The sequence below is a fragment of the Triticum aestivum genome, chromosome 3D (genome assembly GCF_018294505.1).
Source record: "Triticum aestivum cultivar Chinese Spring chromosome 3D, IWGSC CS RefSeq v2.1, whole genome shotgun sequence".
Taxonomy (NCBI): domain Eukaryota; kingdom Viridiplantae; phylum Streptophyta; class Magnoliopsida; order Poales; family Poaceae; genus Triticum; species Triticum aestivum.
Window position 1 is genome coordinate 474,185,649 of NC_057802.1, and position 71,223 is coordinate 474,256,871.

At 45.6% G+C, this 71,223-nt stretch overlaps 4 protein-coding genes across 6 annotated transcripts; 1 reads left to right on the forward strand and 3 right to left on the reverse strand.

Moving 5' to 3' along the window:
• Positions 1-11,097: 11,097 nt before the first annotated feature.
• Positions 11,098-17,230, reverse strand: LOC123079774 (alpha-glucan phosphorylase, H isozyme-like). Its single transcript, XM_044502575.1, has 15 exons — positions 16,936-17,230; positions 16,662-16,841; positions 15,951-16,127; positions 15,779-15,864; positions 15,118-15,307; positions 14,570-14,662; positions 14,013-14,197; positions 13,821-13,938; positions 13,612-13,740; positions 12,976-13,194; positions 12,690-12,893; positions 12,422-12,580; positions 12,013-12,276; positions 11,644-11,834; positions 11,098-11,508 (listed from the first exon to the last, which is right to left on the reverse strand). Exons 1-15 carry the CDS (start codon positions 17,110-17,112, stop codon positions 11,382-11,384), a joined length of 2,499 nt encoding a protein of 832 aa, XP_044358510.1. The 5' UTR covers positions 17,113-17,230; the 3' UTR covers positions 11,098-11,381.
• A 12,263-nt stretch (positions 17,231-29,493) lies between these two features.
• LOC123079776 (calmodulin-binding receptor-like cytoplasmic kinase 2) lies at positions 29,494-32,437 on the reverse strand. 2 transcript variants are annotated; one of them, XM_044502579.1, is made up of 6 exons: positions 32,158-32,437; positions 31,437-31,636; positions 31,162-31,330; positions 30,772-30,861; positions 30,013-30,311; positions 29,494-29,927 (listed from the first exon to the last, which is right to left on the reverse strand). In XM_044502579.1, the coding sequence occupies exons 1-6, from the start codon at positions 32,435-32,437 to the stop codon at positions 29,643-29,645; spliced, it is 1,323 nt and encodes a 440-aa protein (XP_044358514.1). In that variant the 3' UTR covers positions 29,494-29,642. The 2 variants fall into 2 exon arrangements, with proteins under 2 accessions (XP_044358514.1, XP_044358515.1); XM_044502580.1 differs by having other exon boundaries at positions 29,497-29,927; positions 31,437-31,633.
• Positions 32,438-33,239: 802 nt separating this feature from the next.
• On the reverse strand, positions 33,240-37,150 carry LOC123079775 (probable anion transporter 3, chloroplastic). 2 transcript variants are annotated; one of them, XM_044502576.1, is made up of 8 exons: positions 36,651-37,150; positions 35,939-36,165; positions 35,438-35,801; positions 35,301-35,345; positions 35,071-35,217; positions 34,344-34,481; positions 34,166-34,199; positions 33,240-34,073 (listed from the first exon to the last, which is right to left on the reverse strand). In XM_044502576.1, the coding sequence occupies exons 1-8, from the start codon at positions 37,065-37,067 to the stop codon at positions 33,889-33,891; spliced, it is 1,557 nt and encodes a 518-aa protein (XP_044358511.1). In that variant the 5' UTR covers positions 37,068-37,150; the 3' UTR covers positions 33,240-33,888. The 2 variants fall into 2 exon arrangements, with proteins under 2 accessions (XP_044358511.1, XP_044358512.1); XM_044502577.1 differs by lacking the exon at positions 36,651-37,150 and adding an exon at positions 36,445-36,462.
• An 18,893-nt stretch (positions 37,151-56,043) lies between these two features.
• On the forward strand, positions 56,044-58,591 carry LOC123079777 (protein OCTOPUS). Its single transcript, XM_044502581.1, has one exon. The coding sequence runs from the start codon at positions 56,330-56,332 to the stop codon at positions 58,340-58,342; it is 2,013 nt and encodes a 670-aa protein (XP_044358516.1). The 5' UTR covers positions 56,044-56,329; the 3' UTR covers positions 58,343-58,591.
• The last annotated feature ends 12,632 nt before the right edge of the window (positions 58,592-71,223 follow it).

Here is a 71,223-nt window from a genome sequence, read left to right on the forward strand (position 1 = left end):
TTGCAATTTACTTTATCTATCTACCACTATGAGATTTGATCCTTGCAAATAACCACCAAGAGGATTGACAACCCTCTTGTTTGTGTTGGGTGCAAGTATTTGCTTTTGTGTGTGCACGTGCTGCTAACGAGTTTCTGTATGGTTCTCCTACTGGGTGTATAATCTTGGTTCTTAACTGAGGGAAATACTTATCTCTACTATACTGCTTTATCCTCTCCTCTTCGAGGAAATCCCAACGCACCTCACGAGTAGCAAAAACCAGCAACATACTTTTAAGGGCGTAATTAAATTTCCTCTACGGACAGGATTATCAAAGTATCATCAGCATATTGGACAATAGGGTAATCTTGGTCATGGCAAGGGATTGGGAGCTGCAACACACACCTCTAATGCATGTCATTAACCAACGACTGAAGCTGATTAGCTGCAAGTACAAACAACAAAGGAGATAAAGGATATTCCTTCCTAACACCCCTCTTACGACAAACTACCCTAGGAACACCATTCAAAAGAACAGATGATGTTCTAGTGGATAAAAGCTGCTCCACCCAGCAAATCCATTTAGAATCACAACCTTCATGTTTGTGGATCTCCAAGATGGTTGAATGCTCAATAGAATGAAAATCCTTTTCAAAGTCCAATTTCAGAATTAAAATGGGCATTTTCGATTGATGGCACCGATGGAGGTATTCAAGTGTCCAACCAATGCAATCTTGTATTGTCCTGCTCGTAATAAAACCATGTTGATTTTTGTGAATGCATCTCATATTATCCTTCTGAAACCTGTTAGCAGCAATCTTTGACAAGAACTTCAAGCCCAAGCCAGTAAGAGAAATTGGCCTATAACCCCCTACTGTCTCGGGTGAAAGCTTCTTGGGAATTAGGGTAATATAAGATCCATTAATATTATCTAACCTGGCGTTCCCCTCATAGAAGGACTAAGCAAGAGCATAGAATTATTTGCAAATGATGGGCCAACATTTCTTAAAGAAATGCCATTGAAACCATCAGGTCCTAGGGTTTTGTCAATAGGCATATTCTTGACAATCAAATCCATTTCATCATTTTCAAAAGGCTTTATTGATTCATCCAGTCCATCCACATGGTTGAGGAGAGAATTTAAATCATATCCCATATTAATCCCTTTAGCCAACCCCATCCTCCCTTAAAAGTAGACCAAATAACACCTCCACCTTGTTGGGGAACGTAGTAATTTCAAAAAAATTCCTACGCACACGCAAGATCATGGTGATGCATAGCAACGAGGGGGGAGAGTGTTGTCCACGTACCCTCGTAGACCGACAGCGAAAGCGTTATCACAACGCGGTTGATGTAGTCGAACGTCTTCACGATCCGACCGATCAAGTACCGAACGCACGGCACCTCCGAGTTCTACACACGTTCAGCTCGATGACGTCCCTCGAACTCCGATCCAGCCGAGTGTTGAGGGAGAGTTTCGTCAGCACGACGGCGTGGTGACGATGATGATGTTCCACCGACGCAGGGCTTCGCCTAAGCTCTGCAACGGTATTATCGAGGTGTAATTTGGTGGAGGGGGGCACCGCACACAGCTAAGAGATCTCAAGGATCAATTGTTGTGTCCATGGGGTGCCCCCTGCCCCCGTATATAAAGGAGCAAGGGAGGAGGAGGCCGGCCCTAGGAGGGGCGCATCAAGTGTGGAGTCCTACTAGGACTCCCTAGTCCTAGTAGGATTCCACCTCCCATATGGAATAGGAAAAGAGGAAGGGAAAAAGAGAAGGAAGGAACGGGGCGCCCCCCTTCCCTAGTCCAATTCGGACCAGACCAAGGGGAGGGGTGCGGCCACCCTTGAGGCCCTTTTCCTTCTTTCCCGTATGGCCCAATAAGGCCCAATACGTATTCCCGTAACCCTTCGGTACTCCGGAAAATACCCGAACCACTCGGAACCTTTCCGAAGTCTGAATATAGTCGTCCAATATATCGATCTTTACGTCTCGACCATTTCGAGACTCCTCGTCATATCCCCGATCTCATCCGGGACTCCGAACTCCTTCGGTACATCAAAACTCAATAAAACTGTCATCGTAACGTTAAGCGTGCGGACCCTACGGGTTCGAGAACTATGTAGACATGACCGAGACACGTCACCGATCAATAACCAATAGCGGGACCTGGATGCCCATATTGGCTCCCACATATTCTACGAAGATCTTTATCGGTCAGACCGCATAACAACATACGTTGTTCCCTTTGTCATCGGTATGTTACTTGCCCGAGATTCGATCGTCGGTATCTCGATACCTAGTTCAATCTCGTTACCGGCAAGTCTCTTAACTCGTTCCGTAATACCTCATCCCGCAACTAACTCATTAGTCACAATGCTTGCAAGGCTTATAGTGATGTGCATTACCGAGTGGGCCCAGAGATACCTCTCCGACAATTGGAGTGACAAATCCTAATCTCGAAATACGCCAACCCAACAAGTACCTTTGGAGACACCTGTAGAGCACCTTTATAATCACCCGTTTACGTTGTGACGTTTGGTAGCACACAAAGTGTTCCTCCGGTAAACGGGAGTTGCATAATCTCATAGTCATAGGAACATGTATAAGTCATGAAGAAAGCAATAGCAACATACTAAACGATCGAGTGCTAAGCTAACGGAATGGGTCAAGTCAATCACGTCATTCTCCTAATGAGGTGATCTCGTTAATCAAATGACAACTTATGTCTATGGCTAGGAAACATAACCATCTTTGATTAACGAGCTAGTCAAGTAGAGGCATACTAGTGACACTCTATTTGTCTATATATTCACACATGTATTATGTTTCCGGTTAATACAATTCTAGCATGAATAATAAACATTTATCATGATACAAGGAAATAAATAATACTTTATTATTGCCTCTAGGGCATATTTCCTTCAGTCTCCCACTTGCACTAGAGTCAATAATCTAGTTTACACATTAATAATTTTTACACCCATGGAGCCTTGGTGCTGATCATGTTTTGCTCGTGGAAGAGGCTTAGTCAAAGGGTCTGCAACATTCAGATCCGTATGTATCTTGCAAATTTCTATGTCTCCCACCTGGACTAAATCCCGGATGGAATTGAAGCGTCTTTTGATGTGCTTGGTTTTCTTGTGAAATCTGGATTCCTTTGCCAAGGCAATTGCACCAGTATTGTCACAAAAGATTTTCATAGGACCCGATGCACTAGGTATGACACCTAGATCGGATATGAACTCCCTCATCCAGACTCCTTCATTTGCTGCTTCCGAAGCAGCTATGTACTCCGCTTCACATGTAGATCCCGCCACGACTCTTTGTTTAGAACTGCACCAACTGACAGCTCCACCGTTCAATGTAAATACGTATCCGGTTTGCGATTTAGAATCGTCCGGATCAGTGTCAAAGCTTGCATCAACGTAACCATTTACGATGAGCTCTTTGTCACCTCCATATACGAGAAACATATCCTTAGTCCTTTTCAGGTATTTCAGGATGTTCTTGACCGCTATCCAGTGATCCACTCCTGGATTACTTTGGTACCTCCCTGCTAAACTTATAGCAAGGGACACATCAGGTCTAGTACACAGCATTGCATACATGATAGAGCCTATGGCTGAAGCATAGGGAACATCTTTCATTTTCTCTCTATCTTCTGCAGTGGTCGGGCATTGAGTCTTACTCAATCTCACACCTTGTAGTACAGGCAAGAACCCTTTCTTTGCTTGATCCATTTTGAACTTCTTCAAAACTTTGTCAAGGTATGTGCTTTGTGAAAGTCCAATTAAGCGTCTTGATCTATCTCTATAGATCTTAATGCCTAATATATATGCAGCTTCACCGAGGTCTTTCATTGAAAAACTCTTATTCAAGTATCCCTTTATGCTATCCAGAAATTCTATATCATTTGTAATATGTCATCCACATATAATATCAGAAATGCTATCGAGCTCCCACTCACTTTCTTGTAAATACAGGCTTCTCCAAAAGTCTGTATAAAACCAAATGCTTTGATCACACTATCAAAGCCTTTATTCCAACTCCGAGAGGCTTGCACCATTCCATAAATGGATCGCTGGAGCTTGCACACTTTGTTAGCTCCTTTTGGATCGACAAAACCTTCCGGTTGCATCATATACAACTCTTCTTCCAGAAATCCATTCAGGAATGCAGTTTTGACATCCATTTGCCAAATTTCATAATCATAAAATGCGGCAACTGCTAACATGATTCGGACAGACTTAAGCATCGCTACGGGTGAGAAGGTCTCATCGTAGTCAATCCCTTGAACTTGTCGAAAACCTTTTGCAACAAGTCGAGCTTTATAGACAGTAACATTACCATCAGCGTCAGTCTTCTTCTTGAAGATCCATTTGTTTTCAATGGCTTGCCGACCATCGGGCAAGTCAACCAAAGTCCATACTTTGTTCTCATACATGGATCCCATCTCGGATTTCATGGCTTCAAGCCATTTTGCGGAATCTGGGCTCACCATCGCTTCTTCATAGTTCGTAGGTTCGCCATGGTCTAGTAACATGACCTCCAGAACAGGATTACCGTACCACTTTGGTGCGGTTCTTGATCTATTTGACCTACGAAGTTCAGTAATAACTTGATCTGAAGTTTCATGATCATTATCATTAACTTCCTCACTATTTGGTGTAGGTGTCGCAGAAACTGATTTCTGTGATGATCTACTTTCCAATAATGGAGCAGGTACAGTTACCTCATCAAGTTCTACTTTCCTCCCACTCACATCTTTCGAGAGAAACTCCTTCTCTAGAAAGGATCCATTCCTAGCAACGAATATCTTGCCTTCGGATCTGTGATAGAAGGTATACCCAGCAGTCTCTTTTGGGTATCCTATGAAGACACATTTCTCCGATTTGGGTTCGAGCTTATCAGGTTGAAGTTTCTTCACATAAGCATCGCAACCCCAAACTTTAAGATACGACAACTTTGGTTTCTTGCCAAACCATAGTTCATAAGGCGTCGTCTCAACGGATTTTGATGGTGCCCTATTTAACGTGAATGCAGCCGTCTCTAAAGCATAACCCCAAAACGATAGCGGTAAATCAGTAAGAGACATCATAGATCGCACCATATCTAGTAAAGTGCGATTACGACGTTCGGACACACCATTACGCTGTGGTGTTCCGGGTGGCGTGAGTTGCGAAACTATTCCGCATTGTTTCAAATGTAGACCAAACTCGTAACTCAAATATTCTCCTCCACGATCTGATCGTAGAAACTTTATTTTCTTGTTACGATGATTTTCAACTTCACTCTGAAATTCTTTGAACTTTTTAAATGTTTCAGACTTATGTTTCATTAAGTAGATATACCCATATCTGCTTAAATCATCTGTGAAGGTGAGAAAATAACGATATCCGCCACGAGCCTCAATATTCATCGGACCACATACATCTGTATGTATAATTTCCAACAAATCTGTTGCTCTCTCCACAGTACCGGAGAACGGTGTTTTGGTCATCTTGCCCATAAGGCACGGTTCGCAAGTACCAAGTGATTCAAAATCAAGTGATTCCAAAATTCCATCAGTATGGAGTTTCTTCATGCGCTTTACACCGATATGACCCAAACGGCAGTGCCACAAATAAGTTGCACTGTCATTATTAACTCTGCGTCTTTTGGCTTCAACATTATGAATATGTGTATCACTACTATCGAGATTCATTAAAAATAGACCACTCTTCAAGGGTGCATGACCATAAAAGATATTATTCATATAAATAGAACAACCATTATTCTCTGATTTAAATGAATAACCGTCTCGCATTAAACAAGATCCAGATATAATGTTCATGCTCAACGCTGTCACCAAATAACAATTATTTAGGTCTAATATTAATCCCGAAGGTAGATGTAGAGGTAGCGTGCCGACGGCGATCACATCAACTTTGGAACCATTTCCCACGCGCATCGTCACCTCGTCCTTAGCCAATCTCCGCTCAATCCGTAGCCCCTGTTTCGAGTTGCAAATATTAGCAACAGCACCAGTATCAAATACCCAGGTGCTACTACGAGCATTGGTAAGGTACACATCAATAACATGTATATCACATATACCTTTGTTAACCTTGCCATCCTTCTTTTCCGCCAAAAACTTGGGGCAGTTCCGCTTCCAGTGGCCAGTCTGCTTACAGTAGAAACACTCAGTTTCAGGCTTAGGTCCAGACTTGGATTTCTTCTCCTGAACAGCAACTTGCTTGCTGTTCTTCTTGAAGTTTCCTTTCTTCTTCCCTTTGCCCTTTTTCTTGAAACTAGTGGTTTTACTGACCATCAACACTTGATGCTCCTTTTTGATTTCTACCTCCGCAGCCTTTAGCATTGCGAAGAGCTCGGGAATTGTCTTACTCATCCCTTGCATATTATAGTTCATCACGAAGCTCTTGTACCTTGGTGGCAGTGATTGAAGAATTCTGTCAATGACGCTATCATCCAGAAGATTAACTCCCAGTTGAATCAAGTGATTGTTATACCCAGACATTTTGAGTATATGCTCACTGACAGAACTATTCTCTTCCATCTTGCAGCTATTGAACTTATTGGAGACTTCATATCTCTCAATCCGGGCATTTGCTTGAAATATTAACTTCAACTCCTGGAACATCTCATATGCTCCATGACGTTCAAAACGTCGTTGAAGACCCGGTTCTAAGCCGTAAGGCATCGCACACTGAACTATCGAGTAGTCATCAACACGTCACTGCCAGGCATTCACAATGTCTGCAGTTGCTGGTGCAGGTGGTACACCTAGCGGTGCTTCCAGGACGTAATTTTTCTGTGCAGCAATGAGGATAATCCTCAAGTTACGGACCCAGTCCGTGTAATTGCTACCATCATCTTTCAACTTTGCTTTCTCAAGGAACGCATTAAAATTCAACGGAACAACGGCACGGGCCATTTATCTACAATTAACATAGACAAGCAAGATACTATCAGGTACTAAGTTCATGATAAATTTAAGTTCAATTAATCATATTACTTAAGAACTCCCACTTAGATAGACATCTCTCTAATCATCTAAGTGATTACGTGATCCAAAGCAACTAAACCATGTCCGATTAACACGTGAGATGGAGTAGTTTCAATGGTGAACATCACTATGTTGATCATATCTACTATATGATTCACGCTCGACCTTTCGGTCTCTGTGTTCCGAGGCCATATCTGTATATGCTAGGCTCGTCAAGTTTAACCTGAGTATTCCGCGTGTGCAACTGTTTTGCACCCGTTGTATTTGAACGTAGAGCCTATCACACCCGATTAACACGTGGTGTCTCAGCACGAAGAACTTTTGCAACGGTGCATACTCAGGGAGAACACTTTTATCTTAAAATTTTTGTGAGAGATCATCTTATAATGCTACCATCAATCAAAGCAAGATAAGATGCATAAAGGATTAACATCACATGCAATCAATATAAGTGATATGATATGGCCATCATCATCTTGTGCTTGTGATCTCCATCTCCGAAGCACCGTGCTTGTGATCTCCATCTCCGAAGCACCGTCATGATCACCATCGTCACCGGCGCGACACCTTGATCTCCATCGTAGCATCGTTGTCGTCTCGCCAACTTTTTGCTTTTACGACTATCGCTACCGCTTAGTGATAAAGTAAAACTATTACATGACGATTGCATCTCATACAATAAAGCGACAACCATATGGCTCCTGCCAGTTGCCGATAACTCGATTACAAAACATGATCATCTCATACAACAAATTATATCACATCATGTCTTGACCATATCACATCACAACATGCCCTGCAAAAACAAGTTAGACGTCCTCTACTTTGTTGTTGCAAGTTTTACGTGGCTGCTACGGGCTTAGCAAGAACCGTTCTTACCTACGCATCAAAACCACAACGATAGTTTGTCAAGTTGGTGCTGTTTTAACCTTCGCAAGGACCGGGCGTAGCCACACTCGGTTCAACTAAAGTGAGAGAGACAGACACCCGCCAGTCACCTTTAAGCAACGAGTGCTCCGAACGGTGAAACCAGTCTCGCGTAAGCGTACGCGTAATGTCGGTCCGGGCCGCTTCATCTCACAATACCGCTGAACCAAAGTATGACATGCTGGTAAGCAGTATGACTTATATCGCCCACAAATCACTTGTGTTTTACTCGTGCATAGCATCAACGCATAAAACCAGGCTCGGATGCCACTGTTGGGGAACGTAGTAATTTCAAAAAAATTCCTACGCACACGCAAGATCATGGTGATGCATAGCAACGAGGGGGGAGAGTGTTGTCCACGTACCCTCGTAGACCGACAGCGGAAGCGTTATCACAACGCGGTTGATGTAGTCGAACGTCTTCACGATCCGACCGATCAAGTACCGAACGCACGGCACCTCCGAGTTCTACACACGTTCAGCTCGATGACGTCCCTCGAACTCCGATCCAGCCGAGTGTTGAGAGAGAGTTTCGTCAGCACGACGGCGTGGTGACGATGATGATGTTCCACCGACGCAGGGCTTCGCCTAAGCTCCGCAACGGTATTATCGAGGTGTAATTTGGTAGAGAGGGGCACCGCACACGGCTAAGAGATCTCAAGGATCAATTGTTGTGTCCATGGGGTGCCCCCTGCCCCCGTATATAAAGGAGCAAGGGAGGAGGAGGCCGGCCCTAGGAGGGGGCGCACCAAGTGTGGAGTCCTACTAGGACTCCCTAGTCCTAGTAGGATTCCACCTCCCATATGGAATAGGAAAAGAGGAAGGGAAAAAGAGAAGGAAGGAAGGGGGCGCCCCCCTTCCCTAGTCCAATTCGGACCAGACCAAGGGGAGGGGTGCGGCCACCCTTGAGGCCCTTTTCCTTCTTTCCCGTATGGCCCAATAAGGCCCAATACGTATTCCCGTAACTCTCCGGTACTCCGGAAAATACCCGAATCACTCGGAACCTTTCCGAAGTCCGAATATAGTCGTCCAATATATCGATCTTTACGTCTCGACCATTTCGAGACTCCTCGTCATATCCCCGATCTCATCCGGGACTCCGAACTCCTTCGGTACATCAAAACTCAATAAAACTGTCATCGTAACGTTAAGCGTGCGGACCCTACGGGTTCGAGAACTATGTAGACATGACCGAGACACGTCTCCGGTCAATAACCAATAGCAGGACCTGGATGCCCATATTGGCTCCCACATATTCTACGAAGATCTTTATCGGTCAGACCGCATAACAACATACGTTGTTCCCTTTGTCATCGGTATGTTACTTGCCCGAGATTCGATCGTCGGTATCTCGATACCTAGTTCAATCTCGTTACCAGCAAGTCTCTTTACTCGTTCCGTAACACATCATCCCGCAACTAACTCATTAGTCACAATGCTTGCAAGGCTTATAGTGATGTGCATTACCGAGTGGGCCCAGAGATACCTCTCCGACAATTGGAGTGACAAATCCTAATCTCGAAATACGCCAACCCAACAAGTACCTTTGGAGACACCTGTAGAGCACCTTTATAATCACCCGTTTACGTTGTGACGTTTGGTAGCACACAAAGTGTTCCTCCGGTAAACGGGAGTTGCATAATCTCATAGTCATAGGAACATGTATAAGTCATGAAGAAAGCAATAGCAACATACTAAACGATCGAGTGCTAAGCTAACGGAATGGGTCAAGTCAATCACGTCATTCTCCTAATGAGGTGATCTCGTTAATCAAATGACAACTTATGTCTATGGCTAGGAAACATAACCATCTTTGATTAACGAGCTAGTCAAGTAGAGGCATACTAGTGACACTCTGTTTGTCTATATATTCACACATGTATTATGTTTCCGGTTAATACAATTCTAGCATGAATAATAAACATTTGTCATGATACAAGGAAATAAATAATACTTTATTATTGCCTCTAGGGCATATTTCCTTCACACCTGGCTATGATCAGAAATCACAGTCCCATCGGTAAGCTGCAGAAGACTGGCAATAGAATTCCTGTTGAACCTCTCGGTTGCTATAGCATGAAAGAATTTTGCATTCTCCTCCCCCACCTTGATGTACCTAATGGTACATCTCTTTTTTTCAAGAAAACACAGACTTTGCGTTTCTTTTCATTGAAGGGGGGGGCAAGTTACATGCCTCCTAGGAGGGGGGTTTACAGTTTATGTTACAATGATCTTGGTGGACATCCCAGGTGCTTGGGATCACCAATCGAAGGCTTGAAGCCCCAGCCTCAACTCATAGAGCGGCCTCTGCTTTGATTCTCTTTGTTAGCTCGTGGACGGATGGTTGATCCCCATCGAAGACACAAGCATTTCGTTGTTTCTAAATCATCCATCCCATCAGTAGCATCGCGGTTGCCAGTCCCTTGCGAAGCGGTTTGGGGGTCGTCGCCTTGACAGCAAGCCACATCCGGAGATGGAGGCATCCCGGTTAGGTGGTCTGCACGTCATCCTTAACCAGACAAGGGTATCGTGACATACCTGCCTCGAGAAGGGGCATGAAACTAGTAGGTGGTGCATCGTCTCTGGTTCCTGGTCGCAAAGGACGCAGCTGGGGTGGTGCTACAGGCCACAGCGTTGCAGTCTCTCAACAGTCCAACACCTATCCAGGTTGGCGAGCCAATGGAAAAACTTGACTTTTGGTGGCGCCCAGGTCTTCCAGATCAATGTCGAGGCGTTGCAGCTGGTATGGAAAAACTTCATTTTTGGTGGCGCCCAGGTCTTCCAGATCAATGTCGAGGCGTTGCAGCTGGTACATCTCTTTTTTGTGCAACAAATGTTCCACATGCAACTTAATAATCTTCCTAAAATTGAACTCCTGCCTATACAAAGGCCTCAATTCCTCCAAATTATTTAGAATAACAATGACCTTGTTGCACTTATTAGGAGCTTCATTCTAGCAATGCTCAATTGCCATTCCTTCAAATCCTGCCTAAGAGCTTTCAGCTTATGAGATATGAGTCTTTCTGGATGGCCTCTCCCAAGACTACTTGATACAATCAAAAAAACCTTCAATTTCCACCCGATAATTCTCAAACCTGAATAAGTTAGATATATGGATGGAGATTGCAATCCTAACTACATAGGCAACATGATCACAAAACAACATTTTGATACCAAAGTTAATCAAAACTTGAACTATTTTATTGAGAACCTGGATGATTCCGCCATTCCGGTTCAGGATCAAAATAGTATGGTTACAGACCAAAAAAGAAAAAGAACAAAAGAAAAGTCGCATCCTCTATGCACTTCAAAAGTGCAGCAGAATACACAACACAACAGGCTTCGTACGTTGCTTCATTCTTCTCAGCTACAACGGAAGCAGGGGTTATTCACCATGGACCAGTACAAGGTCCTTATTAGTGCCACGCATCATCATCCAACACCTCTTGATCACGTCTCCTCTTCATGGAACAGGGCAAGCCGAAATGCCCCAGATCTCCTTCGCATATTGGTCAATGGTGCGGTCGCTGCTGAACTTGCCACTTCCAGCCGTGTTCAAGATGGACATCTTGATCCATTTCTTCTTGTCCCTGTCATGGAAACATGAGTTAAGGATTCAGCATTACGATATTCAGCAAATCCCTGTCATGGGAACTGCAATGGTATTTAGTTCTAGAATTCAAAGTATCAGCCCAATAGAAGGAATATTGTGTTTGTATCCTTACTTGTAGGCTTCATCAACCCGGGCCTGTGCATCAATGTAGCTTGGGAAGTCATAGCCAACAAGGAAGTAGTCACCACGCCCAAATCCAGTGTTCCCTTCAAGGGAATCCAAGAGAGGAGTGTAGTCGTAGGTGCCGAAAGCACCACTCCTGATAAACTGCTTGGCTTCTTCAAAGCGTGGGTCTGGCTTGAACTGTTCATAGTGAGACAAAGAATAAGTTAATAGCCCATCTGATAGTGACTTGGTGAGAATATATACTGAAATCAGTAGACTATGAGCACCACAAATAGATTAGCTATTTGCAAGTCCGGCTAGCCTAATATAGTAATATTGCATTTAACTAACGGCAATCCACTGGAAGATATATTACCAAGCCATTTTCCCTTTCCTTCCTCAGACCAGCAATCTGATCTGCTTTGGCACCGAAAAGGAAGAAGTTGTCTTGCCCTACTTCTTCTCTGATTTCAACATTGGCTCCATCGAGAGTTCCAATGATAACACAGCCATTCAGAGAGAACTTCATGTTACTTGTTCCACTTGCTTCCATGCCTGCAGTACTGATGTGCTGTGACAGTTCACTGCCAGGAATGAGCACTTCAGCCACTGATACGTTGTAGTTTGGAATGAACACCACCTGGAGAAACAAGAACCTCATATTAAATCATAAAACACAATTTAATTTTAATTTATTTCAGTAATGTTCATCCCACCAAAATTATATGTATATTTCGATTGGATGGCAATTGCCAAAGAAGATGTGGATGCTGTACAATTGATACCTTCAGATATTGGTTGACGTCAGCATCATTGTTCACCACAGCACCAACATCATTTACCAATTTCACTATTCTTTTAGCATTGGTGTATGTTGCAAATGCTTTCCCTCCTACCATGACAGTGCGTGGTGTAACCTTCTTCCTCTCTTCTGCGCTCATTTCCTAAAATGATACATAAGCCTATTTCAGGACCGTAGTACTGAATATTTTCCATCTAATTGAGACATAGTAAAGCTGTAAGAATAGGGTAACTCCAAGAAATAAGCCAAACCTTTAACTTCTTGTATCTGTACACAGCTCCCAAAATGTTCAACAGCTGTCTCTTGTATTCGTGGATGCGTTTAATTTGTATATCGAAAAGGCTATTTGGATCAATTGTAACACCAGTCACATCCAACACATGCTTGGCTAAGCGCTTTTTGCTGGCCAGCTTGGCTGCTGCCCACTCAGCATGTAGTTTTTCATCATCTGCGAACTGTTAAAATTTTCAGTTATACTGTGATAGTGTGGTGGGCAATAACAAAAGCAGATGCAAGACTGGAAGCATGCACACATACTTTCCGAAGCCCGGTGAGAAGATCAAGGTTGCTTGTCCACTGATCTGTTTTTAACCATTTCGTGACTATTTCACTCAGCTCAGGGTTGCAAAAACGGAGCCATCTACGTGGTGTAATTCCATTAGTTTTGTTCTGGAATTTGTTAGGCCAAATAGGGACATAATCTGCAAACAGCTCTTGTTTCAAGATGTTGCTGTGCAACTCGGCCACTCCATTCACCTGTCAGAAGAATTTAGTACACTTCATTATGGTCTACCTCATATGATACAGGAAGGCAAATCGATGCTGGAATAGCACAAAAAGTACAGAACAGAGAGCTCCAGAACTAATTGAAGCCCCCATAAATTACATTTTAATAAAAAATCTTAGCAAGTTAGCATAAAGAAGCAAGTACAATAATGGGATTACAAGCAACATTTTCTCAGAGAATGATTAAGATACAGTAAATTGCAAAATATATAAATAAACTAATCATGGTCAAGTAGGAGGATATTCACTATGCCTTTATTATCTTAAAAAGAAAGACAATGTAAAATGGTCCAGTAGGAGTACAGAGACAAAACTACCGTGTAACGGGCTGTAGAAAATGAAAAATGAAATAACAGGATGCAGAACATGGCAATGAAATAAGAATACCGTATGCCCAGCCACAACACACAAATTCGCCATCCGCACTACTGGCTTCTCAGGATTGTTATCTAAAACCCTCATCGATTCGATCTTTCCCTCCATATCCTTCCGGGTGGAGATTACCATTTCTCTAAACTGCAAGCAAATGGCACAACTTTGTCATTTTGTGCCATAACTGTTGTGTACTGAAAGAGTACATACGGCTTGACAGTTACCCGCTTGTCAATTTCCTCAATGATTTCCATGTGACGTGGAAGCAATTTCCTCATTACAGCCTGTGACCATTTCTCGAGAGCTTCAGGAAGAACTGTGTGATTGGTGTAAGCAACCGTCCTGGACCATGAGACAGATTTGTAAATAAGTATGTAAAGGTAATAATGCAAATTTAATATTAGTGAAAATCTCACTTATTTGTGACAGCCCAGGCTTCGTCCCAACCAAGTCCCTCCACGTCCATAAGCAACCTCATTAGCTCAGGGATGGCAAGAGTTGGGTGAGTGTCATTCATTTGAACAGCAACTTTGGAAGGGAACTCACTCCACTTCCCTGAAACTCTGTCAGCTTTTCTTTCTTTAAATCTGAAAATAATATCCTGGAAAAAATCATAGTCAGTTATGCTTGTCAATATTTATCGTGGAGGACCAAAAGAAAAGATATTGAGAAAAGACGAAATAAAACCACGTTGTAACTGCGTAAAAATAGGAAGGATAATATAAATGTAACGGGACTCAAAAGTCTGGTCATGATAATGATAATAGTGATACAAGTTTTCTAAATGAACCTTGATCATGCATTTTTCTCGTGCAAGATGGTGGAAATTTGATGCAGCGTGCAACAATACAAGAAGACAATGCAAGTATCTCTAACATCATTTCTCAACCAAACAGAAAAGCACAAGCTGGCCATAGGTGCACCTTCCTTTTACAGTAACCATCATTCCAAATGAAACTAACTGCATAATTACCTGAAGTGATGCGCTGCAAAGGAAATACTGCTGCTTTAATCTCAGAAGCTTCCCTTCTTCTGTAGCATCACCAGGATAGAGAACAGCACATATCTACAGGATATACAATATAATTTAAATCAAGTTAGCTAATTCATGAAAGATGAAACTGGAGCGAAAAGATACGACAGTTATTTCTGGTTTAGATATAGGCATTGATAGCAGATGACAGATAGGAAACACACATAATCTTCAACTTATTAACTAGGATGGATTAACACCTCACTTATAGTCACATCTAAAAAGCATGTTAAAACCACAATAGATAACCTTTTAGCATTATTTGTGATCAAGTTGTTTGATGAGATGGTTAGTGCGTGAAATCCATAGGAAAACATGGCTATCACACAGGGCAGGTTATATTGGACGTGCTTGCTTTAAACAAAAAATAAAATTACTGGTTTAGTATATGATGCCATCGATCAGGAGCAGTATTCACAAAGTTAAAGGCGCTCTTGATTTATCATATACGAGCAATTGAGTGACTCAGTTTAGGACTTGCATATCACCTGCTGTGCCCTCGAGTGAAGTTGAGCAGCTGACTCATACTGGCCATCATTGAACTGAAATAAGTTGAAATCCTCAGCAGTAGCTGTTGCATCCCAAAGGCGAAGACTGATTGCATTTTTTGTCTTGTACCCAGGAATTGGCACATCATAGGCTAAAGCGTTCAGAACTTCTCCACCGGCCCATTTCCGCCTATCACATGATAAAGCAAACAAATGTATCAATTAGAGGGACACAAAAAGGCCTTGGCATAAAAACCAATAAAATTAATAAATAGCGAGTCTGTGATAATGGATCCAGTCTAATGTACAAGAGCTCTGATTAAAGCATCACCAAATCTAGTTTTTTTTATCCAGTCTGATGTACAACAAGTCTGCTTAAAGCATCGCCAAATGTAGTTTCATGCAATCATGCATGAATATTCATTCATACACGCTCAAATTTTCTGGACCAAAAATAAAACATATTCAAAACATCTGATCAAACAAGCATGGAGTACAGAAGATCCTAGATCTGTAAATTAAAACATGGAAAAGAAATGCAGCTAAAGAAGCATCATACTATTGTTTTGAATTTAGAAGGCGTCATAAAAAACTCCATCTCAAGCTATTAATCAATATTTTATCACAATAGCACTTGTCCAGGTGTCCATCTATGGCTTACTTTCCATCTGGCGAAATCTCGACATGGCCGAAAAATCTGATTGGGTATACAACATCATGCCTGACAATCTCCCATGGGCTAAACTTCTGAAAAATATTAAACAGCAAAGCTATTATCGAGATCTAGATAAAAAAGGTTTGTGAAGAATGTTATTAGCATATAGAAATGGTACATCAAGCCAGTCTTCAGCGATTTCTTCTTGGCCCTCCTTGGCAATGCGCTGCTTGAACAGGCCATATCGGTAACGAAGGCCATAGCCCCAAGAAGGCAAGTTCAGCGTTGCCATTGAATCCAAAAAGCAAGATGCAAGCCTGCCCAAGCCACCATTTCCCAGAGCCGCATCTCTCTCCTGAATTCAAGACAAATTCACACCATCAATTACTGGTGAAAAGAGGGTCCAGATGTTTCAGTCAAAAGCTTTATTAGCTATCCCGGTGCCATGAACCCATAATTAGCTTTTGGTAACAGATCTAGATTCATATTAAGTGGTGGTGCTTAACAGAGGAGAAAAATGTCAATCTTGCAGACCCTGGATCTGCTCGTGTTGCTATTGTAAACAACTGATTTTCAATTTTTCTTGTATAGTGCACCTTCTACGCCTTGCTCAATTCTTTTTGAGACATGCAGTGATCTACGCATTGTGTAGTGCACTTTCTTTTTGTTTGGTTAAATAATGGATCAAGAAATCTAAGCCAGCCAACCAGATACCTGAACCGCTTGTACAAAAGCCACACAAAACGTAGTACTGCTACTTGAATAAGAAAATGTCACGGTCAAACAAAGCACTAATTAAATAATGTCACTCCCAAGAGTACGAAAATAGATGGCCTTAATTAAGCGAAGCACACTGTAATTTAGGACGATGGGCACTTGGATCGCTCACCTGTCCAGCGATGGCCTCGAGCTCGTAGCCGAACTTCTTCAGGGCGTCAGCGTAGGCGCCGGTGATGGCGAGGTTGCCGACGGCGTTGGTGAGCGCGCGGCCCTGCAGGTACTCCATGGACAGGTAGTAGGTCTGCTTGGGGTCCGTCTTGTGGAAATGCAGGTAGGTGTCGTTCCATCTCTGCAGAAACAAAAGCACAGATCAACATTCAGCGCCGCGGCGGCGACGGAGGACGCGAGCGGGCGGCGCGAGAGAGCGAGAACGCAAACGGCACCTGGAGGAGGTGGTCGCGGACGCTCTCGGCGGTGGCGTAGAAGGCCTGCTCGGGGCCGAAGGCGAGCGGCGAGAAGTGGGGGCTGTACTGCGCGTGGTAGGAGATGTTGCCGGCGATGGCGGAGGGATCCTCCGACGCCGGGCTGGCCGCCGGCTTCACCTTGTCCGCCGCACTCATCGCGGGGTGGGGAATTGCGTCGAGCACGAGCACTCGGTGTGTGTGGGGGAGGTGGTGATAAGGCCTCGGGACGGCACCGAATGGGAACGGTGAACTCTGGAGGCCAGGGGCTCCTTTTGTAATGGACGGGAGGGGTCACGGAGAGGGGAGAGTGACGGGATCCGAGAAATTGGGCGAGACGAACAATTCTTGGGAAGCTCTAGAGATATTTTTTATTTTATTTTCAAGTGGTAGAGGACCAAAAGGCAGGAGAAAATGAAGGGCGCGTCGGTTGTTTTCGGGGCTCCCCTTCGATAGTTCTTTCTTTGGCTCCTTGTTTTCTGAGGTTAATTTTTCTCACCATTTTCCATGAAAGGGTCAATAGATTTGTGTGTGTGAGAAGATACGGAGTAGAGCGTAGAATTATACGCGAATGTAAAGTTTCTTTGTGGTGGTTCATGATCTCATTAATTAAGAAAGAAACATTCCACACAAAAATGGGGGAAATCAAATAAAATTGAGAAACATGATCAACTATTTAGAGTATCAAATAAAAAATGGGGAAAATCAAATAAAATTGATCAACTATTTAAAATGAATGAAAACCGAGATACATGCCCAACAACCATCATGGAGCATGGCATCCTAGAGGGCATCAACGGCCCATCTAGCTATCCACACAAACTCGACACGGCACTAAGGAGAAAACATTCATCGAGGCAACACACACTATCGTTCCCATCCTCCCTTCCTTCGATCTAGCGACTCCAACTTCATTATAAACTTTCTCTAAAGGGAGCGGTCACCGCAATAGTCGCACATGGACGTCTAACAACTCGACTTGAAATCAAAATCCGGATGTGTGAACTCAATAACAAATGTCTTTTTGCTCGAATGGTACATTCTCAATGTTGCAAAGAGGTTCACATGTGTTTTCGAATGGACGAAGAACACATACATTTTTCTCCATGCTTCTCAAGGACGATAAACTAGTTCTATGTTTGCTTGTTTGATCGTATGCAAGAATTACAATTTTCTTTGCTAACTTTACAACATTTTGTCAGAAAATTTGTATCTGATTATATCTATTGAACATAATCATTTACTAGTAATATTTTGAGAATTCGTTCATGCATGGCATTACAATTCTATTTTTTATTATTATCCTGCCAAGCAAAGGGGTCAAGAGGAATGAGGTCCTCGGTGCAGGATGGCGCTGGTACACCGGAGGGAGGGGGAGCCGGAGCGGGAGGAAGCAGGGCCGGGACGGTACACGTGTCACGTGGAAACCACGCTTTTGCCTGCGCCCCTGCTGGTAAATCGGGTAAGATGGATCGGGCCACCATTTCATTTCCAGATTGGGCAGGATTGCAACTTGTCAGCTTTCCTATTTAAGTATAATATCTTGTGCTATCAGCCACCGTGACGCACTCAGACGCTTGTCTCCTGTAGCATGCTGGTACCAGATCTGAACATCCGTGTGCCCGCCTCCGTTCATTGAACTGCATTTGGCCATCTCCAACGATGACCCCAGCCCGGCTTCCGCATCCTTTCACCACCAACTCCAATCGGCCGACTCAAATAAACCGTGATTTTATCCCTTTTTTGACCGTTTGGATTGGTCTGGCAGACACTTATATCTACTTTCACGTTTCGGCCGGCGCTTGCGTCCAACGCTGGCCCGACCCAATTTTTAGATCGCGCGGAAATAATACCGTAAATATTTTGTAAATAAAAAACGTTAATTAAACATTAATGCCCGTAAAGGCCGACGAGGGTCCACAAGTCCACTTTTATATTAAGTAAAAACATTAATAAAACTAAAAACTAGGAGGAGGCGCGATGCCCTAGGCGTCCTTCTCGTCGTCGTCGGGGCCGGTGAGGTCGATGAGTGTTGGCGACGGGCCAGCCCATGGGAACGTCATCGCCCAGGCTGTCGCGACGTCCTCCGCAGCTGGCTGTACTGCCGTCAGCTGGGCTGGCCCACTGCACGCTCGGATTAAAAAAGGCCGGCCACCGTCTTTAATGTGTGGGCCCGTGGTCGGCATTATAGACGCCGGAGGTAGTTGGGCGGCCGCCATGTGGGGATGCAGCGGACAACGAGAGGACGCACGGCGCGTCCGCTTCGCATCCGTGCCGACGCATTTCAGCCGCAAATTTGGGCCGGAAATGGGTCCGCGCGGACGAGAAGCGGACGCGTTTTGGGAATGGGTCGGTGCGTTGCGCCATCACTTTTGTCCGTGACGACCCAAACGGACGGTAGCGGACGAAATGGGTCACCGCGTTGGAGTTGCTCTGATGTACCGGTCATTCAAAGTTATCCTTAAATGTCCATGAGTAAGGCAAATTTAAATTTCAAATCCGTCCAATCGTATAGTTTGTGTTTATGGAACCAAGTGTGAATGTTGGTGCAACATGTTGTGCCCTTTTGCTTCGAACCATGGATCAGATCGAGACCAGAGGCAACCATGCATTGCACAATAGTTCGTCCTCCCACATGTTGAAGTTTTCTTTCCTCAGATCCGGCTAGTAGATTAGTAGGGTTTTAGTCCTCGTAGGGGCGGCGTTTGGATGGATGGCGGCAGTGGCGAAGCCACACTTGAGCTGGTAGTCAATTGACTACACAACTTTTTGCAAAAGCAAAATACATCAAGTAGAAATCATGCCAAAAAATCTTGTGAATGCATACATCTGATTACACAATATTCAGTTGACCACACATAATTGGATTCCTTGCATCGCCACTGGATGGCGCCGCTTCTTCTTCGAGTCAGTCTTTCAAGCTCCGATCCTCCTCAAGTTTGTCCGTTGGGACGGATTAGACGGTGCTCTAGCGTAGATTCCTGCCAGCGCTTGGGGGCAGCGAGGTTAGAGTTTCTCATCGTGCGTACATAACGGCAATATTTGGTGTCGGGTTCTTCAAATCGATTCAAGGATCAACGACGACTACGACTCCATGGTGCTGGACCTTAGGGGCACGTGCACGAAGACTTCCCGGCTGTAATTGACAAGGCCAGGCCGGTTCCGGTATGGGAGTGGCGACAGCGGCGCGTCGGCGGCTGGTTCTGGTGGCGGCAATGGTCGTTTGGTGGTTCATGGACCTCGATGTAATTTTTATTATGTTTGAGGTGTTTTGTAATTCGGTGAATCTTTATAATAGATCTGATAACTTTTGCAGAAAAAGAAGTTTTCTTCTCTACTCATCTTCTTTGGATCGACATCAAATTCATCTCATCATCGCTATCCTCCTCTTGCTTCGGATCTCCGGCGGTCCAATAATGCTATTATGTGTCCGTGCCCGGCTGGAGTGTACGTGTCGGATTGGGTGTAGCCCGGTTGCTTGCCCGGTTGGGAGTGCATGTCTGACTTGGTGGGCTCCGAGTCATCCACATGCGCGTCCTCATAGCAACCTCCGCCTCTCTCGTGGATGATCTCAAACATCTCCTTGTCTGTGGCGTTGTACGCTGGCTCGCTCGCTTTAGGCATACTAACGAACAGCGTGCGGGAACCCTACTGATCCACCCCGGTGTCCGCGTCTGGAAAAGCTGCGGCGATAAACACTCCGAGAGAAGCAGCAGCGTGGAGTTGACGTCGACGATGCAAGGCACTTGCCAGGCGGCGGATGTCGCAGACTACCTACCGGGCTGCTTGGCCGTGTAGTAGTATAGAGCCTTGTAATGCTCCGACCATGCTGGCGCCTGCATGGTCGGCGACGACATCGGGGCCCCGCGGCCCAAGCTTCGACCTTCACCACGTCCGTCACCTGCACGTCCACCGCCACGACCACCACCCCGGCCTCTGCCGGCCTTCTACTTCTTGAGCGTCGCCGCCTTTGTGGCCTTCGCTTTTGGGGAGGCGATTTTTGCCCTATCGCCGAGCTGATCTTCCGGACGAGCGTGATCAACGGATCCTCCACCACCGTCGTCTCTGGCAGGTTCTCCTGCGGGTCCATGCGTCGGCGGCGGGATGGAAGAAGAGAGTGGGTGGAAAAGTGTGGGAATTGGGTGGAGAGCGATGGAAAAAGAGTGGCAGATTTTGCCATAGAAACAGTGTTGCCGGCTACAAAAGCGCGGGCTTCACCTTAGTTTTGGGTGGGCCTGAGGTGTCGGGTCATACGTGGTTGGTGTCTAGACTCCCGCAAAGCCCCCTAATTTGGTTTTGATTTGCTAGAATATTGTCGTCTGAACCACTCCATGGATCGATGGGTCGGCGTTGGATGGCTTGTAGGGTCCGGACAACTGCGTCTGAACGGATACAAACGTGTTCAAGTGTCGGCATTGGAGATGCCCTTAGAGCATCTCTAGCAAACCCCTAAAAGGGCAGAACCCATATAATTCCGGCGAGTATACGGGTTCGGTCCGTTTTTTGGCCAGAATAGATACTGTATCCGCGACCCGGCCCGTAAAAAATTTACCGCGGCCCGCAAAATTCTCTCCCCACCGCTGTATATGTCGTTTCACCGCTCGGACACGGGTCAAATCCTATCCGCCTCCGCTGCCACCGGCCGCGATTCCCCTCCTCCTCCACCCAATTTCTCGCCGCCGGCGAGCCTGAAAAGCCAAGGATGGCTACGGGAGCTCTGGGGATGACGCGGAGCGCCGCTGCCGCGCCAGATCAGACGCCGCACGTAAGCGGGGCGTGCGGAGGTGGATCAACCGCGGTAGCCGGCGTTCGAACTCCGCGAGCTGGTCGAGTTCGAGCGCGAGCTCGCCCGCCGCCGCCACGCCTCCTCCGGCTCCTCTGCCGCGGGGAGCTCGTCCGCGGGCGCCTCGAGCTCGCGACTCACTCTGGTGAATAGAGAGCCGGAGGAGCTCGGGCCGCTCGCCATCAAGCTCGAGGCCGACACGCCGCCGCGTCGAGGAGTGATCGGCCCCGAGGACTACCTCCCCCGGGGCAGGAGGAGCACCTAGAGCGCGTCGTCATGGAGCGGTCGACGAGGGAGCAGGAGGAGACCGAAGCGCGCCGCCGCCGCGAGCTCGAGTACGAGCAGATGTTCCTCCAGACGAGCGTCGCAGGCACACATGTCCAAGGAGGCGGACTTGCACGTCATGAAGGCGGAGCAGGCCAAGTTCTTTATCAACCTCGACTCCTCCGACGAGGACTGAGCTCCTCCGGCTCCTCCGCCGCGTCGTCGCTGCCGCGAGCTCGTCGAATTTTGGTAGCTAGGCTCGGGCCCACAGATTCCCCCACTAATATGATCAATGTAGATGAACTATGTATGGTCAATGTAGTATGTAGATGAACTATGTATGATCAATGTAGTATGTAGATGAACTAATGTACGATCAATGTCGTTGCAAATTTCTCCCGCAAATACTTTTTTTTAGTTTTACAGTTTCATATACGGGGTCTAATCTGCAGCGCATGAATTCGACCCGCAAATCTCATCTACAACGAACTGTAAACGCAATTTACGGGTCGACATTATACGGGGTTTGCTAGAGATGCTCTTAGTTTCTTTTCTTTCGCAGGCAGAAATAGATTTGCAGTAGTTTGCTTCAGACGTTGAGTTCTGAGTTATGTATTATCGTTCTAGTTCGCGAGATCACGTACTAAATCGCGCCTATATATAGGCCAAGGTATCGCCAACTGAGGCGTACTTTATATGGTATGTTTCTCGTGGTAGAATCAGTCGAGGTTTAGGGCCTGTTTGGCAATCTATCAGCTCCTCAAAATACACGGAGCTGGAAGCACCGTTTCGTCCGCCTGAAATTTCTAACCGCAGCTCCGTCCGCTCCAGGAGCGGAGACGCGGAGCAGAAGGACACCGAACGAGCCCTTAAGTTTTACATTTGGCACTAATACTCGTACTTTTATATATATGACGATGTTTGTTTGATGGAAGAAGATATTTTTGTCGAGTACGAGGTGTTTAGAGCGACTTCATCAATTTTAATATGCGATGTCAGCTCAACAGTATTCATATTTTTTGAAAGATCCAGCAAATTGCTGGCTTCAATTAAATTTAGCAGAAAGCAGCGGAAGAAACAACATGAGGAGGATCCGAAGATCAAAGGAAAAAGGAAAAGGCAGCCCTATTAGCTGCAGAACAACACTACACTTACAAGACGGAACGCCATCCGCCCACCGCAAGACAACGCAGCTCCGACTCCAGCGGAGAAACTACAGAGAACAAAGCAAGGTTGGCGTCACAGGAGATCGCCGAACGGACCACATGTCGCTCGTCATCGTACGCTACCGGAGCCCCGCACCGCAGCTTCGACTTCACAGCAACAAGCAGCCGAGGTAATCTCACGGACACGCCGGAGAAGAGCCGACTACCATGACCAAAGCCACGCCTCCGACAATGCTCACCACCGTCATCGTTGCCACAAAAGTCAAACCTCCCTCATCGCCGGACACGACCAAGCAGCACAAACAACATCCTCCATCTATCACTGGTCCCCCTGGCCGGTAAGGAGCTCCTGAAACGATGCCCCAAGAGGCGTGACACACATCGCCTTCATCGTCCGATCCCATGGGATCAAGGGTTTCCCCCGAGCAGCCTTGAGTGGTGGAGCGAGCAGGAATGCCTCAGCGACGCCTTCAAGAAGGAAGCGGCGCCCGCAGGCGTCGCCGTCGCCTGCCCCAGCCCAAAGACTGGCAGCAAGGTCTTCACCCGACATTGCACCTCCAACCACCAACCCGAGCCAGGCCACCACCACAGACACACGCCCGACGACCGCCGGCCCCACACGCCCAACGTCCGCCGCAGCCACCAGATCTGGACGCCGGGGCCCAGGTCTCCATCGCTGCCACTGGTCCGCGCCGGATAACCGCCAGCCCCTTGCGCCCGACGGTCATCGCAGCCACCTCGCAGAACAGGACGTCGGGGCCCGATCTGCCTCACACCGTCCTCTGGAGCCCATCGAGCCGACGGCCGGCGACGCACGTGAAGAGCCCATGCGCCGCCGAACAGCTCGCTCCCGCCTGACCCCTCTCCTCCGCCGCAGCGCTGGCCACGACCCCACCCCGCAGTAGGCACTCCGCAGATCCAGCTAGGGCTCGCCCGGCGCAGCGCGCCCACGTCCCGCGCGACCGGCGCACGCCCAGCCCGCGTCCCGCATGATCACCGCGCGCCCAACCCGCAGCTCAACGCATCACCACCAGCCTCGCCTCGCCGCCCGCCCAGCACCGGAGCAGAGGAGCTCCACCTTCGCAGCGATAAATGCGTGTGCATGCATATGAGAATATGTTTTTTTTTTTTGCGAAATCATGTAGGAGTACATGAGAATATGTGATCGTACCGTCTTAAAAAAAATATCTCAGACACCTTTTGGAGGTGACGTGACAGCGGCGCCGAGACACTGTGCGGCTCACGAAACGCACGGGACGAGGGGCCAGTTGCGCGGCGCTCTCGCAGTCTCATAAGTCTCGTACTACACGCGCGGGAAGAAAAGATGGGGACGCCGCGGGGGTGTCACGTCTGGTTTCGTCGCGAGGTCCGTGCTGGTCGTTCACTGAGCTGTCACAGACATGGGACCAATCTGGTGACGCGTGCTCGACAGAGTAGCCTCGGATCGTGTGCTTTTGGTTCGTTCACTCATCACCAAAATGGACGGTGCTGCGTAGCACCGGATAGAGGTTTTTGAGAGCCCGCCTTTGGCTGCGTCTCGTCGTTCGCCAGACATGATGAAGCTCGACCCACTTGCTGGGACTCTCATTCCGAGCCTGAATCTACGGTTTGTTGAGGTCTTGCAACTAATGATGTACTTTACGTTTGAGGCACACTATGGGGTTGCGAAACCAATTATCTTAGACATGAACAAGCTCAGGTCACGATGGGTTCGACTTCAAACTACTACTCCACCTTTGTATCACAAAAATACATGTTGGAGTAATAGACATCGCCACGGTCTTGAAGATGTAATTTTGACTGCTAATTTCTATTGAGTATATGTGTTCAAGCCAAACAAGCTAACTATTGTAGAAATGCTTTTCAAGATAAATTTATACACATGGTTTTCCATTCCCTAATCTAGATAATTGAAAGCTATATGTGCCCAAAATTTAAAGTTTAAACAAAGACATATCCAAAACGTCATGCTTCTGTGCTACAGAGGGATCAATATGCTCCGATTTGGGAAAACTGAGTTATAGAGGTCACCTTGAAACAATGTTCATCGATTGACCTTTTGCCACTAGGGAAGACATGGATATTTTTGCCTTCTTCACAAACTCATTCCTTCGATTTGCAACCGCAAGTTCACAAACCGTCACTTGATGAGCTTCATTGGCAATGAGCGTTCACACAACAGTAGCTATATATACACAATACTGTGAAGTTTCGCTGTTGACTAGCGGTCCTTGGTGCATGAGTGGCATCACAACTACAAAGCTGCCCAACCAACCACAACAACAAAACCAAGAGAACTGTAGAAGCCACATTTATATCACAATGGCAACTAGGCCATCGATTATAATTGGAGCGGAAACATACTTATATTTAGATTTCTTTGCTTCTTTAAAACTTTCCGTGCTATAAGTTCCGTCCAAATTTGTGTAGCTCTCCATGCCGCTAACATTTTGGGAGAGAAGTTGACAGGAATATCATTTGTGGAAATTCATTGCCGAATAATCCTTTGGTGAATAGGCAATCGATGATCGATACAAGATTCAAAGACCTAGTAGGCATCCAAAGTGGACGAATAGGTGTTTCAATTATCTTAGACAAAATCGACAATCTGAAAGCAAGTTTTAGCTACATCGTTACATACAAACAACTTAGCATGCAATTTTTAATGAATTAACTTTGCAGAAAGGGAATTGCAATAGTAAGGAACGCAAACACAAAGACATAGGATGTAGTTCACCCAAAGTTCAAATTGTTAGCGTAATCCTATGTTTTTTGGAGGATGTTCGAACACTAAGACCTAAGGTCACAACCATCTCCGACCAGAAAGGCCCCCCTTTTACTCTTTTAGCTAGGATACAAAGTTCATGTTCAACACTCCGGTGAAGTAGGCGACCTTCACACTTTACAGACTTCTTGGCTCGTCCACGATTCAAATGCTTCCAAGCAACGTCTACTTGTGTAGAAGCCACACATCCTATCTTTGAGAGGGACATGATGTCAAAAGCGGGCATGAAGTTTATGCTCGCAAACTCATATGCACCCTCATGAACAGTAAAATCGAAAAAAGAATAAAAAATCAAAAAAAATTGGGGACAAAAATTGACGAATTTTCAACGTGCGTGCAATTTTTCATGAAGAAAAATTATTCCAAAATGCTTCCATAAAAAAATTGATGCTCCAGGAAACAAACTTTTTGGAGCCTCAATTTTGTTTTTTCTACGAATTTTGAAATGTTGTTTATTCATGAAAATTTGCAAGCATGTTCAGAATTCGTCAATGTTGTTAAAAAATCAGTTATTTATTTATTTATTTTAATTTTCACGAGGGTGCATATCAGCTCGTGAGCAGAAGGGTACTTTTCGGTCAAAAGCACCCTTTATTGTCATGTCATTAACCAACAACAATTAGGGGACCTCGATGCATTTCAAAAAAGGGGAAATGATTTAAATTAAAGGCTAACATGTCCGATATGGTTTAGGGTGACATTAATCAAAGCAATAAATATTTCTCCATTTTTACATTTAGATGGGACTTCAAAATAGGCATGTTTGATGGATAATATGTTCATTTATTGCCCCTTGATTATTTCCCTACAGGGTTGAATCCAAGCTATCTTTTTGAGCCGCGCGGTCATATTCAACTGATGTATCTAACCGAAAAAAGAATTGGGCGATGTGCCACAGGAGATAAAGCTTTGTTTTATCCTTCTTCTGTTGCACGTCTCCTCCTCCTCCTCCAAATCTCCCTCCTGTTGTAAGCTCCTCTCCTTCCCCGACCCCTCTTCCAAAGCACCATCGATACCTTGTGGTGGAGATTGAGGGCACACCACCAATGATGCGGAGCATCCTACAGACTTCACCGTGTCAAGAGTCCGTTTGGCGAGTGACACGTGTGACATCTACTTCACACACACAAAGGTGAATCGTCTCCTTTACATGTGTTCACTTGATCCCTTGACACTCCTCTCGTGTGCATGCATATAGGTATCATCGGAGCACCATGGATGACGAGGAGGAGTGCAAGCGCAAGTGTACGCCTACCCCGTTCGTGAGGGAAGCTTGGAAGCGACGACGGAAGAAGACGGTGCAAAATTTGCACTACCGGACTGTCCGGTCCATCCAGAGAGCAGTTTTGGTCTGTGCAGAAATTGCACTACCGGACAGTCCAGCCCCCAAGCGGACAGTCCGGTAGTACAATTTCTGGACGCCCAAAAGTTTCTGTTTCCACTGGATTGTTTGGTCCCCCATACCGGACTGTCCGGTAGTGCATCCGCGGGCCGGATTTGGGCAAGGCCCATGTAACTTTACCTTTTCGCCCTCACTTACCCCTTCCTTGCCTTGGATCTATATATATCCCTCCTCCTCCATTTTAGGGTAGCTAAGATTAGAACTACACATTGGAGCTTAGCTCATGTACCTCCCCTTGTGGGACTCCTCTTGGGAGAGAGAGAGAGAGGGGGGGAGGGAGAGAGACACTCCATTGGAGTTAAAGGCCTCCTTTGGAGAAGATCCCTAGTGGATTCAAGACCCCATCTAGGGAAGGATCTATCTAGATCATCAAGACCTCATCTCCTTTGGACTTGGGATGAACTCTACCTTGTATCATTGTTCCTCTTGTTGTTCATGTACCTTTGTGGATCTCATGTGGATTTGAGTCTAGTGAATGTGTGATTGGACTTGTTCTTGAGTGTTCCTCTTGTGATTTGCCCTCTTGTTCTTCGTGTTCTTCGCGTTCTTCGTGGACCCCCCTCCAATTCGTGAAAGATCTCCACTTAGGGTCTCCACCCTACAACAACCAAGCTCTGAGAAGATGTCAGGATTGAGGGGAACATATACAAGGTCACCCAATCCGGTTATGTTGAAGCTCCCAAGAGCCAGATTCATGGACCGCGAACATGAATCGACAAAAATGAGTGCCTTTGTTTTTTTTTTGCGGGTAAAAACTTGTATTACTTAGAGTCAGCCTTACAATCCTCCTTACAAAGAACAGGGAGCTCTGGAGGGTCGTAGCCCAGCCAGACAAAGTGAGTGCCTTTGTTGTTGATAGAGATGTTAGAAGTTTTTGTTGCATACTCAGAAAGTTCGATTTTGAGGACGTGTCTAAAGTGTTGTAACATAGTGAATGCCTTTTAACATGATCATGGGTGGGAACATTGCAGTTATGCTAAAACTTTTGCATAGAGTTCTCTATTGCATGGGAAAAAAATCTCAAGTTCACAGTTAGATCAAACACTTGCGGAGGAGTTGATCGGTGAAAATATGAATTGACCAATGACTCAGGTATTATCGCCACATGATCTATTTGTGACTTTTGTTATGCGTTGTTTAGGAGTTCGTGCCGCAGGACAGTTGTAATCAACCTATATTGAATAAATGGTTGTTTGAATCCGTTAATGCAGAGTCTAGGTATTGTAGATAAACTTAACGATACCATGTGTGACCTCACAGTTAATCAACTCAAATCATTCTTGCAAAGGAAAAAAGAAAGGTTTTTTCTAGTAGTTTTGCTATTAGTTGTGTCATACTACTTAATTTTGCCATTAGAAGTTTCATGTATTCAGAAATGCCATCCTTTAGTTAAACGTGCACTTAAAAAACGTCACTCAACATCGTTACCATTCGGTCGAAGGCCATTGGCCGGGGTGAAGTGACCAAATATCCCTGAACCCCACTTGTCAACACCCCCTCTACAAATAACTGTAGGTGTGGATCATAGTTTCAGTATATGGACAATGAAACTAGAAGCAAAAATAGCTTCGCGCGCGAATGGTCGAATCTCTTTTTTCGCGAATAAGCAAGAGCTTGTGTATCATTGCATTGATAGGTAGAGAACGAAAAATCAAAGTACAATTATACAGTTACAACCCACGTACACGAAGCCGGCATGGGAGCAACCGTGAGCAGAACAGCTAGAGGGGTTGCTCAGCCCCTCAACAACACATTAGGGAATTACATCAGGAGGACTCTAAGCAAACCCTTGCCCCAACCTTGGCCTAGTACCGCGCATCTTCCTTGATGGATGCGGTGATGTTCGAGATCGATGAACGAGGTCTGTCAAATACACATGTGTTCCTATGGTTTCAAATCGGCCAATCGAAGAGGATAATCTGCGTCGCAAATCCTTTCCATGTGTCGAGCGCAGAGTGATCGAATCTCCACGTGTCATTATTTTTCTTGTAGTTTAATTCTCGATGTGATGACAATTAGGATCCACAGGTTATAGGGGAGCGCTGGCAAGTGGGGTCCGAACGTATTTTGGTCATTTCACGCCGGTTAATGACCTTTGGTCAAACAATAACGGTGCCGAGTGATATTTTTTAGCACGTATTTCACGGAGGGATGATATTTTCTAGTTGTTGAAATTTTTAATGACAAAATTGAGTAGTGTGACGCTGGCTAAACTGATAAAACCCAAAAATAAAAATCCAAATCATGTTCATAGCCGCGTAGACAAAGTGGCAAACATCCCGATCTTTCCTACTGTTCCATACACGACGACCCGTACGTGGCGGTGGAGCCATCTCGCCGCCTCGTTCCTGCTCCCGCTCCCCCGGCGCGCTGCTGCTCGTGCTGGAAGTCGCGCCTGACAGACCAGAGCACCTCGGCGCACCGCCGCATGGCCGGCCGCGCCGCGCGCTCCGGGGCCGCGCACTCGGCCGCCAGCGCCATCATCCTCTCCACGGCCGCGACCGCCGCGCTGGTCCTGCGCATCCGAGGGTCCATCGCCACCACCACGTCACCCTCCCTGCACTTCCGCAGCGCCTGCGTCCACAAGGTAATTCCGTCGAACACCTTGCTCGCAGTCCATTTGAACGCACAAAATGTTACCTAGGGGTCGAGATTTTACCCATTCGGTGCTGAGGCGTTGCTGGCGGCCGCGGTTGCGCTCTACGGGTCGCCGGCCGGTGATGAGCTCGACGAGGAGGACGCCGAAGGAGTAGACGTCGCTGCGTTCAGTGAGGTGGTTCGTGTTCAGGTATTCGGGGTCGACATACCCTACCGTGCCCTTCACCATTGTTGAGATGTGGGTTGCTTCGGTGTCGTACGGGGATAGGCGCGCAAAGCCGAAATCGGACACCTTTGCTCTCAGCTGGTCTGTCAGGAGAATGTTGGACGGCTTGATATCACGGTGGATGATTGGGTTGTCTGCATCTCCATCATACAGAAATATTCGTCAGACATTAGGATGTCGATAATTTTGTATCTGTCGTGGATGCAGCTACACTATTTAGGGATTCAGAAATTTAATATGTGCAAAATATCAACAAATTTCTGATAAATAAATTTTGAAATTTGTGGTGATTCGTTTAGACATTCAGGGCTTTGCCCATGTGTGCGTTTGTGATCTCACGTAAGTGCGGAAACGAACATATACATGCTATGTGCTGATGTGCAAAGTACATCTACAAGTTTGTTCATAATGTAGCAGAATTCCCCCCTTTGAAGGTCCAACAGACATTTTGCAAGTAATATAAAACATGCTTGTGAACAAATATATTGAATTTGGAAACTGTACTCTGTGGGACATCATCAAAATATGCTAATTGAAATTGAGTGGTCATAGTGTTGTCATACAGAAATTAAGAAATACGGTATAGCATAATACCTGTGTATCCATGTAAGTAGGCAACAGCATGAGCTATGTCGATGGCAATGTTGAGACGCTGTGAAAATGCCAATGGTTCCCCTCTTGATCCTGTATAGTGGCAAGTTTGTGGTCCCAAAATTCTTTTATTCTAGTAGAAATTTGTGAGAGAAATAGCATTACACCTACGTCATACATTCAGTCCCAAAAAGACTTGAGTAACAAAGTTACAGAAGGAACATTGAGCAGGTATGGTTATAAAAAAATGAGTGCAAACATTTACTTAGTGACTTGCACATGAAAATACCTACTATAATATGTTTGATTTCATCCAGTTCCACGGCCTTACAGGGTTCTCTATCTGCACACATTTTAAAAATATTACGATGACCTCAAGCAAATTTGACCTACCATCCAAGTGCTCACGTAGTGTTCCGTTGCTGATATATTCAACCAGAATTAAGCGCTCATCCTGATGCTCCAGATGCCCGAGAAACTTCACTAAGTTTAAGTGTTCGACCTTCGACAATATCTGGATTTCACTCCTGAACTCTGCCGCTAGGTTCCTGTCAAACATATTCTGCCAATTACAGATGTTATATGGAAGGATTTCATTCATTTGGTTGCTCGAAGTAATTTGTTAGTATAGATGTGATCTTCCAGTGGTAAGATATTCGCCCACAAACCTTCTTAGCTCGCTTTACAGCTATCATGGATCCATCCCTGAGCTTCGCCTTGTACACAGTGCCAAAATTTCCTTTCCCAATTTTGTTCTGTTCACTGAAGTTTGAAGTAGCCAGGCAAACTTCCTGATATGAGAACTGGTCTTGCCATGACTTGTTTTGACTAGTGCTTGTGCTGCTTACTGATGAAATTCTTGAGACTGCTATAAACCATTGAAAACCTTAAATTTCTTATCTGTAATTAATTGAACTACTTCCTCCGTCCGGAATTAGTTGTCGCTCAAACAGATGTATCTAGACGTAGATACATCCGTTTGAGCGTCAACTAATTCCGGACGGAGGGAGTACAATTCTAACCTGAAGGATTTCGAATTAACATACATGCCCAAGATTAATGGAAACAGGACAGAGAAGGTGGCAATTTGTGATTCTCTAAAAGCTTTTAACATGCTGGTTTGGTGGTAGACGAAACATCATGCCATATTATGTGATTTTAACCAGAAGTTATGGCCTTGATCAGGATTGAGTCCTCATTGCTGTTGTATGCTACAATTTTGCATTTTTGCATGGTTTAAATTTTGAAGGCCTTCCGCATGTCATTTGACTAGGTGCTGTTGTATACATGCCTTTTTTTCTTTTGAACCAGCTCAAATTTGCAGAGGCATATGCAGTTGCAGGATAACATGCACATGATGGAGGAATGAAGAAAGAAAGCTGAACTTACTGGAACTAGTGGACACATCAGGAGCATCTTCTGAGGGTTTGACATGGCCCTCCCTAATTTCAGATTGGCGAGGAGCAAAGCAGTTGCATGCTCCGGCAATCGTCGTAGCAGCTTCTTCCCAGAATGATTTCCTGCTCCTGGCCTTCTCCTCAGGCACACTGGAAGGAGGTGTATAGGTGGATGTCCTGGAGAAGACAGGGTCTGTCTGAAACTTATGGTTGGAGGCAGAGAGGTCTCCTCCATGGCCCGTCCTGAGTGCTCGGTGGCGTGATGCCTGCATAACTTTCTTTTTTGGGGATCAAACTGACTGCATAACCGAAGGGGCTAGAAGATGGCGTTGAAACCTGCTCTCACAGAAGCAGGTGGCAGTTCATCCGGTTCTTTCCTTGAACTTTGTTACACATTACGCAATGGACTGATTCAAGCTTGACCTGGTGGGTACCTCTAAATAACTATGAAAGGAATGCTTGTCTGGGCCTCAAGTCAAACCAGTGGAGCCCTGATGTCGTCTGTGATAACAACCCTTCACAGACCAGAAATTTAAAATGGCTGAAGGATTCAGAGACCGAGCCTTCAGATTCTTGGCCAGAGAGAAGTTCACCAGGCTTCATCCTGTGTCCTCCTCTATTCTGGAGTTCTAACCCGAGCTAAGGAAGCATTACATTCTCTGCTGCCACAGGAAAGTTTGAGTTGATCATCTAGACGGTTCAGGCCCTTGACGGATGACTTGCCGTTACGATGTCGTACGCCACCCCAGCAGTTGATTTCCAGGTTTGGTGTTTGTTCTTTCAGTAAGAGTCAATATGACCAGCAGTTGATTTTCAGGTAGTTTGGTGTTTGTTCTTTCAGTAAGAGTCAATATGACCAGGATGTACACGTTCGTCCATGATTGCACAGCAGCTGTTTTTTCTTTTTCTTTTATTCAAGGCATTTTGACGCCCTAACCCTGTTTCGCATCAGCGGGGAGCTCCAACTGGCGTTTTAGAACTCAATGCGACCCCTCTGTTTCACAGCACATCAATATTTGGGGGGACTGGGTATGCTGATACTAGTTACAAGTACCATACAATATTTTTCGCACATTTATAATCAGTAAGATATTGCAATAACTATAATTCTCCTTCGGTCAATGGGCAGCTAGCATGAAACGCCGGCTCAAGTTAAAGTGAACATCTTTACAGTAGCCTCACATTATGAGTTTAAATGCCCTCCACGACTTGTATTACTGTCTTTACACCCTCAACAGGTTCCCCACTTTGTTTGTGAGTTCCTGGTCTCACCTTTTCACTAATCATGGCATCATGCAGTACATCTGCTAGCCATTTTAAACAAGGGCAACTCTTGCCTCACCAAACTATGCTAGATCAAGCCATTCGACCATACTGGCAATTATTTTCAATCTCTACCACTGCCATTGCCAGTTTGCCACCCCTAAAGTACAACTCCTACACCGCCATTTATTCTCTGGCATGCTTCAGGTATCATTGACTCCTGAAATTCACATTTTGGACTTGCGCATCAGAAAGATTCACATGATCTCAACCTCTGAAACTCTGCTTCCACAATAAGACAATTCACCGCATACTTCCACTACATTGAAGCACACGATGTTGTAGTACAGATGTGTAATGCTCATCTCTCGGTTCATGGAAATTTTCGGTACTATCCCATATGATAATGGCACAATACTCCCAGTGAATCATCAAATCGTTTACTATGTATTCCTCGATGCTAGCTAGTGCCATCAAAATCAACACGCTCTCCAGTGGCAAAGATATCCCAGAACAGGGCACTGCTGAAATATAGAAGTGATGTTAATGTTAAAAATCCACGGAAAGAACCCATCCGATCAACAAAGAATCCTGCTCCAATAGTTCCTAAAATGGCAGCAAATGTTCCGGCCGTATTTGCCATTCCTGTTAGCACACAAACATAGATTAAATATAGTAATGCACATGCACAAAATCTATAACTAAAACACAGGGAGCACAAGGAACTTATTTAGTACCATGTAGCACTCCAGCATACTGTGGGGCGATCTCCTGGTAAGAATTTAAAAATTAGTTCCATCAGATGGGAAAGAGAATCCAAATTGGGTGTCAGGGGAGGGGGTAGGGGTGGAGGGATGATATTAAAAAAAATGTGACTGCTTCGCACACTGAACTAATGTATACAAGTTTAAACACCTGAAAATTTACAAGGAATCCTGAGTGACCAAAGGACATCAAACCAACAGCAATAGTTAGCCAAGCTGAAGCAATGGCTGGACTCTTTGCTGCATTTAAGCCAATAAGAGCAATACCAGGACCCACAAAGCCAATTGTCTGCACGAAAAAATATCAAAGGGTCAAAGCTTGGATTTAATCCCAGGAGCATATATCCACATTGAGATGACAAATTTGATTTTCAAAATCAATTAATTAATAAACGGCAGGTGGTAGCACAAAACTTGGCATTTTCACCAGAGTATTCTACTGTGATTTACCATTGTGAGAATTGTGTTACGGATGTACAATCAGCTCTGACTATAATTTAGCCAAGCTGGATAACAAAAAGAAGGGTAGATTGGTAAAGTTGTTGTTCATGAAGGGTCACCTATGTTAATAATTGCTTTGAAAATATCCATGCCTTGCATTCCAAACATGCAATAGCTTACAAATTTAACATATGTAAGGTTGCTTTGAGAATATCCATTCCTTGCATTCCAAACATACAATAGCTTACAAATTTAACATATGCTGATTGATGTCTTGTGAAACCAGCTGCCAATAGTTAATGCACATCATATCACAAAATTATGGTATGTTTGGTAAGAATGTGGAGGTGTACTCAAGATCTTATTCAATAAAACAAACTAAAAACACAATGATGATTCTTCACTTTTATTTTAACCTGAAAATTTCAGCAACACACCTGCATTATCTTCCGAGTTAAAGTAATGCTTGTGCCATTCCGGATAAGTGCGTCTGATACAACACCAGCCACATAACCTAAAACTGCCATCATGACCCAGGGAATTGCACTAAACCATGCAGCTTCTCTCAGATTGACATGAAATATCTGACCACCAAGGAAATATTTAATAAACCACAGGGAGAATCAGTTTATTTAGTCTAGAAACATGCAGCGGAATCAGGGCTTACGGTTTTGAAATACACTGGCATCCATGAAAGGATGACGAAATAGCCCTGAAAAAATAACACAGCCCTCAAGAGATTACCCATAAACAGTATTCTTCACATGGCACAGTCTAACCAAGAGTTAAGTTTATAGGAGTTACCCAGCTATGCATAGCATTTGCAGAAATTAAAGCCCAGGTCGGCCATTTAGAAAGTAGGTTTCTAAACGGAGGGATCTTTCTTAGTCTTTCACCTTGAACTTGAGGTTTCACCAGTTTCTGACCCTTTGTTATATACTCTAGTTCATATGCTGATATTTGAGGATGTTCACCAGGAGTTCCCGTTATAGCAGATATCCACACCAGCACCCACAGAAATCCAAACAAACCAAAAATGACAAAGGGTCCAAATGTTCCAGTTCGTGACATGATAATAGGGGAAAGAAGTAAGCCGATGGTATTTCCAAGCTGAAAGCCAGCCATCGCGATCCCCACAGCACTAGATCGTTCAGTACGAGGAAACCACCTGTAAGAAAAGGCCCAATGTAAAGGTTTTCATAAATCTTGACGGGCAGGGCAACAAAAACAATATAAATATTAGGTTCTGGTAATAGCGTGAAGACTGATCAAGTGACAAAAAATTACAGAAATCAAAAGAAATACCTCAGCACCATATTGTTCATACATGGCAATGCCACTCCTTCTGCAACACCGAGCAGAATTCTCGTTGAGATGAACAACCAAAGTGAGCGCGCAGCCGCCCAAGGGGAAAGGAATGTAGCGAAGGACCATAAAGCCACACCATACGCCATGACTCGCTTCCCGCCATAGTAGTCAACAAGCGCTCCACCGATTATAGGTGATACCAGATACCCCCAAAGGAAGGACGACTGTATGAAGCATCAAAAACACAATGCATCACCACATCGTTCAAGGAAGAGGCACAAAGTCATGTAGAAAACTAGAACAGTATAGGCAGTGGTCACTCCATGGTTTGGTTAAGGTGAACAGTCATCTGGACTTCCGTGCTTTGTCAAATGCAATAGTTTGTGCATTACTTTACAGCTGCCAAGGGAGGTAACTATGCATGGCGTATCATATGGATGAAGAAACTGAAAGAATTAACATGTGAGTCACTGATTTAGTGGAAAATGTATTAAATGTTATACCAGCGTGTCATCCGAGCCATGCCACCGTTAAAGTATTAAACCGTAATGGCAATAGAGCACTGGACCACCTGCTTAAACCTTAATCGCCGCAGTTGAGCATGCTATCACCAAACACAGTTACACAACTGCGTTCAGTCACTGATGGAATAGTGGTGTAGTGTAGTGCAGACAATCAACAGCAAACAGAGGCAGCGAGAGCTGGGAACCTGCACGACGCCGGCGAAGGAAGGGGTCCATCCGTACGCCTGGGAGAGCGGGACGATGGCCACGGACATGACCACGCGGTCGGCGTTGCAGAGCGCGAGGGCCAGCCCCAGCATCGCCGCCACCTTCACCCTCTCAGACGTCATGAACTCCGCCGCCAGGGCCTGCGCCTCGCCTCCGCCGGCGGCGGAGGCCCCAGGAGGCGCGGCAACGGGGCGGGTCCTGTGCCTGGCGAGAGGGCGGAGCGGCTGGAGGGGAGCGGGACACAGAAGGCGGCGGGGCTGCCATGGAGGCGGACGCGAGGTTTGAGCGCGGGCGGGAGGGGGCAGGCGACGGCGGCCGGAGAGGAAGGGGGGAGCGGAGGGAGGCAGGAGCGAGCGGGTCAAGGGGAGCAGTTGGCCGGGACCGGGAGGGGCCATGGTTTGTTTTCTCCGCCGTCCGGGTGCGCTCTGCCGGAGTGGAAGTGGTGGGTGGATGATTCAGGTGAGGTGGATTGGTGCAGTGACGTGTAAGGTTTACGGGCTCCCTTCTTTGTTCACGTGGTCCGTGATGCTGGCGCTGGTTTGTTCTGGCCCGGCCTGACGGTACGACCTCGCAATTTGCATGGGCCGGAACCTGTGACAAGTGGCCCTCGGCCCAAGGTCAGCCGGCAGCTCGTCTTCTCCGGTCTGCTGTGCAAGAATTCACAAGGCAATGTACTTCCCACGAAGGCAAGGGAGTACTTGCTCAAGGCTTGATAAGTAGAGTTGGTACACTCATAGATAAACCCGGGCAAACGTCGGGCCGGGTCAAGTTCGGGCCGGGCTTGACAAAGCCTGAAGAAAAAATCCCAAGCCCGAGCCCGGCCCGAAGTACATGAACAGTGACATTTCTTAATTAAATTAATCATTTTTTGGTTATTATATTAATTTATTATACCTACATTTCAAATAAATTATGTTTTATATATATTTCGGGCTTTATTCGGGCTTTCGGGCCGGGCTTCGGGTCAGAAAATGGAGCCCGAGCCCGGCCCGAATGTCGGGCTTCGGGTTCGGGCCGGCGGGCCGGGTTGTCCATGACCGGGTCTACTCATAGACAAGTGAGCTCCAATCCAGGATCCCTCGAAAAGTGAACGGTGCAACGACTCATATATGGCGTGACAACTCGATTCCTTGAGATTTTAACATGAGACCCATCACAAATTTGACAGCGGATCACCACAGTTGGTCAGCGAGCTCATCTTACATAATACGGGAGACTGGGACAGGGAGCTGGTCCGAATTCAGGAATCCCTTTGCCAAAGGGATTGAAGGGGATTCGAGACGTTTGTTTTTCTTCGAAATGGCAGTCATCATGCATTCATTAAGAAGAAAAGAGTTGCTCAATTAATTAGGAAAAAAGACCGCTAGATTGTTCTGGCTCGGCCTGACGGTACGACAAGCAATTTGTATGGGTCGGGGCCGGAGCCGGTGAGAAGTGGCCCTCTCGGCCCCAAGGTCCACCGGCGGCTCCGTATTCTCCGGTCTGTTGTGCAAGAATTCTGAGGGCAAGGTACTTCGCACAATTGTCTACCACAATTTTCTAAAAGAAGGTACTTCCACAATCTGAATTTCTGCAATCAGAGTTGGGTAGCTCATCATTCTAAGTGTGGAGCGCGATCTTTGAAGGCAAGGGAGTACTTGCTCAAGGCTTGATACGTAGAATTGGCAATGGTGCAACGACTCATAGATGACGTGACAAATTGGCTTCCTCAACATTTTAACACGAGACACATCACAAGTTTGACATCAGATCCACCACAGTTGGTCAGCAAACTCATGTTGCACACTACGGGAGACGAGACTAGGACAGGGAGCTGGTTTAAAACACATTCATGGCTTTTGATGTTGAGGCGATTATTTCTATTCCATTATGCACCAGGCAGATTGAGGATTTCTGGTCGTGGAGTCACTATCGGAAGGGGACCTTCTCCTTTAAATCAACCTACTGGATGCTTGTCACCACAAGGCATTGCCGGGAGGACTCGTCAAACTCCGAAGCCAAACATTGATCATGGTGTCATCTATTTAAAGTACAAGTGCCCTCAAAAATTAGAATATTTCTTTGGAGGTTGGCTCAACAATCAATTCCATGGGCAGATTTACTCCATCATCTAAACACTACAACCAACAATTGTGGCTTATGCGGGAATGTTAATTCATGGCGGCACTCACCGTTAGAATGCACCATCTCGTGTTGTGTTTGGGCCCCCGAGGACCAAGATCTGGTGAATGTCATAAAACAGCACAGCCTCATGCAAAATGTTGGATATTCACTGTCATGGAGAAGCGCCCCCACCCGGTATTCATTCGTGTGCTCGTCACTTTATAGACCACATGGGAGCTTCGATGATCATGTTTGTGGGGTTCCTTGATCCAACAACATTGGAGGCTTTTGACCTATTGTGAAGTCATGGCATTGGCTTATGATCTTATGCAAACACATATCATCCCCTGGTCCGATTGCAAGGACGTGGTCTCAAATAATTCAAAGGATAATGGTGAGAAGTATGGCCACATCATCTGAGAAATTCAGCTCATGTCTTTAGATTACCAACATTGCTCTCTTCTTTTTGAAGGGCCTCAAATATTGAGGCACATGGCCTTGCTAAGTACACGCTTAGTTTTTCTGTAGGTCGATCATGTTTGCCTACTACAACCTCCTGACCTCAATTGTATTCCTCTAAACATTCTTGAGCAAAAAATAAAGTGTGTGTTTAGGCTAAAAATTTGTCCATTTTTAGATGGCCATCATGGCTAGCTTATTAAAATCAAAATAAGGTTATATCGTCTGTGAGCTTACTGACAACAAAGTCATGAGGCTCATCCAACCAACTAAGAAAGGACTCATCACAATAACTATAGTTTGCTATCACATGAGTCGTTTGGTTAGTCGAGCAAAAACAATGCTTAATTGTGACCTTGCCAATCATTGTAGATGTATCCACGCACTCTGCGAATGTTGTCGATGCCTCATCCCACCATCTTATTTGCCCATTGCAAAAATTAATCACTTGAAGAGAGTCAGATTTTGCCTCAATCTGGTTGAAGCCAAGGGAGTTAGCAAGTTCAAGACCATCTCTCATAGCCATTGCTTCTGTGATAATTACGTCGACAACCTATGGAATAAAATGTCATTGAGCAACCAAGAAATTACCTCTTTCACCTGGTAAAATAGCAGCACTTGTGCCTACTCCTTCATCCAAAAAGAATGGAGCATCCACATTCAATTTAATGTGTATTAATCAGGCTTACACCATTTCAAATCAGACTCAAAAGAGACCCAAGAAAGTGTCTCCCAAAAGTTGATTGCTATTGACAACACTGAAATTGACCATCTCCATTCGGGAGGGAGGGGGGTTGATTGTGTGTAACTTGGCGCCGAATCTACCAAAGGTACCAGCTCCCAACAGCTAAAACTTGCTTGGCATTCAGACTTGGGTATAAACTCAGTTGTCTAGCGGGCAAGGAAAGAGCATGTTCAAAAATTACCGAACCGAACCTGACAACCGGGATCGGCAAATAAATGAGATCTAAAATACCTAGTCGGCTCCATAGTTCTCGATCATGAATACGTTGGAAGATAAGATGTTGAATATCTTACCTCAAGTTGACCTTTTTCGTTTAACAATAAACAACCAATGTCGTTCTGTTGGGGGAAACCCCTCCCCCGTCCCCTCATCCTTTCCCCTTCTAGCATCGTTGAGAGTTGTTTGAGAGAGTTCACGCCCAGATCTGTTGCAAATCCTATCTGCTGGCGGTTCTGGCCGGGGACAAGATGGAGGAGCCAGGTAATGCCTTGTGCATAGTATTTGTAGGGTATGTATTTCCTTTGGGAATACAGTGTGATGTTGAGGTCTGGTGAGATGTCCTAGAGGATTTGGTTTAACATAAGAGTTATGACACCTAACAATTGTGGTGACAATGAAGTCTTTCGGAATGCCTGCTCAAGGAACAACCAGATAACATAGAAGATTACGAAGTGTAGTGAATACTTTTGTTTTCTTGTTTTCTAGTTTTATTTCTCTCTTTCCGAGTCATAGGGAAACATACTATTAAGAGGGTGTAAGTGATTGTTGAGATTTAGGTCTCCGGTGTATGCTCAATCAAAACCTACTTCGAGTGAAGGCTTGAAAAATCTCTTCATGCGATGTGATTGTCTATCCGAGTCTGAGACAATGTTCTTCAGGACTCTGAGGAAGAATCACATACAATTGGGTCGACTTGACTTGTCCCGCAAGGAAGTCATAGGTCATGTTTGAAATATGACCGTTGCGCCACGTGCCAGTTACCCATTAGGTGGCTAGTGCCACTATTGGTCATCATTTCACACCTCGGGATTGCTCCTCTATAAATAGCCACCCAACTTCAACCTTAGATTGTTGGCTGCTCCAGAGAGAATTGGCAAGAGTTGTCAGAGCAACCCATCCTCTCGAAAGAGATTGAGAGAAATGCTAAGAGAGGAAAACCCCCAGAGCCTAAGACTACTAAGTGATTGAGCATCACCAAAGATCTAGACGAAACGTAACTTAACCTATTACTCTTGTGGATTGTGCATCCACTAGATGGCTAGGTGTCAGTTTTGAGCCCCCGAGAGTAATTGTGCACGACCGAAGATCAAGTCTATGAAGGTCCTGGAGATCTACCTGAAGATCTACCACGAGTGACTGGGTGAAGTCCAAGTGAATTTAGCTCAAGGGGAATAGGGTGAGGACATTGTCCCCTTAGTTAAATCTCGGCCCTTCGAACCAAACATAGAGTTGTTCGAGCAACTTCAACTGATCGAACAAATCTCTGTCTTCATAAAGTTACGGGTTTTACTTTCTCAAACTCATTTACCTCCGTAATTTGCATGTGTTTGTTAGTTCTCTCCCGTCTTCTTTCTCTATGAATGCTACGAAAATTATTTCGGGAACTCGGTTATTCAAATGCCTATGCTATGTTGTCTTCCATATGCATTGCTACTTAGATTTACCTCGGTTTCCTTAGTTGTTTCTCTAAGTTATCTCTCTGCTCAGTTTAGTTTACTCTCTATTATGTTCAATGATTGGTCTGCTTACTCTATTTTACTTCGAAAACCCTGCCTTTTCAAAGTACTTGTTGAATCTCCCATTCACCCCCTCACTCAGGTCGATATCTAGTTCTACAGGCGACAATATGATTGATGGCAATAGTGTCATCCAACCTAGGCATGGAGGAGCCCACATGTGCAAACAAGTTAGAACTATCCCGGTTTCACTTCAAATAATTAAATTGCAAGCAACAATCACGTAGCAACAATGTGCATTTGCATAATCAAGAAAATTGAAAACCTATAAGAGAAAAAAGACACCTATCAGGAATTCTGTCGAACATTTTATTCGAGACAATGTCGCCTCCACTCACATCGGAGATCGGAGGGGCGGGGGGGGGGGGGGGGGGGGGGCAACAGGAGTCGGATGGGGCGGTGGAGGCACAACCTTCTTCCTCGTCATGTTGTCCTTCTTTCCCACAGGACACCACTGGAGGCGGGCCAAGCTGCACAGGGGTGGTGGATGTTGTGGGGGGCACGACCAACAAGACGAAGAGTAGTGCCCTCGGCGGCGCTACAATGCTATGAGGGCAGTAGGTGCCCATGGAGGGGTCGAGGTGGGAGATGTTCTGTCGGAACAATGACAAAAAGCATGCCAACACCGAGAAAGGTGTTTCATCATAACATAAGCGGAAGGCCTGTCGACGTTGAGGAGTTGGTGGAGGTAGGCGGCGATGGGGGGTGGAAGTTCATCCACACAAACATATTTTGAGAGTGGGATCGAAAGGAAACATGTCATCTCGATTTTTTGGATTGGGTTGAAAGTTGCTTTTATTTGTAAAATACTCTCTCCATTCCTAAATATAATTCTTTTTAGAGATTCAAAGTATAGAGTAAATATGGAGTAAAATGAGTGAATCTACGCTCTAAAAAATGTATATATACATTTGTATGTAAGTTTGTATTGAAATCTCTAAAAGGACTTATATTTAAAAACGAAGGGAGTAGATTAGTTTTTTCGAAAATGATTCTGTTTGGAATCTGTTTGCTCGGCTGCCGAGTCGGTCCCGGCGTTTAATGGACGAGTTGTAGTCGAGCAAACAGAAGACGACTAGTAATCGGCCGTAGCGTACAACCTATAAATCCCTGAGCAAACGGGCACGAGCGTCGAAACGATACGCCGATACCATCGCAACAGCGCCGCAAAACTCAAAACACAAGCGCAGCAGATCCAATCGAAGTCGAGCGGAGAACGATGTCGTCGTCGCCGGAAGTAGGGCACGAAAAGGAGGCGGAGGCACAGGCGACGCCGGAATCAGGGCACGAGAAGGAGGCGGCGGCGGAGGATGAGGTCACCATAACGCCGGTGAAGCCCGAGGCGGGGGCGAAAGGGAACATCGCCTACATCCACATCAAGGTAACGAGCCAGACCGCCCCGGACGTCTTCTTCCGCACCAAGCGCGACGTCTTCCTGCAGCGCATCATGGACATGTACTGCGGCAAGCACTCGCCCAACCGGAAAGCCGTCGTGTTCCTGGACGAGGACGGCAAGAAAATCAGGGCCTCCCAAACGGCGGAGGAGGCCGGCTTGGATGACGGACACTCTATCAGCGTCAATATCGCCTAGCTCGGCGGTTCCGGTCGTTCTTCGGTTTAGTTGTTTTCCTACGTATGAGCAATTTAGTGTGTTCTTGAAAAATACTTGCAACATTGGGTAGGAATTGTGGTGCGGCTTTCCATCGACTTTGCAATCTGATTTTATTCTATCTATAAACGTAGATTGCTTGATTGGATGCACAGGGGGCTGCGGTTTGGAACAACTCTTTTGCAAGCAAATATTTGACCTTTAATACTTGCAACATTAGGTAGGGATTGGTTCAAGAAATTGAAGGTCAACCAATTAGCCAAGTTTCTAGAGTTGGCTTAGCGTAATTTGGCTTCAAAACAACTAGGTCCATAGATCGCCAGTCTTTGGAATATATGTGTTTTTTACCATCCAGGATATGTATTTTAATAAGTTGATATGGTTTCCAAAACACCGATACTGTTTTCCCATAGAAATTGAAGTCTCATAGTGGAGAGGATGTTATCTCGCACTAAATGGACATCGTGGAAATGCCTGGAATAAATTTTCTAAAATTCATACACCCATGCAAATCAATGACTTGAACCTGAGTTGTCCTGAATTCACGATATGTTGTTTTAATTCGTTAGCTTTATTAAGGCCCTAAAACTTACTACCTAAAAAGCGAAGGAAGGGCGATTGATCTTCTTCCTACTTGTCCTTTAAAGTTTAAATAGTTCTTTTTCTCAAAAAGAAACTCACGCGAGCATCCGCAAAATCTAGCCGCCTTCGCTACTTCGTGCCACGTTTTTTTTCCTGTTTTGGTTCATTTTTCCTTTGTTTTCCTTTTACGTCTACTTTTAGATTTAGATAAAAAAATTCTTTCCCCAACAAAAATTTCTCTCGTTTTTGGTTTTTATTGTTTTCTCTCATTTTTGGTTTTTATCATTTCCTTTTCTTGGTTAATAAGAAATATTTTTAATATTGTATACTTTTTAAAAGATATATGGCTATTTTTCTCAAAAAAGTGTGACCATTAAACACTTCTTAAATCACATATATTTTTTAAAAAATTTAATGAACACTTTTTAAATTTTATGAACATTGTTTTTAGAACATGCGGGCACATCTAATACACGCACATTTTTAATTGCATGAACAATTTTAAAATCAGAAAAGCTATTTTCCTGCCGACTGGCAGTTAGCGACAGGCATGTATGATCTGGCGATTGCTCGATCCGCTCCTCCCGCGCAACAATCGCTCGATCCAGTTTTTTTTTTTCAATCTCCCGCGCAACAATCGCTCGATCCGGTTTTTTTTCAGTCTCGCGCGTGGAAAGAAAGAAAGGGCGCTAGCAAGAATCAGACCTAGAACCTGTTGGTTGAGGCCATAGCACGCAACCAACCGAGCTAACTCTCTCTTCTGGTTTTTTATGCAGATTACATGTGTTTTATACCTTATTAAATGAGTGGAAAGGAAAAACAACTCGATCCGCTTCTTTCACGCGACAAAACAGGGAACTTGTGTGTAAATAGCATGGTATTTGACACATGCGGACCTAGTAAATTATGATCCAAAGACCGTGATAACTTATGGGTAAATAGCATTATTATGCATCGTAGATCTGATAATTTACATAAATACCATTGGTAATTTTGACCCGGAAAAAATATTGAAACATATCCCAATAACTTATGTATAAAGTATAAACAACAGGATAATATACACATCAATTTTGTGTAAATAACATAGTAATTTACGCATGAACTGACAATATAACAAACACCGGTGGTCACACACTAGAACCAATAACTTTTGACTAGGGAAAATTTTAGTGGAAAAACAAACCCCGGTAACTTTTATGTAAATATGATAGTAATATACGCACAATAGAGTCGATAACTCACATACAAACACTACGGTAATTCTTTTAACCCCAGAATGAAAGTTGTTGAAAACAATACCCCGGTAACTTTTGTGCAAATATCATGGTAATATAAGCAAAACAAAGATGATAACTCGCGTACAAGTACCATGGTAACCTTTCTACCCAAAAAATGTTAAATAATCTAGTCCGGTAACTTGTATGTAAATAACATGATAATATAGACACAACAAAGTTGATAACTCACGTACAAACACTATGGTAACCATTTGACCCGAGGAAAAATATTGAAAAACAACCCCTGATAAATTCTGCGTAAATAGGATGGTAGTATAGACACAACAAAGCTGATAACCCACGTACGAACACCGTGGTAACTCCTTTGACCCTAGGATAAAAGTTGTTGAAAATCATACCCCGGTAATTTCTGTGCAAATAACATGATAATATACACACAACATAGGTGACAACTTTGACTTTGAAAATTTTCTCTTTGGAAAACATTACTCCGATAACTGTTGTGTAAATGACATGATAATTTATGCACTGCAACCCTGATAATTTAGATACAAATATGACGGTAATATTTTTCAACGCGAGGGGTGCTTGAAACGTACCTTGATAATTACTATGTAAATAGTATGATAATTTATGTACCACTGTTATAATAACTTATGTACAAACACCACGATAACGTTGACCTAGGAAAAAATTCTTAAAAACATCTCTTGATAACTTTTGTGTAAATATCATGATTTTTAAAGACTGCAAAGTATAATAATTTTGTACAACACCCAGCCGTAACTCTAACCGAAGAAAAATATTTAAAATATTCCGTGGTAACTTATGTATAAAAAGCATGATAAGTTACGTACCAAAAGGTTGATAACTTTTGTACCCTTGCAAAAAAAACTTGTGTACCCTGGCATGCTATTTACAACGAAATTACCATGATATGTCAACAATTTTTACTACGTTAAAATTACCATGATGTTGTAAATATTAACAAAGCAGCCGGGCCATCTATATAGGATAAAAAATATAAAAGGAAAGAAAGAAAAAAATACTATCTAACCTTACTCTAATCACTGGCTCAATCTAGACCGGGTGGTTGCGAACTACTATGGTCTACCAAGAGGTGGTGGGTTTGATTCCCACTTCCACCAATTCTTTTTATTGCGCCAGAAGAAAAAAAAAGAATGATGCGGTGGATCGATTCCCACATCAAGAGAAGTGGATTGTACGTGGGTGGAATCGTCCGGATCTGTCGCTAACGACCAGTCGACTGGAAGTTAGCACAGTCCTTTTAAAATATATCAAACTTATTTTAACTAGATGGACTTTTTCAAGATGTATACTTTTAAAAGCCTGAACACTTCTATTAAATTTCATGAACATCTGCAAAATGTGCAAACACTTTTTATAAAATTTATTGAAGAACTATTTAAAAAAATATTGTAATTTTCCGAATGGACGAACAATTTTTCAAAGGGTGAAGTTAGGAGTCTACTAACTGACATTTGCAAGCGTTTGGTCGCCTCGCTAGCTATTCGTTTTCCCTAGCCTCGAGTGTATGATACTCCCAGCATACATCACACCTTTCTCAGTGCCCTTTGCAGCAATTGCATTTGATCCCAATTTTACAGCATCCGTTTCTGCATCGAGGAACACCGAGTCGATGTTCGGCCTTGCCGCCCACTCCCTACAACATTGACATAACCGCTCGCAACACCACAACATGACATTGTCGTCCCCTCATCACCGGTGGATGGTTATTACCTCTATCTGGTTTGGATTGTAAGTAATAGATCTTCTTCCCTATAAACCCTAGGTTTATCGAACTAGGTAAAGTATGGTGTTAAGTGAAGGGCACTCTAGCAACTAAGCAAACATTCTCTCATTCTCAGACCAATGTGTTGTTATGACACGCACACAACCGAAATTTGGAGCGCCTGTAGACAATATAATTAAATAGGCCATAGCAGAGGTTTCACCGGCAGCTACACACATATACTTGATATCATATTATAAATAGATGGCCGTTTTGGCTCTAGGATGCATATGCTCTCGCATGAACAGTACATTCAAAATAAATATAAAATTTTAAACTCTGATTTTTCTTATAGATGTTCTTTTTAGTGCAACAAGCGTGGTTGACAATTTCGTGCGAAACGGGATAGCAGTGCTTCATCAGTGAAAGAAATAAAATTAAGGCTAACATTTAAAACTAACATTTTGGGTTTGACTTTTTTTTCACACGTCAAAATGCTTAAGGTTTCCCCCTAAAAATTTGCAGCTGGTATTTTGGTGTGACAATTGACACATCTATTTTTTCTAAAAAAAATAACATTTGCAAACAAACATTTTTTATGTGCTGAACCATATGGTCCCAAGAGTTTGTTTTTGCGGGTCAAACGAGAGTTTTATTTAATAGGGAATTGTTTTACACTCGTTTTGACATAACAGACAAAGGTCATCACGACCTGAATTAAGCCAAACAGCAGTACGCTGATCAATACGCCCCATCTGTGCCATCAGGTGGAGAGCGCCATTGTTGTGCCTGCGGATGTGCTCTATCCTATGGGTTCTCCCCTCATGCAAGTTCCAGCAGGGCTTGCACAGCCTAGAGACAGTCAAGCTCGACGATGATAGGCTTGTCCGTTCGCTGCATAGCCAGCTCCACTCCTCCCCGGCACGCCGCCAGCTCCGCTTCAAGCAGGGATGCACGCGTCCGTAGGAATCTGCATGAGGAAAAGATAATGACCCCATGTATCGTCTCGTAGAACCATTTTTGAAATTCACAAACATTTTTTTGATTGAACAAACACTTTTTTGATTTAAGAAACATTTTCTTGAAATACATGATCATTTATTGAATTAGCAAACAACATTTTATGAATGAATAATCTATTTTTTAAGTCACAAATAGTTTTTGTAATTTTAGAATATTTTCCATTCATGAACATTTTTTGAATTGACGAAATTTTGCTCAATTTTATTAACATTTTTAATACAAGAACTTTTAAAAAACCATGCATTGCAATGGGAGAAAACAAATCATAATCTCCAATGGCCATGACTACATTTTGCTGCATCACTGATAACATTTTGTTCAATTTCATTAGCATTTTGTAATTCATGATTTTTTTTAGAAAATCATGAACATTTTTTTATTTCCCAAACATTTGTTTTCAAAATTGCATTTTCGAATATGCGAATATTTTCTAAATCCACAAACATTTATGAATTATTAAATATTTTATTTCCAAATTTTCATTTTTTTTAAATTTTTGGAACTTTTTTGAATTCCCAAATTAGTTAAAGTTCTAAAAAACGAAGACGAAAAACGAAAATGAAAATAAAAAACAGGCCGTCGGATATGGGCCAGTCCAAACAGGCGCACAGTTCTTCTCCCAACGCGCAAAGTGCAGTATAGAAGGTTCATACTACATAGGCCGGCCCAGGCGGGGATTCCCCTGTGTGAAACATTTTTTTATCACTTATATGTGGCATCCGTGGATAATATTTTGCAACTTTTGGGAAAATTTCAATGAGGTATCGTCAGAAGCGATAGCTACTTTATTATTAGGTATAGATATAGGTTGTGGTCCGCCTTGAATTGTGAAAAAACAGCTCAGATTTTCTCAAAAATAAAAACAGCACAGAGCACCTTTTTCCTTTTCCTTTTCGAATTAACGAGGTCATCTGGCCGCTCCTTCTTATATACTATAACGATGATACACCTTTCCTGTGGCGAATCTAAAGTGGTGCTTCGACAGGCTGGAGCCCTCTTTCAAAAATTAGGATTTTTTTACTAATATTAAGCCCGTTTCGTATCAAAATTTTAACATTATTTGAACTAAAAAACCTGGGAGTGCCTAGAACTCATTTAGATGAGATATAATTTGGTCTCATTCACCTTGAAAACAAAAACATATACAACCCACGTTAGCACACACGCATCTTATAGCATCACATCCAATGGCTATAAAAAATGAATGAGACCAAACTATATCTCATCTAGATGAGTTTAGCAAAACTGAAAAAACCTAGAGTTAGTGGCTTTTTCTTCGCACCGTTAATTTAAGCCTCTCCCTCGTGTTCTTTCAAGATTCGCCACTGCACCTTTCCGTGGTGTATGCGAGAAAAAAAATTAACGAGGTCGCGCAGCCCTGAGTAGCCATCAAGCACGCAAAATATGCTGGCCACGTGTTGCCACCATCTTTCTGCTGATTTCGTTGACGAGACCACAGTCCCTCACCCTTTGAACCGGAGCAGCTCAGCCAGACAGGTCGCCCGAGATCCAAGCGGGCGGCAATCATCAGGCAAAGAATTCGGAAAGGATCTCGACCGATCCATCCATCGATCGCGCATGCTTCCACGTAAAAGGCGCTCCTCCGATCATCACGCTAAGCCGCCACCACCACCACGACCACCGCCACCATCATCACCTCCATCTCGCGAGATTAGGCGCCGGATTGCCTCGGGATGCGAGCTACGCGAATATGCTCCTCCCCCTCCTCGTCCTCGTCCGCACGCGCCGTCTCACTCGTGTGTGCTGTGCTTGCTCTACGTAGGAGTAGTTCGTACGTGCTCCTGCATCATCATCTACCTCGCCTGCAATGCAGCTCTACTGCCGCCGCTCGTACGTAGTACGTAGGGACGAAGGCTTTTTGTGCGGTGCAAAAGGAAGGGCGATTAGCAAAGCTGCTGCCTTGCTTTCTCCACCGCTTTTCTTTGAACCCTATAGCTGCTGATCGGGTTTGATTCCCATGCAAATGATCGATCCCTCCTCGTGACGGATAGAAACCCAGAGAGTTTTCTTTCTTTCTCTTTCACTTTGCTTCATGGGCCATCCCTGCGTGCCCCGGCCGGCCGGCCGGGCCCCCTGGTCGCGAGCTTCGAGGCAGGCTACGCTCCTCCCTCCTCCGAGCCATTGTTGTCAATCCGACTATGATGAGCAGAGTAGGAGCGAGTAGTGGGGCGGTAGTAAATTCCATGCATGCATGCATGCCCTTGCCAGCAGGCCCTCCTCCTCGGCGTTAAATGCCGCTTTGCTTGGCTCGGTAGCGTGCGTGTGTGTATCTTTGTGGCCTGCGTCTGCATTGGATTCCTAGACTAGTTTTATTCTAGTATTCGTGGCTTTAAGTCGAATGCAACAGATGGCATGTCTGCGTCACAGCTGTGCGATCGAACGTACTACACCATTCACTCCGTCTTGGCTGGATGCATGCTGATGTTGTACCGATTTGAGACGTTCAAAGCTTCTTCGCCTCACGAGTGCATGCAGGGCTCTCAAAGCTTCCTCTCCGTCCGATTTCCATTCCCAGGCCCAACACGAACCGACAGCATTTGCAATGAACAATTTACCCCCGTTTGTCAACTGGGACAAGCAGCACGTACTACAACTGTGTATACGACCAGTACATTAACTGGAGCGTGCGTAGTAAAAAACTGTCGAGCGCTGCCATGCCGAGCAGGGCTGGCACACATACATACGCATGCGGTACAGATACAGCCAGCGGCCTGCTCCGCTGCAGTGCAGCAACGGCAGCAGTTTCCTTCCTCCAGCAGTTCCAGCAGCCGGGCAGCGTCGTCAGGGGCTCAGGGCAGCACCCCATGACGGACAGACACGCCACACACGCACGCACGCACGTAGCTCCAAGCCAGCTCTGGACGAGCCCAGCTCACCGGGCCGGCCTAGCCCGCCTACGCGAGGACACGTCCCTATACGCTCCTGTTGCCCCTGCCCGCGCTGTCCCGCCAGTCCCATGCACGCCGAGCAGAGCACGCAACGGCTGGCCGTTGCGATTCGCGGTAGACACGACACGGTCTCCCTTTGTGATCCGACGACGCTGCCGGCCGCTGGGATCCGCGCGCGCCGAAGATAAACTAAGCGGTAAACATGAACGCGGGCGAGCTTTGCAGGCGGGCGAGATGCGATGAGATCGCATCCGTGATCGCCCCCATGGATGGATGGATCGATCGAGCTCAGATTTTGGTAAAGCTGGCGCGCCAGGACCAAGAACGGGGCTCTCCTTTTCCCTTTATCGCTTTGCAGGCTACTACAGCCACCCGCGGCACCGGCCGGCCGGCCGGTGCGGCATGCATCGCGAGGCTGCCTCGCCCGGGGCAGGGGAGGTCAATCGATCCGTCCGCCCTCGTCGTCGTCGTCGCGTTGGGCTCGGGGGGTCGGCAAAGCCGTCTACTTTCGCACGTTACGGGCAGTCATGACTGGGCATCTCCGCTTTCCTCCCTTTTCACCTCGCGCGCGCCATCTTTTCCCTCCACCACACGCCGTATAGTACTGTACCGAGTACGTACTACCGTTCGACCGATCGGTTAGTTATTTGCACATCACGATCGCTCGTCTTCGCCGTATCTTTTCGCCGCAGGCCTTGTTCCTCCGTTCTTGGGTCGCCGTCCGTCTCGGCATCGGCACCGGCGACGGCACGTCAGGATTGTTGCAGCTGCCTGCGGACAACACTTTCATCCTCCCGGCCGACGCCTTTGGCACGAGGAAAAATGGCGCGGCGGTGAAAACTGAAAAGCGGCGACTCGAGGGGGGGAAAATGCCGCAATGACGAGCTTATCAGGGGCGACGAAATCCCGATGCTCGCCCGTTTGATCAAAGGGGCGCCCTTTCTTTCTCGTTGCTCGCTTTGCTTTTCTTTTGTTCGAAAGAAAGATGCAGGTTTACGGACGTCCTACTAGCTCGTAGTTTTGGGTTTCAGCACCGGGCGATGTGACACGATAAAGAACACTATTATCGCTTATGAAATCACATCGGTCCAAAGCCAGTGCTGAAGCGGAGGCTGTGGAAAAAGCACTCCTTTTATTTTCCTTTCCCTTTGAGAAAAGGGCTGGAGTAAACGTGCGAGATTTCGTGACCAAGCCATTATCTCAGGGAGAATGATGTGATCAAGTACGAGATGAAGATGACATAAAGCAATTACTCTGAGTTTGCATCCAACCGCATTAAAGCATCTACAACATGACGTCTCAAACCATCCCTCATACGTCCGCGGACGTGTCCACACAGGAGAAGAAAAACGTGACCCAATCGGACCACTCATATCATCCCTATACGTCTGGGCTGTCCGCGAACCCTCATATCCATCTTAAATATGGGGAGGATACGATGGCTCGCGTACGCGCCCGGGCGCGCCTGGGCATTCCGCCACGTAGGACGCGGCCCCACCCTGGACCATATTTTCTCTTTCTTTATTCATTCTTTTATTTCTTTCTCTTCATCTCCACCAACCACGTGCAAGTGACCGGACATATGAGAAGAAAAATGAGAAGTGTGGCCGCGCGGACGGATAAATAGGGGATCAAAACGGACACGCCGGGCGCGTCCGCTGGCAAGGGTCATATTTGCTATGTCCGGCTGTAGACGCTCTTAGGTGATGTAAAGCGAGGCGCCGTTTGGAACACAGGAATTCAAAATGCAGAAATAGAAGAAACACAGAAATAGAGATACCATCTATCCTGGATTCCTACCGAAACTAAGGCCCTGTTCGGATCCCCTCCGCTCACCAACTGCAGCTCCCGGAGCAGATGGAGCGCCAGCACAATTGCAGGGAGCGACTCGAACCCAGCTCCTCGCGTGGAGCGGAGTTACGAAACTGGAGAGCTTCCGAACATGTAGTAAAGCTACATCAAACAGCCAAACTATCGTTAAGATGTCATCGCAAGAAAGACGCGGAAATTGTAGATACTGTTCCAATGAGGAAGAAGAAGAAAACATGGGGTTGGACCACATGTTTGGTTTCCTTCAAAATTTCTACGAAATAGTCTATTCCATAGGAATTTCAAAGGAATGTAGGATGGCAATTCCTCGATTCCAAACGGCACAAACGAAAAAAAAATTGTAAGAATTCTATCCTCCAAAATTTATATATTTTTCCTTTATTTCAAAAACCACCACGTTGGCTTTTTTGAGCTTCTCTTTCCCCTCTCACGATGCGATTAGGGAGAAGCCTTCCTCTCCTCGATCTCTGTCGACGAGCGCGTGGATTCGCCACCCCTCCATCTACCGCTCAGCAGGGCGGTGGTGAGGAGGGAATCTTGGTGCCTCGCCTCTTGGTGGTAGATAGTTAGTGTTCTAGTCCTCGCATGGGCGGAGCTTGGATGAATGGCGAAGCTTTTTCTTTGACTCAGTCTTTCGGGCTCCGATCCTTCTTGAGTTCGTCTGTGGATTAGATATACCTCTGATGTAGATTTCTGCCAACTCCTCTAAGCGGCGATGTAGGGTTTCTTGTCATGCGTACGCAACAGCGAGATATTTTTTCTCGAATACGCACGAGTGTGCGTATCATTCATTAAAGAGAGGGGGAAAGACTCCCAAATATCCACCCGGGCTACAATATTTACACGACACACGCCCAACTCCACCAACACACTAAGGCAGACTACTCACGATCTGTCTGCCCACTACCTAGCTCCTCAAACCCTCTAACGTCACCCTTAAACAATCCAGCTTTTGCCCAAAGCTTCCCCTCCTCCTGGATCCGCTCCTTAACTCGTGGCAGAGATACTGATGCCCCGTTGAACACGATGTCGTTTCGATGCTTCCAGATTGTCCATAAGGTGAGAATGCATTTAGCTCTTAATGGTCTGCGATGTGTCGGATGCTGGTCCTGCCTCAAGCACCAAGAGCTCAAAGTCTCATTCTGAAGCGGCTCTAGCTCCTGTAGCCCTGTCATCCTCCCCATCTCGTGCCAGACTTGTCTCGCAAACACACAGCCAAGGAGTAGGTGCTCAATTGATTCATCGTGTTGGTCGCAGGAGGGGCACGCATCCTGATGCGGCAGCCGGCGCTTGGCCAGTCGGTCTGACGTCCAACATCTGTTTTGGATCGCGAGCCAGAGGAAGAAGCGACGGTTTAGTGGCGCGTTTGATTTCCAGGTAAACTCCGCCGTTGGTGATACTTCCAGACCCATGAAATTTGCCGCATATGCAGAGCGCGCGGAGAAGTTCCCGTTTTGCTCCCAAGTCCAGGTAGTTCTGTCATCCTCTCCTTCCACTAGTTGCGTGCCTGCCACCCTTTGCCACAGAGCCAGGAATTGTGCCATTTCATTAGCAGAGAGGTTTGGTCCGATGTCTCTCGCCCAGTGCTCATCAGTGAGCGCGATTAGGTGTCAGGTTCTTCAGGTCGATTCAAGGATTGAATGACGACTGCAGCTCCGAGGCGTTATTTCCTAGGGGCACGTGCACGAAGACTTCCTGGCTGTCATCATCAAGATCAGGCCGGCTCCGATATAGGAGCGGCGACAACGGCTTGTTTTGGCGCCGATAGCAGTCAGGCGATGGTCCATGAACCTTTTATAATTTTTATTATGTTTAAGATGTTTTGTCCTTCCTATAAATCTTTATAGTAGAGCTACCTTTTTTTTTTTAAAAAAAAGGGGGGGCTAAACGACATCAATTTGGCCTGCCTGCAGTATCTGATGTTCTGAACCAAGATCTGTGGCTCTGCCGCAATACTCCAATCCTCCATGAGAATGTTTACTAGTAAAAAACTAGGTTAATTTTTCCTGTCACACCAACCAAGGCCAATGAAACAAAAAAAGAAAACCTAGGTTAATGCTCGACATGCCATAACATATTCTCCTCTGCTCCTCGTCCATTCTTTTGGAGAAGGCAGGCAGCAACGGCCGGCGTGCATGCCCCGGCTCAGCTTGATTAACTAATCGAAGATCTCACTGCTGCCATCAGACAAAAACAAACAAGAAGATACACTTGGATATGTGCAAGCCAAGCCAAGGCACATCACACACATGCGTGGTGACTATTCCGATCAGCGATCAAAGGAGTGCCAAGGTACGTACGTAGGGGGAGCAAAAGCGAACAAAAGGAGAGCCCCCATGATTAATTTATCGCCCCTAAGCTCGAGAAGGCGACAGCCCCGGTCTCCTATCATGTGCCGAGCTCGCCCCATAATCTATCTAAAACTGCTGCGGCTAATCTCCTAGGTTCTGTAGATCAGATGCATTCCCACAAGGCCAGATGACAGCAAAACTTTAGTAATTTGCTCTTGCCTGGCTAGTAGGACAAATCTGAAGCGGCGAGGAAGGACAGCGTTGGCTGCTGCTGCATTGGCTTTGTGGTGGAGGGGAAATTACCGGTTAGGTCGTCATGCGCTTTTGGGGCCTGGGCATGTGGGAGCGGGAAATGAGGATAGAAAGGGAAAAGCCGGAAAGGCCAAACCTCACATCAACTCGTGTCAACAAAAGCTTCTTAGAGATGCTTACGCTTTCAAATTGCTTTGACCGGGCAGGATTAGAACTATCTGGATGCACAAAAACCCCATGCAAATCGTGCATCATCCTGTGACTGTCACTCTGTGAGTCAAGCCTTCACTGATTGCATTGTCATGACAGGGGTCCTTTTCTCCACAAAATGCCATTGATTTTCTTTTCCTTTTTTGAGGATGATACCTTTGGTTCCTTGCCCAGTACCAGGGTTCAGTATATCAGCTTATTCAGCACAAATCTCTTTTTAGCAGAGTATTCAGAGGGTTTTTTTTACAGTGAGTGAGCAGAGCATTTCTCGGAACTACAAGCGCTGCATCGCGCAAAGCCCATTGATGGTCTCGAAGCGGCGGCTTGGCTAGATGGGAAGCTGTGTAGCAGCAGGAAAGAGCAAAAGCAGAGTGCATGTTGGTCACGAATCAATCCCTGTTCCTTCGGGCGCGCGCGCACGGCGTCGGTGGCCGGCCGGCCGTTGCGCCGTGCGAAAGGGAAAAGGAAAACGGGCGCAAGGTGGCGTTTTTTTACCACGCGCGTGCAAGGTTATTCGCAAATAATCACCTTTGGATCAGCCAAATCCCGATCGATCGATCGCCTCCGCCCCAGAATGTGAGAGAGACGCTACGCTCGGGAGCGCACACAAAGCAACAAGCGAGCCACGGAGCCCGAGAAGGCAGAGCTGCAAAGCAAAAGGAACTATAGACACAGAGAGAGAGAGAGAGCGAGGTGAGAGAGCGGGGGAGCGAGCTCGCCGGGGCCCGTGATCCGCCTTTAACTTTCGCTTTCCTCTCCCCACGCCCCTTCTAAAAACCGGCCATGCCCGCCGGCATCCACAACCCGCTCACTCCTCCCAGAACCAGAGTGGCACGAGCAAACGTTGGATCGCTGTGAGGTGACGTCGACGCGCGGTCTGGTGGGGGGAGGGGAGGCGAGGCGAGGGCACGGCAATGTCGCTGCACATGGACCCGCCGGCGCCGCCGCGACGCTCCAACGTCACCAGCTGCGACCTGCACCCGGACGAGGCCTTCACCGGCTTCTGCACCGCCTGCCTGCGCGAGCGCCTCGCGGGCCTCGAGGCGTCCGCGGCCGCGGCCTCCGCGCCCGGCCGCCGGTCCACGTCCGCCATCCGGTCCCTCTTCGCCCGGCCGTTCGCGGCGGGCGCCTCGTCGTCCGCGGCTGGGGCGGTGGCCGAGCCGCCGGACCTGCGGCGGTGCAAGTCCTTCTCGTGCGGCCGCGGCGGGGACGCGCTCTCCGCTGCCGCTGCCGCGGCGGCCGCGGTTGCCAGGGGCGACGAGCCGCAGCGGCACTCGTGCGATGTGCGGGGGCGTGCCACGCTCTCGGCGCTCTTCCACCAGGACGACCGTGACCGCGTCCGCGACGGCACGGCGTTCGGGTCCTTCCCGGTCTCCTCCTCCGCCGCTGCCGCCGTGGCGCTCACCGCCGGCGTCGCGCTTCCGCCCCAGCAGCCGCCGCTGTTACCACGGCGCGTGCTGGAGGATTTCTCGGAGGAGGACATCCCCGTGGTCATGGAGCGCGAGGACGAGATAATGCCGGTGTTCGAGCCCGTCCTTCCGGTGGACACCTCCGGCGAGATTGTTGAAGCCGAGCCCAATGCCGCCCGGGATGTCAAGGCCATGAAGGATCACATTCACACAGATCTCGAGTCGTCGGAGCCCGTGAAGCCGCCGCCAAAAGACCTGAAAGAGATCGCCGGGAGCTTCTTTGGCGCCTCGGTGTTCAGCAAGAAGTGGCAGAAATGGAGGCGCAAGCAGAAGCTCAAGAAGGAGGCCGCCGTGAGCAAGGCCGCTGCAGCGGCAATGCCACCGCCGGAGAAGCCATCCAAGCCATCGTTCCTTCGGCGGCGCCGCCTCCGAGGGGAAGCCGGCTCGGAGAACGCATTGGGGCGGCGCTCGTGCGACACCGACCCGCGTTTCTCCCTCGACGCCGGCCGCATGTCCATCGACGACGCCGGCCGCATGTCCATCGACGACGCCGGCTTCACCTGGGACGAGCCACGCGCGTCGTGGGACGGGTACTTGTTCGGTGCGGGGTCCGGCATTGGCCTCGGCCGCGCGCCTCCGCCGCTCTCCCGCCTCCCGCCCATCCTGTCCGTCATGGAGGACACCCCGGCCGCCGTCGTCGAGCGGTCAGACGGCCAAATCCCCGTGGAGGACGATGGCGACCTTGAACCTCCAGGGGGATCCTTCCAGACGAGAGACTACTACTTCGATTCTTCCAGCCGGAGGCGCCGGAGCCTGGAGCGCACCAGCTCGGTCCGCCGGCCGTCCTTCGAGGTCACCGAGCCGAAGCCAGCACCCGCCGCAGCGAACGGCAACGAGTCCCCCATCGCCATTGGCGGCTCAGAGTTCTACCACTTCCACCACGCCGAGGACCTGCTGGACCGGGGCTTCAGCTCCAACTCCCTGGTGGAGGACATCTCGGCGAGCCTGGAGGCGGCAATGTCCGGGCCGGCGAAGAAGCCACCCCGCTGGCGCAAGGCGTGGAGCCTGTGGGGGTTCATCCACCGGCGAGCCGCCGGGCGCAGGGGCGGCGGGCCGTCCGACATCGCGGACCGGTCGTTCTCGGAGCCGTGGCCGGACCTGCGCGGCGGGCGCGGGGCCGGCGGGCAGAACAACATGCAGCGGTGCAACAGCAACCTGAGCGCGCGCAGCTCGTTCAGCAGCAACAGCGGTGGGCTCGGCAGCTCGAGGCGCAGCTACGTGGACGTGAACGGGAACGTGAGGCGGAGAGGGGGCGAGGAGCCGCACGTGCTGGAGCGGAACCGCAGCGCGCGGCACTCGCCGCCAGGGCGCGTCGACAACGGCATGCTGCGGTTCTACCTGACGCCGATGCGGAGCGGCGGCGGCGGCGTGGGCGCGCGGCGAGGCGTGCCGGGGGGCAAGGCCGGGCGGCAGCTGACCTCGCAGTCGTTCGCCCGGAGCGTGCTCCGCCTGTACTGAACCGAACCCAGCGCCGCAGCTGGAGGGGGGCCGGTGATAGTAGCCATAGCCATAAATCTTGGTGTAGTATTGTACTAAGCTCGATCTTGCTGTTTCTTTCTCTTCATTTGGGGGTGGGGTGGGGGGTGGTGGATAACACGCAGGCAGTTCATATTTAATTTCCTCTTGCATTTTAGTGTCCTCGTCGTATGATCCAGCGGTTCTTGTCGTTAAATCATAGTACCATCAGTTGATGTTCTGGACGTGTCATGCCTAGGAAGCACGAGCTTGTTGCGATCTTGTGTCAATCTGCGCCTGCTAATTCTTGGAGGCAACCCTGGTTCTGGTTGTGGCTCCCCGGTTTAAAGAAAGCCCGGCGCACGCTAGACCGGCATCATCGCTTTGTGTCAAGTTGTCAAACGCGAGGGGCCCCTGCCCGTGCAGGTACCAAGTCTTTTTGGCCTTTTCAATCGTGCGGAAATTCCTCTTCCTTCCTTCCGAGTCCCGACCTTTGAGTCCCGAGAGGCGAGCATGACATGGACGTGGACGTGGACGGGCACGTACGTACTACTGGTTTCCAACGTTGGCGGTACAGGGATCGGGCCCGTCCACTGCACGTGATTGGTCTTTAAAGGGTGGGGTCGGGCCGTGCTTTCCTTGCCGCCGCCTCGGAAACCGTTAAAGGCGTCCCATATTCCTATCCTCCGCTGGCTGGCCGCGTCCGCGCTTGTTCTCGTCGGATCAGACATCAGTGTGGGTCGTGAGCGTGCCCACCCACCGGCAGAGCAAGGAGAGTTGGGCCCTCGGCCGGGTCGAGCCGTCGCTCGCCGCTCTGCTGCTTTTGTTCACTGCTACTAGCTGCCCGATTGCGCCGGCGGACTTCTCGCCGCGCCGGCCCGCTGCCGGTTCAGACACAGAGCTCCTGCCGTTTCTACCCTCCTCGCCGCACCCATGTTCCCATGCACGTACTACCTCACAAACGACCCTACTATCTCCACGCACATAGATTTGTAACAGAAGTATGTCAGAAATTTTAAACTAAACAGACGAGATTTATGCAAACCGGACAGATTTTTGTATAAACCGAAAGAGATACACGCAAACACGGCAGAATTCATATAAACATGAGGAGTTCATTACATTTCAGACATATACTTTAACTAAAAGCATAGCTCGTGACTCTGGAGGTATAATTTCTGACATACTTCTGTTACAAATCTAATCTAAATGATCACCCGCGTCCGTTCCCCGTGTCTGACCATGAGCCCCGAGAAGTGAAGCTTCGGCACTTGCCTTCGCCTTCTCCTGTTTCGCCTCGGCGCTCTCCAGCTCTACCTCCGCACCGCAGTTTGAGCGACTAATCGGCCGTGAATTATCAGCCCACCAAGTTTGGCTTCAGGTGGAGGGGAAGAGCGGCGGACTTACTGGGACCCGAGCGGCGACAACCTACCATGCACTACTCTTTCTCACTGTCGGCAGCAGGACTCGACCAGTGCCGCCTTCTCCGCCACGTCCGAGTCCGGTGTGATCGCCTTGCCGACATCGAGCACCTCCGCCTGGTGGTGCTCTTGAAGGAGCTGGAGGTTGTAGGCCGCGTCGACCTGCTTCTCCCGCACCATGTACATGTAATGGGCACAGGCCTCGCCGATGGTCATGGTGCAATGCACCCATGAAGGTGGCGCCGGCTCGTCCTCGGTCATCTCCTCCATTGGGACGGCGTCGGCGTGCGGCTACCTGCCGGCCTGCCACCCAGCAACAATGGCGGCCATCTCCTTCTTCTACTCCGGCGACAGTCCGTCCTAGAGAGCTTTGGAGCGCGAGGAGGCCATGGTGGGAGTGGTGCGAAGAGGAGAAATGGACAAGAGGAGGATGAATGCGGCTATGGTTGGTGTTGTAGTTTATATAGCGGGCGAATGACAATGGTGGGCAGCAAATGAACTGACGGTTGGCACCGGAGTAGGTTCCTCGGCAACCATGTGTCATTAGTATGGGCGGCAGACAGGCGGACGGATGCCCGTGGTGTTATTTTAACGCGAAACAGTCACGTGAACCGGGAAGCGGCGCGGGCGGTGTCGGTGCTAAATCCAGCATATCTCGAGGTAGGGATCCTAAGCTAGGCTTCTTGGTGCGGTGGTAACATGGACACATGATTTTACCCAGGTTCGGGCTCTCTCGAAGAGATAATACCCTACGTCATGCTTCTCATTGTATTGATATGGGGGATTGTACATAGTACATGTATCTACCACGAGATTGCTGTGTATGATTCTAATGATCTAGAATATTATCTATCGACTAGCCTGGCCTCGGCTTGTATAATGTACCGGAGGCCTAGGATAACAAGAGTCCTAATCGAATATGTTGCTGGAGAGGAGTCCTTGTCTTGATCACCAAGTCTTGTGGAATCTTCCCCGTATATGTCATGGGGCAGCCCAAAGTGGCCCATTAGTGAACCACCATGGGGTCCTCGTCCCGGACCTCTAGCCGGGGGACGACGTGGTGAGTGCCCCTAGTCCAGGACACCGCCAGTAGCCCCCTAAACTGGTCTTCAAGTTGGGGATGCTCCTCAGTTCGTCTGAATTGTTTTTCGTCTTCGGCCGTCGGTCTTGAAAGCTGGTTCAACAAATCTTCCCATCTCCGATCTTGAGGATCGCCGAGGTGTATCCCAAGAGTTCACACGCCGGGCATCCGAGGAGCCCCATTACGTTCTCAGCTTTTATCAATGCCTTGTTATGTTTACGCCACACCTCGGGTTCGAAGCTTTTCCCGTGCGGGGGTGTCCTCTTGCATCCGAGCTCCAACACCGGACTGCATCCGAGGTGTCTTTTTTAGCCAAGCTCAACTGCCGGTCGGCATCCGAGGTGTTACCTCGGTCTTGAAAAAGTTGAAAGGGTTCAGCCGAGCTTAATGCCGGAAAAGTCTTCTACGAAGCCGGCCATTTGCATCCAAGTTTTATGCTAGAGTGCTTCCGAGGTGGTGCTCCACCTCGGCCTTGGGCTCATATTATTATGATTTTTTTATTAGTGCAATTTATTCTCCGCCAAGATGTATAACCAGTAGCCCTCAAGGTGTGTGTTGGCTCAAAGCTACGGTATGCACCTAAAGGATGGCATAAACCGCTGATCCCAGTTGCCCCTGAGACTAAGGTCGATTCATGAAATTGGCTTGAGGATCAAGTCCCTGCTCGGCAACATACTTTAGGAACAAAAATGCGGTGCGCAATAGCTTCCAAGACTCAGGTTGGGTGCGGCCGACCAACCTGAGGATAGTAATCTCCTCGGAAACTGTTTTGCAGTTGTAGTTTCAGCATTGAATCGCAAATGCAATATCCCCTGAACCACTAGTCGGGTGGCAACACCAGATCAGGGGATCGATGTGCCCATTTAATGGCTTTTAATTGAGAAGCGCGAAGCCCAGTAGCCAACGAGCCTTAATTTGGGCACGTGTGGCCGAATTAAGGATCTATATATGTTTGACACAAATTTTTACTATGTTTGAGACCGACTTCTTGGCAAGTGAATAAAGATCTCTTAAAGGATTTGGCGCTAGTGAAAGCCGAGCTTGCCAAGGTCGACCTCAAGGGGTTTGATGGAAAGGAAATCAAAGCCAACAGGAATTATAAGAGCGTTATGTCAGCTGCTCGGTTGTCTCGGCGAGACTGTGCCCTTGACTCTTTAATATATGGGCTGGAGTAAATTGACTTTAATCACAATTGATGTATAATAATTCTATGTATCCAAGTACTTTACATCATTAACACTTGGATCTGCGTTGTACAAAACTTTGTTGGCCGACCATCGGTTTCAATCTCCTCTGCTAGTAGGCCAAGAGTGTTTGTCCTACTTTATAAAGGCTGTATGAGGGCGAATATTGACGGCAAACAAGGCAACACGGCCATATGGTTTTATAAACAAAGGTATGCGGAGAGTATGTTATATTACTATTTAACGTAAGAAACATCTTTTGGGAAAAAAGTTCCTTTACCCAGGCCATCATGTTGACCATGATCTTGAAACCTCACCTTTAATCAATGTGAGAAGAAAATACTAAGGATTTAGTTTGGTGAAGTTCCCAAACTCTATGGTCTAGTGAACCAAAATTTTCACTTGCGTCGTTACCGACCAATTATATTCTTAAGACAGCTAGCTTTTCGCTTCACCCGTCCGAGGTACAAACCCGGATGACCCGGCAGTAACAATCACAGAGGTGCTCCCTTTACCCCCTAGTCAAACAATAGGAACTAAGGGGTAAGCACAAGAGCCAGGCAACCCAGCTTGGCCAAAATCTTAAGTCAAATTGATGCACATTTATGACTTTATAACGATGATTATCGAAGACAACACTCATATATTGAATACAAATGCTGATGATATGTTGTGATAGTCAGCTTTTAAGCTGTACCTTGCCACTTGATGCTATATGTTTATTTTGACTCCATTGCGACCGTTTATCATTTGAAAGTGGTCCATCATCGGCTTCCACCCTTTGTAGAAGCTACGCAAGGTGTTTCCGCAGTAACAACACAACCCTTAGCCTACATTTCGGTACCTGGAGGCGGTTGTGTTAGCGAAAACGAGGCAATCAGATATTCAGGATTTATAACTTTCATTTAGTCATAGGAGCTTAAAGTTGGGAGGCCAGTTACTAGCCTTTGGTTAGTGCTCGGCATTAGCTGAGGTCAAGAGATGCATTAACACTTCGTCCAATTTTATGAAAGGCCCATGGTTTAACACGAGGTAACCTCTATCGATCTATAGTTTGACGAAGGCATCGGATCACTGACCAGTTTACGCTTATTGTGATAGTTAGTTTTCGGCTTTCTCCATTGAGACACTTGACCAGTTAGACCAGAAGTACAATCGCAGTAGTTCTTCCTTTACCCTTAGCCGAAAATCGGGAACGTAAGGAGTAAGCACAGGAGCCGGGCAACCCAACTATTGACCAAAGACACAATTGGAAACCAATGCATATAAAGCAATACCCGAGAACTTTTTGCCGAGGACTCCATGGGGTACCTTGGCTTTTGGTGGGTTCAGGTCTAGTCGCAGCCTCAAATTAATATTGCCGATGCTTTAAAGGCGCCTGGTGTTGCATTGCGAGAGTTACACTCAGAAAACAAAAACACTTACATAAAATTTTTACGTCTAAATTAAATCAAGTTTTTTTGTGCCAATCTGAAATTGGTCTTAAAATTTGTGCTTCCATCGTGCTTTAACATGACACATCCGATCTCTAAACTTCAAGTGGGTCAGCCTTCGGCTTCAACCTCCCTTCCCGAAGGCGGAGTGTCGGTGTACTAAGACATGGGTGCCTTAGTACCCTGATACGTCTCCAACGTATCTATGATTTTTGATTGTTCCAAGCTATTATATTATTTGTTTTGGATGTTTTTTATGCATTAATATGCTATTTTATATTATTTTTTGGACTAACCTACTAACCTTGAGCCCAGTGACAGCTTCTGTTTTTTCCTTGTTTTTGAGCTTCGCAGAAAAGGAATACCAAACAGAATAAAACTTCACGATGATTTTTCTTGGACCAGAAGACACCCAGGAGACTTGGACTTCAAGTCAGAAGATCCACGAGGCGACAACAAGGGTGGAGGGCGCGCCCCCTACCTTGTGGGGCCCTCGTGACTCCCCGGACCTAGTTCTGCCTCCTATATATTCACATATATCCCAAACCACCAGAAGCATCCACGAAAACACTTTTCCACCGTCGCAACCTTCTGTTCCCGTGAGATCCCATCTTGAGGCCTTTTCCGGCATCCTGCCGGAGGGGGATTCGATCATGGAGGCATCAACCCTATTGCCCTTCCGATGAAGTGAGTAGTTTACCACAGACCTACGGGTCCATAGCTAGTAGCTAGATGGCTTCTTCTCTCTCTTTGATTCTCAATACCATGTTCTCCTCGATGTTCTTGGAGATCTATCCAATGTAATCTTCTTTTGCGGTATGTTTGTCGAGATCCGATGAATTGTGGATTTATGATCAGCTTATCTATGAATATTATTTGAATCTTCTCTGAATTCTTATATGCATGATTTGATATCTTTGTAATTCTTTTCGAATTATCGGTTTGGTTTGGCAAACTAGATTGGTTTTTCTTGCAATGGGAGAGGTGCTTAACTTTGGGTTCAATCTTAAAAGATTTCACCCAGTGACAAAGTAGGGGTAGCGAGACACGTATTAAATTGTTGCATCGAGGATAAAAAGATGGGGTTTATATCATATTGCATGAGTTTATTCCCCTACATCATGTCATCTTACTTAAGGCGTTACTCCGTTCTTTATGAACTTAATACTCTAGATGCATGCTGGATAGCGGTCGATGTGTGGAGTAATAGTAGTAGATGCATGCAGGAGTCGGACTACTTGACACGGACGTGATGCCTATATTACATAATCATTGCCATGGATATCATCATAACTTTGCGCTTATCTATCGATTGCTCGCCAGTAATTTGTTCACCCATGATGTCTACTACGCAACTTTATTCTTGTAGACACGTGTTGGGCCTCCAAGCGCAGAGTTTTGTAGGACAGTAGCATTTTCCCTCAAGTGGATGACCTAAGGTTCATCAATCCGTGAGAGGTGTAGGATGAAGATGGTCTCTCTCAAACGACCCTGCAATCAAATACAAGAAATCTCTTGTTTCCCCAACACACCCAATACAATGGTAATTTGTATAGGTGCACTAGTTCGGCGAAGAGATGGTGATAAAAGTGTAATATGGATGGTAGATATATATATTTTTATAATCTGGATAAATAAAAACAACAATGTAGCAAATAGTAAACAGGCACAAAAACGCTATTGCAAAGCTTGAAAATGAGGCCTAGGGTCCGTACTTTCACTAGTGCAATCTCTCAATAGTGCTAATATAATTGGATCATATAACCATCCCTCAAAGTGCGATTAAGAATCACTACAAAGTTCCTATCTAGTGGAGAACATAAGAATAAACTGTTTGTAGGGTACGAAACCACCTCAAAGCTATTCTTTCCGTTCGATCTATTCAAGAGTCCGTACTAAAATAACACAAAGTTGTTCTTTCCGTTCGATCTATCCTAGAGTTTGTACTAAAATAACACCAAAGCAAATTCATGTTCATAATACTCAATCCAACACAAAGAACTTCAAAGAGTGCCCCAAGATTTCTATCCGAGAAACAAAGACAAGAACATGCATCAACCCCTATGCATAGTTACCCCAATGTCACCTCGGGAATCCGCGAGTTGAGTGCCAAAACATATATAAGTGAATCAATACGATACCCCATTGTCACCACAAGTATTCAATTGCAAGACATATATCAAGTGTTCTCAAATCCATAAAAGTATTCAATCCGATAACAACGAAATCTCAAAGGGAAAAACTCAATTCATCACAACAAGATAGAGAGGGGAAAACACCATATCATCCGACTATATTAACAAAGCCCGTGATACATCAAGATCCTGACATCTCAAGAACACGAGAGAGAGAGAGAGATTAAACACATAGCTACTGGTACAAACCCTCAGCCCCGAGGGTGGACTACTCCCTCCTCATCGTGGTGGTCGCGGGGATGATGAAGATGACCACCGGTGATGATTTCTCCCTCCGGCAGAGGGCCGGAACGGGGTCTAGATTGGTTTTCGGTGGCTACAGTGGCCTGTGGCAGCGAAACTTCTGATCTAGGTTCACCCCCAGGGTTTTTGGAATATTTGGGAATTTATAGGGTAAAGAGGGGGTGCGGGAGGCCACCAAGGTGGGCACAACCACCTGGGCACGCCTGGGCCCCCAGACGCGCCCTGGTGGGTTGTGCCCCCCTCGGGGCACCCCAGGTGCTGCTCTGGCCCATTGGTGGTCTTCTGGTCCATAAAAATTCCACAAAAAGTTTCGCGGTGTTTGGATTCCATTTGATATTGATTTCCCGCGATGTAAAAAAGAAGAAAAAAACAGCAACTGGCACTGGGCACTGGGTCAATAGGTTAGTCCCAAAAAATGATATAAAGTTTCTATAAAATGATTGTAAAACATCCAAGAATGATAATATAATGGCATGAATACTTCATAAATTATAGATACGTTGGAGACGTATCGGCATCCCCATGCTTAATTCCTACTCGTCCTCGAGTAGGTAAATGATAAAAGAAATAATTTATGAAGTGTGAGTGCTAGCAAAGTGCACAAGTTTGATCAATGACAATTTCAATCACTTTTCCTAGCATCATAACAACAATTCTTTCTCATAAAATTTCTCATGCTAAAGTAGCAACCAATTCACATGTTAAGGTTCAAACAATGAATTCTCTTGAAACTCAACAACCTATGTTCTCAGTCACCAAGCAATTGTAACTCAACTTATTCAACAGAGTTTAAGTAAGAGCTCCACATACACAACCATCATATAGTCTTCTATGATTGCTAACACTCACTGCATACACATGAGCAAAACGTTTCAACCGCACACATAGAATGATAGGGGCTTATTGTTTTGCCTCCCAAGGTATTCACCTCAAGCGTGATGTCAACAATAATAACTCATGCGACCCATATCCAACTGGATATATGTGCCTAGATCTTTCCTCACCACATGATGCTTGCCAAAAGAGAAAAATAAAAAGGAATAGAGAGAAAAACTTTGACTCTTTGCATAAAAGTAAATACTGAAAAGTAAAAGATAGGCCCTTCGCAGAGGGAAGCAGAGGTTTCCATGCGCTTATTTGTTTGTATGCTCAACCCCTTAGTGCAAAAGAACGTCATGTTATATTTCCACTTATGATAGCAACCTTTGTTATGCAGTCTGTCACTTTTATTCTTTGCCATCACAAGTTCGTACAACGCTCAATTTTCTCTTACACTAAATGATCAACACTTTTAGAAGCAATTTTTATTGCCTTATTGAACTGATGACAACTTACTTGAAGGATCTTGCTCAATCCTTAGGTAGGTATGGTGGACTCTTGAAAATAAGATTTGGGTTTAAGGGTTTTTGGATGCACAAGTAGTATCTCTACTTTTTGCGGAATTTTTGGCTAGCAAAGATGGGGGGAAAGCACCACATGTTGAAGGATCTATGACAATATAACTTCTATGTGAATATGAACAAACATAAATAATTACGTTGTCTTCCTTGTCCAACGTCAACAATTTTGGCATATAATATTTTGATGGGGGCTCACAATCACAAAGATTTCTAAGATATGGTATTTGCATGTGAAAGTTCTCTTCCTTCTACTAATCATTCATGAATTGCTTGTATGACCAATATTGTGATTGTCAAGCTTCAAAATATTTCACTTTCTTAACCCAATGTGAAGGTACCATTAGGCATGATATAATTTCAACTTCATGACATTCAATTTATTAAACAATTTACTCATAGGATATAAGTGAAGCACAAGAGTAAATTACAAGCTACTCCAAAAAGATATAAGTGAAGATCATGAGCATAATATTTCTTTCTCTCAAATTAATTTAAGTGAAGCAACCAAAAATTTCTTCAAAAATACTAAAGCACACCGTGCTCAAAAAGATATAATAAGCACTAGAGCAATTCCAAAGAAAAGAGCTTCGTTGACGGGATGTGCGTGCCGCTTACCTAGCCTTCATGGCAACTATTTGAGGATTCTATTTTATTTAAAAACTTTCAGATCTAAGTAATTGATTAAAATAGCAAGCAAAACAAAATAAAATTACATTCCAAGGACAGCACAACTCATGTGAAGAAGCAAAAACTTAGGCTCAACCGATACTAACCGATAATTGTTGAAGAAGAAAGGTGGGATGCCTACCGGGGCATCCCCAAGCTTAGATGCTTGAGACTTCTTGAATATTATCTTGGGATGCCTTGGGCATCCCCAAGCTTGAGCTTTTGTGTCTCCTTAATTCTTCTCATATCACGGTTTTCCTAAATCTCAAAAGCTTCATCCACACAAAACTCAAGCTTGGGGATGCCTGTCGGGGCATCCCTAAGCTTAGATGCTTGAGACTTCTTGAATATTATCTTGGGATGCCTTGGGAATCCCCAATCTTGAGCTTTTGTGTCTCCTTAATTCTTCTCATATCACGGTTTTCCTAAATCTCAAAAGCTTCATCCACACAAAACTCAACAAAAACTCGTGAGATAAGTTAGTATAAACTAATGCAAAAACCTTATCATTCTCTACTGTAGCAAATCACTAAAATTATTATTCAACATTGCATAATACATTCCTCTGCATATTGAATACTCCTATCCTCAAATAGGATCATTAAACAAGCAAACATATGCAAACAATGCAAACATAACAACAATCTGCCAAAATAGTACAGTCTGTAAAGAATAGAGTATCAATACTTATTCAATTCCAAAAGTTATGAAAATTTACCACCCTGTATAAAATTTATTAGAGCTTATTTTGCAAAAAGTTTCAAAATTTATCATATTCTGACTTTTCTAAGGAATGTTTGCAGCATCGATAAACTTTCTGTTTTGAAACAGCAACATGTAGACTTGCAAAATAAGCATGGCAAATGCTATACTTGACATTTTTATTGAAATAAAAGATGCAAAACATTATTATAAATAACAGAAAGCAAATACTAACAAAATAAAATGACGCTCCAAGCAAAACTCATATCATGTGACGAACGGAAACATAGCTTCAAGTGAGGTTACCGATAATGTTGGAGACGAAAGAGGGGATGCCTTCCGGGCATCCCCAAACTTAGTTGCTTGGATCTTCCTTGAATATTTCCTATGGGGTGCCTTGGGTATCCCCAAGCTTTGGTTCTTGTCACTCCTTATTCTCCTCATATCGATAGCTCACCCAAAACTTGAAAAGTTCAATCACACAAAACATAACGGAACTTTGTGAGATAGGTTAGTATGATAAAGAGCAAACCATTCCACTTTTGGTACTGCCAAAGACAAGATTCATAATTGTTCTCACACAATTCCTACTGTAGCATATCATTTCTACAATTTATATTGAGCAATATAAGCCATAGAAACTAGAAAACAAGCAAACTATGCATTGAAAATAGAATCTGTCAAAAACAGAACAGTCTGTAGTAATCTGTACTCAAACCATACTTCTGATACTCCAAACATTCTTAAAAAGTTAGGAACACGTGATAAATTTGTCTATTAAACTTCTTCAAAAATAATCAACTCAAAATCACTATTCTGTTAAAAATGAGAATTATTTTTGTGAGCGCAAAAGTTTCTGTTTTTCAGCAAGATCAAATCAACTATCACCCAACATGACCCCAAAGGCTTTACTTGGCACTTTATTGAAATGAAAGCAATAAAACATGATTAATACAGTAGCTTAATCATGTGAACACACAAAAACAGTAGGTAAAAGTTTTGGGTTGTCTCCCAACAAGCGCTTATCTTTAATGCCTTTTAGCTAGGCATGATGATTTCAATGATGCTCGCAAAAAAGATAAGAATTCAAACACAAAGAGAGCATCATGAATCACATGGCAAGAACATTTAAGCCTAACATACTTCCTATGCATATGGATTTTGTGAGCAAGCAATTTATGGGAACAAGAATCAACTAGCATAGGAAGGCAAAACATGCATAACTTCAAAACTTTCAACATAAAGAGAGGAAACTTGATATTTGTGCAATTCCTACAAGCATAAGTTCCTCCTTCATAATAATTTTCAGTAGCATCATGAGTGAATTCAACAATATAGCTATCACATAAAGCATTCTTTTCATGATTCACAAGCATAGAAATTTTATTACTCTCCACATCAGCAAATTTATTCTCATGAATAGTAGTGGGAGCAAACTCAACAAAATTACTATCATGGGATTGAAAATTAAAATCATGCTGATAAGTTTCATGGTTATCATTATTCAATATAGCATACTTGTCATCACCATAATCATCATATATAGGAACTTTGTTGTCATAATCAATTGCAACCTCCTCCAAAATAGTGGATTCATCATTAAATAAAGTCATTACCTCTCCAAATCCACTTTCATCAATATAATCATCATAAATAGGAGGCATGCAATCATCATAATAAATTTTCTCATCAAAACTTGGGGGACTAAAAATATCATATTCATCAAATATAGCATCCCCAAGCTTATGGCTTTGCATATCATTAGCATCATGGATATTCAAAGAATTCATACTAGCAATATTGCAATCATGCTCACCATTCAAATATTTCGTGCCAAACATTGTATTGAATTCTTCTTCTAACAGTTGAGCACAATTTTACGATCCATCATTTTCAAGAAAGATATTATAAAGATGATCAATAATATGATGCAACCTCAATTCCATTTTTATGTACTTCTCTTTTGTGAACCAAACTAGTGATAAAACAAGAAACTAAAAGATTCAGTTGTAAGATCTAAAGATATACCTTCATGCACTCACCTCCCCGGCAACGACGCCAGAAAAGAGCTTGATGTCTACTACACAACTTTATTCTTGTAGACACGTGTTGGGCCTCCAAGCGCAGAGTTTTGTAGGACAAGTGGATGACCTAAGCTTTATCAATCCGTGAGAGGTGTAGGATGAAGATGGTCTCTCTCAAGCGACCCTGCAATAAAATACAAGAAATCTCTTGTGTCCCAACACACCCAATACAATGGTAATTTGTATAGGTGCACTAGTTCGGCGAAGAGATGGTGATAAAAGTGTGATATGGATGGTAGAAATATATTTTTATAATCTGAGTAAATGAAAACATAAGGTAGCAAATAGTAAACGGGCACAAAAACGGTATTGCAATGCTTGAAAATGAGGCCTAGGGTTCGTACTTTCACTAGTGCAATCTCTCAACAATGCTAATATAATTGGATCATATAACCATCCCTCAAAGTGCGATGAAGAATCACTCCAAAGTTCCTATCTAGCGGAGAACATAAGAATAAATTGTTTGTAGGGTACG

What these genes read in the sequence shown, in the direction of transcription:
- LOC123079774 (XM_044502575.1), bottom strand. Translation starts at nt 17,112, where the DNA reads ATGAGTGCGGCGGACAAGGTGAAGCCGGCGGCCAGCCCGGCGTCGGAG. An exon ending in GTGTTGTGGCTGGGCATACG is followed by an intron (nt 13,195 to 13,611) that starts GTATTCTTATTT and finishes TTCTTCTGACAG; the next exon opens with GTGAATGGAGTGGCCGAGTT. An exon ending in AGGAAAGGGAAAATGGCTTG is followed by an intron (nt 11,835 to 12,012) that starts GTAATATATCTT and finishes CACTATGAACAG; the next exon opens with TTCAAGCCAGACCCACGCTT.
- LOC123079776 (XM_044502579.1), bottom strand. Translation starts at nt 32,437, where the DNA reads ATGCAGGCATCACGCCACCGAGCACTCAGGACGGGCCATGGAGGAGAC. An exon ending in TGATGTGTCCACTAGTTCCA is followed by an intron (nt 31,637 to 32,157) that starts GTAAGTTCAGCT and finishes AATGGTTTATAG; the next exon opens with CAGTCTCAAGAATTTCATCA. An exon ending in CTGTAAAGCGAGCTAAGAAG is followed by an intron (nt 31,331 to 31,436) that starts GTTTGTGGGCGA and finishes TGTAATTGGCAG; the next exon opens with AATATGTTTGACAGGAACCT.
- LOC123079775 (XM_044502576.1), bottom strand. Translation starts at nt 37,067, where the DNA reads ATGGCCCCTCCCGGTCCCGGCCAACTGCTCCCCTTGACCCGCTCGCTC. An exon ending in TAACTCGGAAGATAATGCAG is followed by an intron (nt 34,482 to 35,070) that starts GTGTGTTGCTGA and finishes TTTTTCGTGCAG; the next exon opens with ACAATTGGCTTTGTGGGTCC. An exon ending in GATTCCTTGTAAATTTTCAG is followed by an intron (nt 34,200 to 34,343) that starts GTGTTTAAACTT and finishes AATTCTTACCAG; the next exon opens with GAGATCGCCCCACAGTATGC.
- LOC123079777 (XM_044502581.1), top strand. Translation starts at nt 56,330, where the DNA reads ATGTCGCTGCACATGGACCCGCCGGCGCCGCCGCGACGCTCCAACGTC.